At 34.7% G+C, this 72,089-nt stretch overlaps 3 protein-coding genes across 8 annotated transcripts; 1 reads left to right on the top strand and 2 right to left on the bottom strand.

The window, feature by feature from the left end:
* The first annotated feature begins 15,689 nt into the window (after positions 1-15,689).
* On the top strand, positions 15,690-21,185 carry LOC133866044 (uncharacterized). Its single transcript, XM_062302610.1, has 2 exons — positions 15,690-16,204; positions 21,059-21,185. Exons 1-2 carry the CDS (start codon positions 15,690-15,692, stop codon positions 21,183-21,185), a joined length of 642 nt encoding a protein of 213 aa, XP_062158594.1.
* A 10,020-nt stretch (positions 21,186-31,205) lies between these two features.
* On the bottom strand, positions 31,206-35,048 carry LOC133865807 (putative wall-associated receptor kinase-like 16). The gene is made up of 3 exons (XM_062302284.1): positions 34,168-35,048; positions 33,888-34,058; positions 31,206-32,669 (listed from the first exon to the last, which is right to left on the bottom strand). Exons 1-3 carry the CDS (start codon positions 35,030-35,032, stop codon positions 31,471-31,473), a joined length of 2,235 nt encoding a protein of 744 aa, XP_062158268.1. The 5' UTR covers positions 35,033-35,048; the 3' UTR covers positions 31,206-31,470.
* A 9,136-nt stretch (positions 35,049-44,184) lies between these two features.
* On the bottom strand, positions 44,185-50,520 carry LOC133865808 (uncharacterized). 6 transcript variants are annotated; one of them, XM_062302288.1, is made up of 7 exons: positions 50,166-50,520; positions 49,780-50,012; positions 48,291-48,386; positions 48,001-48,207; positions 47,803-47,904; positions 45,818-45,917; positions 44,185-44,539 (listed from the first exon to the last, which is right to left on the bottom strand). In XM_062302288.1, exons 4-7 carry the CDS (start codon positions 48,052-48,054, stop codon positions 44,397-44,399), a joined length of 399 nt encoding a protein of 132 aa, XP_062158272.1. In that variant the 5' UTR covers positions 48,055-48,207; positions 48,291-48,386; positions 49,780-50,012; positions 50,166-50,520; the 3' UTR covers positions 44,185-44,396. The 6 variants fall into 6 exon arrangements, 4 of the variants coding, with proteins under 4 accessions (XP_062158272.1, XP_062158270.1, XP_062158269.1 ...); XM_062302286.1 differs by having other exon boundaries at positions 49,780-49,980; positions 50,166-50,517; XM_062302285.1 differs by having other exon boundaries at positions 49,780-49,932; positions 50,166-50,499.
* Positions 50,521-72,089: the final 21,569 nt, after the last annotated feature.

The raw sequence follows: 72,089 nt of genomic DNA, 5'->3' as shown, positions 1-72,089 counted from the left end.
ATGTAACTCAACACAAAATATGACATCCGTTAAAATTAAATATTTCTTAACAAATATGAATTTTGCAAGTTGTTTGAAAAAAAAATAAAGACAAAAAGCAAAAAGAATAATTTAAAATTAAAATGATTTAAATATAAATAAGGACACACCTAAGTTTGTATTTTTAAGCCTCAAAATCTATTAATTTGGTCCTGGTTATAAGAGCATTCCTAGTAGCCTCACCAAAATAATTTTTTGATTATTTTGATGAGCCAATCTGGTGAAAAAAAAAATTGATGAGTGCTCTATTTACTCACCAAATTTATTAAAAATTATTAAAACTTCATCTCTCTCTCTCTCTTTTATTTTTCTTTTATTTTTTAATTTCTTAATTTTATTTTTATATTTTCTCTATCATGCATCCTCCATTTTGAACAAGATTATTTGAATGGAATAGTGCATAGTACATGGCTAAAATGATGAGGCCGGTGGGAGAGATTTAAAAAACTAAATAACTAAAATAGTAAAAAGCAATTTTTATTTATTTTGAGTAGTAAAATTTGATTAGGCTGGCATTTCTAACAACCTCACCAAATTTTACTCACGAAAATAGTTAAAAATTACTTTTTTCTATTCTGGTGAGCCACTTTTTTAAAGCATCCCTAGGAGTCTCACAATTTTAACTATTCACTATCACTATTCTATTTAAATAATATTTTTTCAGATTTATTTATTCTTTCTCTATTTAATATATTTGAATGTGTTTATGTTATTTGTCAATATTTTTGTTTTGATAAAAATAAAAAAAAATAAAAGAGATAAAACCCTTAGATTTTTTATAGCCGTTGTCCATAATCTCTCTGTATCTCTCTTTTTCTAATCGTAACCTCCAGAAAAATAAAAATCTACGTTATATGAAATTTTTAAATTTTATTTTTGTATTTTTAATAAATAGTTCAAATATTATTAACAGTGATGATATTTAGTTGATATAATGCTTTGATCTTAAGGGTTAAAAGTTTTATTAAATTGGTATCTAATATTTGTGAGAGTTGGGAGAAGAAAATGGGAGAAAGAAAGGAAAAAAAAAATGGGGTTATGCTGATTGGTGTGAGAAAAAAAAAGGAGAAAAAAAGAGAGAGAGAGAGAAATGACAATTTTTTATAGTTTTTTAATGATTTGGTGAGTGAATAGTATTCATCAAAATTTGTGAGTATTGTTTATTCACCAAATTTTTTTGGTTAAATTGGTGAAACTATTGAAAAAAGTTTTTGTACATTTTTACCAAATTGCCTTACCAAAATAGCTAAAAAGCTATTTTAGTGAGACTACTAGAAAATTAGGAATGCTATTAGTACATTCTTTATTAACATAATGTCACGTGTATACCATTTTTTTTATAAAAAATACAACATCCAGTACCTTTTAAGAACTGTATATATTAAAGTGTGCTAAGAATTCCAAATGATCTTACGCTTCGTTTATTTTCGACATAAAATGTTTTTCGGCGTTTGGCTCGTATAAAAAAATACCAACAACAAAAAAAATTGGCGACGAGATTCCATCACTAGCTGATAGAATTCTGACCACTTTCTCCGGATTCCAGCCGAACTGGCCAGATTTTGGCATACTGGCCGGGTTCCGACCGTACTGGCCAGATTCCAGCCAGTTTTGCCTAAACCTAGCTTGGCCAGAATCCTGCTATCGGATACCAAAATTAGGGGACCTTCGGTGGTAAATTCATGTCAAAAAACTCAAATATTTGACGGTGGCGGATTACCACAAATGCACCTGCAAGAATGAAGAGTTTAAATCCGAAAAACGATTTACGTTTTTCAAAAATTAAAGAGGCTTTTACGGTCAAATTAAAATAATTTTCGTTGATTATTATTTTCGCTCCCACCAAATACCGAAAACCATCAAAAACATTTTCTAAAAATTATTTTATAACGAAACAAACGATGCATTAATTACCGGTGTTAATTTTGTTAGGGGATAAAATTAGCACCTCACCTCTTCCACGTGTTCCTCAATTCATTCAGCAAATCAACAGTCTCCACATGCAGCGAATCAGGAGCCTCCACAAATTCAGCTGCATTCCCCATTAAGTCAGCTTGCACTCTCCACGTATTCAGCTTCTCATACAACAAATCCAAGTCAACAAAGCACTAATTGACAGCAGTCTTTTAGAGAAAACATGTGTCCATGTTTTCCGTAAAAGGCTGTAGCTATAGCAACCCCTCCTTCAGCTCTTGCCCCTGCATTCAGCTCTTGTAAAAACCTTTGTACAAATGCTTTAAGCCAACTTGGCTATATAAACAAGGAAAATGTTCTTGCAAAATAATTTGTCCATAACACAAAATATATGGGGTGAAATTTATTTGGGTGAGATCTATCATATAGATTCCATTCAATGTGTTTTGTGTTAGGCACAAATTATGTACAACTATTGTGTACCAATCACTTCTCTATAAACAATAAGCTCTCACTATTTTGATTAATACAAACAAAACATAGATTCTCCTAAATCTTTCGAATTTTCATTTAACAAAAACAGGTGATTGGACCTGTCCACAAATTGGTCTGATCTTGTAATTTGTCAATCCACTCCTTAGTATGAATGCATATGTTGATAAAATAAGATTCGTCCCATGGAATATAAATCAAGTTACCAATAAAAACTTTTGATTTACGTGGGAACATAAAAATCGACTAATTTATAGTCGCATTCGAAATTAGTATGTAGGCTTTGAGGCTCAACATGAAGTTGATCAAGTACGTACAAAAGATTTACAGTGTCAGCCTAATCCATGGCTACTCTTGTCCGTATCTCACCCAATCCATTATGATTATTGAATATAATTATTAACTGATATCCTCATATCACGTAATTACTAGTTAATATATATGCTTTTTGGGCTTATTTTAATCTTTTGAGTTTTCTTTGTGCATGTTTTAATTTCACCATAATGGGTTAATTCAAAAAATACAAACATACAAATTACAAAGGTGAGATATGAGAGGAGAGAAAGAAAAAACCTAAACTAAACCCTGTACCAATTACCAAAGGTTCAAAACATTAACGATGTCGTTTTGATGAATTTGATTTTGTAAATATATAATATAAAGCGAGTAATACTACATTTCACCTCATATTTTTTTTCTAAGTTCTAAAAAATATATGACTTTTCAAATTAATATTTCATTGATTATATATATCATTGTTGAATTTCTTTACTTTATTTATCTCTCCAAATAATATATCTTCCTGGGTTGACTAATCCAAGTCAGCGTGTGACAAGGATAACTGGTCTTTGTCATCACATGTTGCGTGGTCATTACGATAATTGGGCTTTGACTATTGACTAATCTAAGTCATCGTGTCACATCAATATCTGGTGAACTTTTGATATACGACACCTTCGCCATATATCCCTCAGGGATGAACTAAAGGGGCCAAAGCCCAAAGGCTATCTTCCTTTCATTGGTTTTCAAAAATATAATATAATTAATTAATTAAAATATAAATATTTTTTATAATTAAAATTTCTCCTAAAAAATTTATATATTTATTGTTAATTATAATTCCATAAATTCCAAAGGCAATGGAGGTTAAGATTAGTTTAACAATTTATTTAGGAAAACTCCACTTGTCACTTATGATCTTTCATTACTTTTACAATCATATCATTAAATTTTTCAAAAGTCTCAATTTAGTGAATCAATCTTTTATTTTTTTCAATTTTAACTACTCTCCATTAGAATTTTTCATTCAATTCTAAGAGATAGTTGTCAAAAATTTTAAAATACTTTTTTTTTAAAATAAAAAAAGAAAAAAAAATTGTAAGGATTTAGGCTTTGATCATTATTTAACAGGATTTGTAAAAAAATTTATGCATGAATATTTGAAAAAAATAATTATATTATTTTTATTAAAAAAAAAGTAGTGATATATATTTTAAAATTTTTAATATAATTTATTGAAAAATCCTAACAAGGGGTGAAAATGAAAACAATTTTAAAACGGATACACTAAATTAAAAATAATTTATAAGCCTTTTTTCAAACACATGGGAGATTGTTAGAAATGCGTTAAAAGTGGTGCGGGCTAAAATCCTAGCTAGGTTTAAAGAGTACGCAGTTTAAAGGCGCTTTGAAATCCATTTTATATGTGGCATTGAGGTCCCAATTCCAAAGTCTTGCACTCACTCATAACATCCCATTACTATGTGAAACACATTAATTATAGACAAGTGAAGGAATTTGGACATACGATACCAACAACTGCTGCATCATGCATGCTTGCTCTAATTCTAGTCTTCTATTGATAAGTTCGTGTAGTACTGATGCCTCGATTTTCCAGCAACAGTCTAAACGGTAGGGCCTTTTCAATTATGGCGAAATTAAGTCTCCTCCTATCGTCATGACCACGCTACACTTGATGACAATGCAAGCACCTCACGCAATAATGTCGATTACCCACTCCCACTGGTCTTGTTCAATTTGGTTATCTGAAAAATTTACAGGGTCTTTGATGTAATGTGGGTTGTGGGTTTTCAATTTGTTAGAATATGAGATCTAGGTAGAAGTGCTTAACCTGATATATATATATATATATAAGTGTGATGTGTGTTGGGGATTTGGCTGGAGTTTGCATTGTCGAAGGAAGAGAAGCAAACCTTCGTCCATCGCGTGATAGAAAAGGGAGAGAGAAATGTTAAAGTCGCAAGGAAAGGAGCGATAGTAACTAAACCAGTTACACGGGTTACACACCCTTTTTTTGCATGGGATGGGACTCATCACATATGGGTTCACCCATGTAAAAAGTGTGTAATCAATGTAATTGATTTTTTTTTAGCATTTTCTAAAATGATTAAAAAAGTGACGCATTAAGCTACGTGTCATGCATATGGCTTAAGATAGATTAATGTTATATATCATATTTGTATTTTATTTTTCTTTTTTAAAATTAATGTGATTTTTAAAATTATTATTGAATTTATGATAAGTTACTATTATATTTTAATTTAATAGTAATTTTAAAAATCACATCACATTTTTTAAAAAATAAATAAAAAAAGACAAAAATAACATGTAACATTAAAAATAAGCTGATAGGGGCTTGTTTTAGATTTTTCTTGGCCATTCTAGTTAAAAAAATAAATGATCAAGTCACTTAAGACAGGGCCTCCATTTTCCAGCAACAGCTTGCCAATTAAGACGATGGGGCCTGGCCTCTTCAATTTTCATACCCACTAAAACCAAACAAATTTATAATGAAGATGACGAAAGTCTACTACTATCGTCACTGCACGTGATGACAAACGCCTCGCAGTGCTCGCACAATGATTTTGGGGGAGATTCTCTATTGGGTTCCTTTGGTCAAATTTTTTAAGTATTGTGATGATTTATTTTTGGCTGTTTTTTTTTTTTTTTTTTTTGAAACTGGCTTGTATTAAAAGGAGGAAGATTACAGACATGACTCAGAGGAAATAATACCCGACAAACAAGAGGGAAAAGAATCAAGCCAAACTCGGTTTTGCAGATGGGAGACTGCGAGCCTGTTTTGGTAACCAATTGAAAAATTTTCAATTCCCATTTCACTTCTCCCAAAAATATTAAATTAAAAATATTTTAACTTTTTTACACTTTTTACATTATATCAATAATTTTTTATTACTATTCAAATAAAAAAATTCACTACAAAACAAAACTTTTTCACTTTTTTATAAAACATTCTCAAATTTTATATCACATTAATCACTTTTTACTATTATCCAAATAAATATTCCAATTCACAATCCATTACCAAACAACTCCTGCATATTTTGCTAGAGTGTGAGCTGACTTGTTCCCTTCCCGTTTTACATGCTTAACTGTCCAGCTTAAATGAATGTAGTATATTTAGACTAATTTTATTAGTACATTAAGTATTTATTAAGTATCTATAAAAAAATGATATGACTATTAAAATTATTATTAAGTGTGATTGATCAAATAATAATTTTATCAAATAGTAATTTTAAAAGTCACTTTATTTGTTGATAGAAACTTAATGAACATTCAATGTATTAATAGAATTTAAAAAAAAAAAGGAAAAAAAGAAAAAAACGTAATAATAGAATTACTAGTATATTTTTGAGTAAAAAGTCTTATCTTAAAAGGTTTTCCCATACACCCAAAAACATTTTTACCCTTCTCTTTACTTCTTCTAACAAATTGTTCAATGGTTATGGCCTATTGCTTTTGCGTAAGAGCATTCATATCGAGCTTTTCAACTTCTTTTTTAAAATTTAATTTAAAAAATTTACTTTAGTTAAATTAGACAGTAACTTTTAAAAACTACTAAATATTGCAAATTGTTTTATAGTTTAAAAGAAGATTTGATATTTTTTTTTTCTATATTCTATTACGGAGCAGCAAATTGAACCAATTCACATAATAAAACTTTAAAAGCATGCCTGCTTTCAAAAATGACTCCTTTTGCGGTGGTAATTCATATGGGTGTACACAGTTGTTGAGTGATCACTTGAGTGTTTGGGCTCGTTCGATAACATTTTTTAAGGATATATAGTGTCTTGCATTTTAACAAAAATAATAAAAAAAAAAAAATTATTAACAAACATCGTAAAATATTAATTATTCACAAATTATTTTTTATTTTATATTATGTTATAACTAAAAAGCAATAAGTAAAAGCTTAATTAAGCTCTTGCAGTTAAGCTCAAGCACACACTAAAGTAAAAACCGCGTTTTTAAGGGAAGTCTAACTGCCAACACTTGAAACGGAAATTGTAAATGAATTTCTATTTCTATATTTGGATAGTTGGATGCCAAGTTAATTAATCTTCTAAGCCTAGCCAAACATTCTCTAAATTAATTAGTTTTAGAACCCCCTATCAAAGTGGGAAGTCAATATTTTGAAAGTGTTGTAACTTCCGTCAGAACATAATTTAAGGAATAGTGTGTTATTCTCAAGTGTCAAATACGCGACATGACAGTTATTTAATTATTTTGAGAAATATTATATATATATATATATATATATATATATATAAATTTAACTTCTTATAAAAAATATATAAATTTATCATTAAATCTGTAAAATTTATATATATATAAATTCTACAAAATTTAATAATAAATTTTAAAAAATAATGTGCAAAAAATATGAAAGTAAAAGATATGTGTTTTCCAAAGCTACGCTTTGCCTAAAACTCCTTTCTTTTTTTTTTTTTCTTTTTTCTTTTTTTTTCTTTTTTTAACCCATCGTGAAACATGTGTTGACCAATTCAATAGGTTAAAGTCTACGGCTGTACTTACTTTCTGAACATGTACTGAAGACTCATAATTAATGAAAACATTATACACTTATACATACTTTCAGACATCTTCGTATAACTAAATTTTAAATTTATCATTAAATTTATGAGATATAATATGAGTCCTTAAAATTTTAAAAAATATTTTAAAATAAAATGTACAAAAAAATATATAAGAGATGTGAAAACATCATTTATCTAATTAATAATGTCAGGTAGGGGCATGTGGGGGTTATATAAGGATAAGAGATGTAAACAAGTCGAGTTCGGACGAGTAGTGCATATGCAAACTCAACTCATTTAAATTTATCACTAGCTCGAACTAAGCTTAAGCCACTCTCGTTTCAAACCCATTTATCACGAGCTCAAGTCGAGTTTGAGCTCATATAACGAGTTTTAAAAATTAAAAATTAAGTTAAACTCAATTGCAAAAAGAAATACCACTAGTTCTCAATTTTTATAGTTTACATTACTATGAATTATATACTTATGAGTTAGAATTTAAGAATTATGTGACATTATATGACTTAATTATATCACATATGAATTTCTATATCATAATCATATGAATTGTTAGATCATATTATATAATTTACATGATTAGATCATACTTAGTCACTAATCATATAAAATAAGTGTTGTTGTCTTGATGATATAAATGATGAATTATATATTCATTACATAATTTATATTATATAATGAAAATACACTATACCCTATCAGTATATCATATAAATTTTAAGATTTATATCATATAAATGAGCAAGTCGAGTTTTATATAGGTTTGTATCGTTTAATAATCGAGTATATTTTCGTGTCCATAAATTACTCATTTAATAACCGAGTCTCTCACAAGCCGAGAGCTCACAAGTAGCTTTGCTTCATTTACATCCCTAGGACTATACCTTAAAAGGCTTGCAAAAAAGGCCGGCTGAATTGGGTGTGCCACAATTTTTTTTTAATATTTTATTAATCTTTGTTATATTTAAAATGGTTAATTCTAAAAATATTTGTATTTTAAAATTATGTTTGGATGGTTTAAAGAATTTGAAACAAAATTTAAAAAGATGTTTGAGAATGTGAATTGAATTGAAAAAACTAAAATTAAAAACGAAAAATAAATAAATAAATCTAAAATTGTATAAAAAAAATAAATAAAAACTGAAAAAAAATTGGAACTAACCTGAGGGGGTGATCAACCACCCTTGAAACTGCTCGGAGGTGGCTGAGCCACCTCTGGGTTATTTTTATTTTTATTATTATATTTTTTTTATTTGAGTTGGGTTAAAAATGGATTAGATACTTAAATAGAATTTAAATTTAGACAACTTTAGATGCTTTCCAATAATAAAGATTTTATTTTATTTTATTTTTTATTTTTTTATTTTTTATTTTTTTTTTACTATACCTACCAATAAGTTATTGGCTCGCTATCAACTAACCCCAACTCTTAAGGAGATTTTAGTATAATGACTCTAAAACCTTAACATGATTTATTATGATAATTAAATCGCTGAACTACATTTGAAGAGTAACAGCACTTCGTAAAAAACAAAGTATAATAGCATATATTCTTAGCAAGTGAAACTGTAGCTACTTACGAAGTGTTAGAGCACTTGTAGTGAACTCGTCAAAGCGAGAAAATCTTCAAAATCAGTTGAGTTTCATCAAAATTGTGTCTGCAACGAACTCGTCTCTGCTACAGGAAATTTGGTGAGTGCGGAAATGGGTCGTCTGTTCTGCTGAGCCAATTTCCTCTCATCTCTTCTTATTTTCCATTTTTTATTACCCTTCCCGCGTTCTCGATCTCCTGAAGCGAAAATTGGAGCTCCTTCGCACCTTTTCTCACAAATCACCTCTGCAAGCTTTTGAATCCCAGATTTGTTTTGGTTTTATGGGTTTTGATTTTGAATCTCATATTTTGATTTTGGTGTGTGGGTTTTGAATCTCTCTTCCTCTTGTCTGTGGCCGAGTTCCGTGATAATTTTTAGTTAATTGTAAACCCACCAACAGAAACTTAGAGAGAGACTTTTTGTAAGTTTGTTCGTTAGATAAGTGAAAGTTGAAAAGGGTTCTGTATATAATTTTGTTAGAAATGGGCTTTCCTTTTTGCTTTTTCAACTATAATCAGTTAATTACGATTAATCTATGTGATTGACGCATGTTCTTGTTAAAAATGCCCTTTATTTAGTGTAGTTTTTTGTGCTTTCTAGAGCTAGACTGGTTGAGATAAATTTGTGTGCTTTGTGGTTGAAGGGGTTACAAATGATTTACTGGGTTTTGGTTATGGGTTTCTTGGATACATTTGTTTCATTGGAATGTTGTGGTTGGGAACAGAGGTATAGGACGAGAATGGGTGCAAATAGACGAAAAGCAATGGTGTCTTCGTTGGTGTTGCTACTCTCACTGTCTCTGCCAATTTGGTGAATGTGGTGTGCTTAAAAACATGTTTATTGTGTCAATCAATGTGAGTGCAAAACTGATGATGAAAAGAGCAATCAAACCCATTCATCCATTCTGCCAACACTCTGCTTTGATGAGCAGTAAGATGGGCGTAGGATTTCCATGTGAACAATCGTTGGTTGGTTACATTTGGCTTGTGGGTTTCGGGTGATGCGTATGCCTTATTTGTCTTCCAGGGATCTGTTGTTTTTCCTGGGGGATGTGGAATTGTGGGCTTCATATGATTCAATCTTGTTGCTTCCTGTTATTTCTCAAGTTGTGGCCTTACTCCTTTCGTATTGATTCAATCAAGTTGTAGCCCTTGTAACTAACTTGGTGTTCTCTTATGCTGAAGGCCAAAAAACATAGTCTTTTTGATAATGAAAATATTCTCTTCCAAGGATCTGCTGTTTTTTGTCTGCAACCTGTTGTGCTTGGATTTCACTCTTAGTAATCTTAACAGATTGACCACTTGCAGGTTTGGGTAGATATTTTGTTTAATATTTCTGGGTTTATTTGATATTTTCTCTGTAACTTTCTCTGGGCTTTAGGTATGTTCTTTGGCGGCTGAATTTGGTGTTTATCTTAGTGAATGAAACTCATTTCTTGAAGTTCATTGCCTTTTTGAAGTTGGGTTTGACTTGGTTTCGGTTTCCAAAGAATTTGCTCTAGAATTTATGTTGTCATGCTGTTGGTTCTTGAGTATCTGCCATTGAATAATCGATTGTTGTTTTCTTTATTGTCCAACGAAAACAAACTTATTATTTTGATTGTGACGAAATTGTGAAAGAGATTAGGGACAAGTGTGAAAATTGTTTCTTTCTTGATGATTTTTACATTGTACATTAGTCGTTATATACAGACTTGCTACCTAGTAAATAAGGCAAGCAATTAGGTAATTACAGAGAATATTGGATTGTCAATTATGTCTAATATACACATTGAATGTATATTTCCTTAGAGATCAAATCTAGGCACGGCTTCATGGCGCTGGACCTTTCCTTTTCTGCATCGTGATAGATATGGCTCGCTGCAGCTGGAAGTTTCCTTTTCTGCATAAGGGCAGCAGCTACACATTCGTTGATCTGCAATCATGGAGTCTAATTTGAATGTCGAGCCATGCGCTCTGCAGCTGGACTTTTCCTTTCCTGTTTTAAGTCAGCTAGACAGATTGCATAGTTGTTGGGATGCTGCTGGATTACTATATTGGCTTGCACACACGTGGCTGTCTCTCTTGGCTTGGACTCAAATCCACTGACACGTTGAGTTCTTGTGGCAGCATCTCCTGCCTTGGCTTGTGTCTTAGCAATGCTGAGGTGTCCAAGGGCAGGAACGTGTCCAAGGGCAGGAACTTCACTAACAAATTGTTCTGATGATGTAAATACGTAAAAGAAACCTCGGAAAAGGGAATAAAGAAAGCGAGAGTAAAATTTTCAGGCATAGTCAGTTTGGAGAGTAGGAAAATAAGATGGGAACGATACCTTAATTGCGGTGTGGCTTCCATTTTCTTGCTGGGCAGATACATGATGTTTTTTGGGTTAGAGTAGTTTTATTTTGGAAAATGCTAGAATTCCCACCCCCATCCCACTCCAATCCCACCAACTCTAAGTGTTTTAATTTTTTTATTTAATAAATCAATTTTCAACTTTTTATACTTAGGGTTGGTGGGATTGAGGTGGGATGGAGGTGGGAATTGTAGCACTACCCTTTTATTTTTTCTATCCTATTATTTTCTTTTCCTTTTCTCAGTCTTCTCAGAAGCCAAAGAATACACGTCGGAGGATCTATGGGCGTTGGACGTTGGAGCTGTATGGACATTGAATTTTTAATAAATTTTGGTTTCATGGTAGTTAAAAGTGGTTGAAAGTGGTTGTTTTAAAAACAATAAAAAAATAGTATTTATTTAAAGTAGAGAATATTTAGAGAGTTTGATATTTGATGTATTTGAAAAGTAGGTAGCTAAAATAACTAAAGTGCACTTTTTAATCAAAATTTGACTAAACTTTGGTGAGTTCACTACAAGTGCTCTTAAACGTACAAAATGGTGAACAATTAAGAAGGTGGGGCCTCGATTTTCCAGCAACAGCTAGCCAATTAAGACGGTGGGGCCTGGCCTCTTCAATTTTCATACCACTAAAACCAAATAAACTATCGTCTTAACCACGCTACACGTAATGCTGAACAATTAAGAAGGTGGGGCCTCGATTTTCCAGCAACAGCTAGCCAATTAAGACGGTGGGGCCTGGCCTCTTCAATTTTCATCCACTAAAACCTAATAAACTATCGTCTTGACCACGCTACACGTGATGACAAATTTATGGTCCGTTTGAAAATTGAATTTTTTGAACTTAGAATAGAATTCTAATTCATTGTGCGAATTTCGAAATTTGACTTTGTGAGATAAAATTTAAAAAAGTTTGAAAAAGTTAAATAAAATATAATTTATTTTTGAAAAAAGTAGAAATAAATAGAGAAGAATTCTGATTCAACTCTGTTAGGGAGTTTCTTTGGTCAAATTTTTTAAGATTGTGATTTTTTAATTCCCTCATCTTTTATAAAAATAATAATAATAATAATAATTTTACAATATTATAAATTTATATTATATTAATAATTTTTTATTATGATTTAAATAAAAAATTCACTATATTATAAAAAAATTCACTTTTTTATACAATTTTTTTTTTCCTTTATATTACATTTATCGATTCTTACTATTACTCTGAACTCTCACCCTCTTACCAAATATTTGTGATCAGTAAAAAACTATCTTAAAATGTATTGTCATACCAGCCCAAAAACATTTTTACCCTTCTCTCTTCTTCCAACACGTTATACAAATATTTTTTTAAAAAAAAATTAAAAAAATCTATTTTAATTGGTTTAGTTAGTAACTTTTAAAAACTATTAAATATTCTAAATTGTTTGATAATTTAAAGGAGATTTGTATTCTCTTTTCTATATTCTATTATGTGCACAATGCCGGCTTATCTACTAGGTAAATTAGGTGGTAAGGCCTTTAATTAAAAATAAGTTTGTTTGAGAAAAAAAAAAAAAAGTCTAATCATAATTAGAAACGATTTTTTTTTTAGTAAAATACAGCTTCAAAGATAAATTTATTTGAAAAAAAATAAATAATAATAATAATAAAAGCCTATTCATAAACTAGTTAAAAAGGTTTTTTCACATAAGATAGATTTGTTCTCGAGAAGAAAAAGCAAAAGAAGCTCGAAAAAGAAAGCTGGAACCCAAGTGTGAAGAAGATGGAAAAATGTTGGCGAGGAAAGGTAAAGAGTACTCTCAGTCAGTCGGTCAGTCATCATGGGCTGCGTCTGGCTTGAGACTGAAGGAGCCAGGCGTTTGATGAGTTCAAATCTTCAGGTATACGTGGCAGCAGGTAGTGAGAGAATTGCTGAATTTTTTCAACCCTCCTGACAAAAGTCTGTCCTGTCAATGCGCAGAAGGTCATGACTACGCTACACGTGAATCGTGATGTCAAACAGCTCGCACAACAGGGACGGAGAGAGAGAGTCAGTCGAGAGGGGACAAATGCCCACTTACCTCTCAAAAAAAATTTCTATTCTTTTTGAATTTGTGTTTTTTGGAAAGTCCTAATTGCCCATTCTCAAAAACTCTCAAAACTTCATGAGTCACACTATATTCTGTCATTTTTCACCGGTAAAGCCAGTCATCCAGCAGCTATAGGTTGAAGACGAGTGTTTTCTTTTGATAAAAACGCACCGTTTTGTCTTTTAGCAAAACGGTGCGTTATGTCGTTTAAACCAATAGCGGCTTCACTGAAAAAAAAAAAAAAAAAAAAACGAAGTGCGGGAGGACTCGTCTAAAAAGAAGAGAAGTTTTAATAGATTTGAAATTTTGAAAGAATGATGACTACTGATGTGCCAAGTCACTAGGGAGTTTTATTTATTCCTCCACTAAAGGTCAAAAAACAGTTTTTTTTTTTTTTTTTTTTTAAATTTCATTTATTAACACGACCCAATAACACTAAAAATGCGGCCTCTGAATTTCAATGCGTTGGGATTCTTACGGTGCTTTTAGTGTTGAATTTTTAAAATTAAAATTTAATTTTTATTTAGTGTGTAAATTTTAAAATTTGACTTTTTAAAAAAATTGAATGAAATATAATTTATTTTAAGAAAATGTAAAATCAAAATCATATTATTTTTTAAAATTCTACTGCCAAACACACAAGGGGTGTGTTTGTTTAGAATATTATTTCGAATAATATTCTATTTTTTTTAAAAAAATAAATTATATTTTATTTAATTATATTTTTTTAATTTTTTTAAAATTTTACCTTACAAAATTAAATCTCGTAATTTGTACTGTAAATTTAAATAATATTCGAATTAAACATTCAAACGGACGTAAGAAGCCAAAGGCCTTAAGACCGGTATAAAGACAAAAGTTAGCCTAAAGACAAAAGTTGACATGGCCAGAGACAGGTTACTTCTCCAGCTTAGCATTACACAGTACTGAAAAGTCAGAGATGATTAAAACTCAGTTCCACCAGCTCCTTATTCCAGAAAATTTTACAAGTTGATTGTGCACCACCTAGAAATTAGTTTGGAACCGTAACGGACTTCCTTCTGCTCCCGCTTTCAAGAAAGTTTTCATGCACCACTTAAAAATCATTCCAAGAACTTAACAGTAATTTTAACGAGGCTAATTTTAAATTGCGTAAGTCCATATGACTCATTTGCTGCTGTTAACAAAGGAGAAATTACTTTATTTTGCTTAATTTTATCCAAATAATTTTTCAGCACTTAAACTTACCATCGTGGACAACAAACTTGAAATATATATCATTGAAATGCGTTGTAGTATTGAATTCACAACACAAATAAATTTGGTAACTTGCTGTGAAGATGATAGAAATGAAAAAGAAAATCGTATATTCATTGGTGATATTGTAAAAAATCATTTACGTAATCAAATAGGAGATCAATGGATGAAAGATTGTCTGGTTACGTATATTGAGAATAAAACATTTAAGACTATCAACAATAAAAAAATCATGCAGCAATTTCAATATATGAAGACTTATCAAAGATAATTGAATAAATAAACACTAGATGTGACAAAATAAATTATAAGATGCATTGATATATTTTAAGCGATAATTAAATTTTGTTGAATTATTTAATTGATGTATTAGTTATATTTTTTAATAATTTTATTTGTGTTAAAAAAAAAATAAATTGATCCCCTCAACTAAAATCCTCAGTCCGTCACCATCACCGTCACCGTCACACAATGACTTGGATCACTCAACCCATAGGTTACGTTCTTGATTTTGGGGAGATTCTCGATCGGGTTTCTTTGGCCAAATTTTTTAAGAAAAAAAAAAAAAAAAAAAAAGGAGAAAAGTCTGTAGGAAACATGAAGAAAAGGGAGAAGAAGAAAGCTTGAAAAAGAAAGCTGGAACGTAACCATTAGTTAAAGCGTAAACATGTAGCCCTTTTGTATCTTTCTCTGAGGGGATCCGAATCCCTTGATGCATGCGCAGCGTCACTTCTCTGGGACTTGCCATCAATGCCCAGCTGTACGTTACAGCTCCGTGACTTCTCTTCAGATTCGCCACTGCTTTCCTAGAGGCGCGCAATTGAAGTGTGTTCCCACACTCAACGGCTCCCCTTGAATCACGTGTCCTTCATCGACTTGAGCAAAGAGGTTCTGCATAGCACATTTGCTCTGAGTGAAGCACCAATTACTGTTACTTAAAAAAAAAAAAAAAAAAAAAAACGCACCAATGAACTATTTTGTGTAACATATATATAACACAAAATACATAGGGTAGAATTTATATGGTGAGAAAGAAAATGTAATGTGGAGGACAATTTGGGCCCTGGAGTTAAATTGTTTACATGGCGAGCTTGTAATGATTTGCTCCCTACAAGGGCAAATCTTTGTAAAAAAAGAGTAATGGATGATGGTAAATGCCCTGTGTGTTTGGTAGAAGAAGAAACAACTTGCCATGTCTTATGGAATTGTCCAGCAGCAAGAGATGTATGGAGAGGAGATTCTTCACTCTTCCAAAAATGTGCTTGGGAAGGCTGCAAATTTATGCACTTGTTTGAATACTGTAGTCACCGATTCAATAGAGATGTTTTAGAACTTATGGCTGTGATTGCAATGAAGATTTGGCTCAGAAGGAATTCTTTGATTTTTGAAGGTTTTTTTGCTAATCCTAATTCCGTATATAAAGAAGGGGTCAAGGCATTAGAGGAATTCAAACAGTACAATAAGAAGGAGGAGCCTCCCATCCAAGCTGAGGTACTAGCACCAGCTATAGAAGCTCAAAAATGGCAACCTCCACCACCGGGAGTCATCAAAGTTAATTGGGACGCTGCTCTAAATTTGTCAGCCGGCTGGGTAGGGTTGGGAGTGGTGGCCCGGGACTATATGGGGAAGTGTTTGGGTGCTCGAAGTCTTACACGGTAAATGAGGGTGGAACCGAAGACAGCTGAGATTATGGCAGCTTTGTGTGCATTGGATTTTAGTAAAGAAGCCGGTTTTTTTGAAGTTATTTTTGAAGGAGATGCTGCCCAAGTAGTTGCAGATATCAACATGGGTTCTCCTAATCTATCCAAAACAAGCCATCTAACGGAGAGTATACAACAACAAATGAAGTGGTTTAGAGCAGCTAGATTTGTCCACGTTCGTAGAGCTCTTAATTATGCAGCTCACACTTTGGCTAGAGAGGCTACTCATATTGTGACAGATTGTATTTGGTTGGAGGAAACTCCACAAAGCATTTCTAGTATTCTTGTTAGGGAACAATATTATCCCTAGATCCGATGTTTATGGGTTACTTTTATGTTGATTTATCAATAAAGAGAAGGATTTCTGTTTAAATAATAAATAAAAAAAGTCTAATCTCATATGTCTTGTATTATATACATATTGTGCAATTTTATTGTGCACTAAACAGAACCCTTTAACTAATGGTGAACACAAAATCCACCATTTTAAAAAGCAGGAAAGTAAACATGTAGCCCTTTTGTATTTTTTATTTTATTTTTAAAAAATTATTTTGTTTATTTATATTTTTATTAGATTTTATTTAATTTTTTTATTATAATGAGCATGTGTCAACTTTTTATTAAATGTGACGTAGCTGCTTAAACAGAATTTATTAATTTTTGGACGAAAAATATATTTAAGTATTGATTTGTAATTATTATTTATCATAAAAAATTTTTATGAACTTTTTACACTACGTAAAGTGAAAAATAATCATGACCGACTCTAAAAATTAATTGTGCAGTTATCCTCTTGTTTTATATGTCATTGATATCGTTGGTATTTGTGACCACGTACGGATCTTATACTCACAATACGGGTCTCGTCCCCTGCGTATCACTTCTCAGCTGAAACCCAGGTGTGAAGAAGATGGAAAATTGTTGGCGAGGAAAGGTAAAGAGTACTCTCAGTCTCAGTCACTCAGTCATCAATCATCAGGGGCTTCGTCTGACGTGAGACTGAAGGAGCCAGGCGTTTGATGAGTTCAAATCTCCAGGTATACAGGCAGCAGGTGGTCAGAGATGTGAATTTGTTGAGGACAAGTCATGTTGCCTTGATGCGCGTTTTGGTCTAATGTGACTACGTAGCCTTCAACCGATTTTGGAGTTGGACGCGATGGTTTGTTTGGCAAAGACATGTACAAAATAGAACAGAGTAATGAATTGTTAATTTTGAAATTAGTAAAAAGTGATGATGTGATATAAAATAAAAAAATTTTGTATAAAAAAGTAAAAAAAATTTGTGTTGTAGTAAATTTTTTTATTTAAATAGTAATAAAAAATTATTGATGTGATATAAAAAGTAAAAAAAATGAAAATATTTTAATATTAATTGGTAGTGAAAAATATAAAAAAATGATAAAAAAAGAAAAAGAAAAGAAGCATGAACAGTAATAACATTATGTGTTCTGTTCTATATTTTATCAAACAAGCCCAATATATCTTACATTTTCAGTCTATTCATACATGCTCACGTTTTAACATGATATAGACTTTAATAATTAACACCATTTATATTTAATGAAATCAAATGTTCTTTGCAATATTTTATTAAAAATTGACTAAATATTATTTCAAAGGAGTTCGTCCAGATTAAAAAAATTATATAGATTTGTTATGAGCAATATAACATTGAATCTAAAAGTAAATAAAAATAATTTTAAAATTAAAATATAATTCAAAAATTAAACGAAAATAAATTATATTATTTAATATTTAAATATAAAAATATATCATTTAAAAATCTCATTTTAGTATAAGATATTATCTCCATATATGACTTATATGCCACATAAACAAGTATTTATTAATATTTAATGAATAAATACTATATACAGTATTACAGTTAGGTAATTTAATTAATTAAATTACCGTAATGGAATCGTATAATTTATTTAAAATCAATTTAATAATATTGTTTCATTTATGAGGGGAGCAATATTATATTTACTATATTTGAGGATCTTTGACCTAACCTATAAATTAATAGCCTGTGTATATCATCAATACAGTAAAGCATAGGTCAGAAGATTCTTCAACTAACATTTTTTTGTTTTTCAAATAGATCATAAAAACGCTTAAGCAAAAATAGCTAGAAGTAAGTTTAGATCTTCATCTTTTTATTTTCTGCTGCGCACGTTACTTAAGTAAAATATATTTTCATGTTCTAACATTTAGACTTGGCCCATATATGGTGCCGGGCGGGTACATACGGATATGCAAACTGCAAAGTGAACTACTTCACATAATAAAACTTTAAAAGCATGCCCGCTTTCAAAAATGACTCCTTTTGTGGTGGTAATTCACTTGGGTGTCCACAGTTGTTGAGTGACTACTTGGGTGTGAATGGGCTCAATCGTTTGATAACATCTTTTAGGATATACAGTATTTTGCTTTTTAACAAAAATAAAACATTAATAAACAAAGCAAAATATAAATCTTTCAAAAATTATTATAATTTTTCTTTTTATGTCACGTTACAACTAAAAAGAAAAAAACAAAAATTAAATGCTTAATTAAGCCCATGCAGTTAAGCTCAAACACACAGTTAACCGAGTTTTTAATGGAAGTACTCTAACTGCTAACACTTCAAACGAAAACTGTATATGAATTTCTATTTCTATATTTGGATAGTTGGATGCCAAGTTAATTAATCTTTTGAAGCCTAGCTAGCCAAAAAATTCTTTGTAAATTTCCCATGGAATATAAAATTAATTAGTTTAGAACCCCTTATCAAACGAGGAAGCCAATATTTTGGAAGTGTTAAAACTTCCGTCAGAACATAATTTAAGGAATAATGTTATTCTTAAGTGTCCAATACGCGATGCGGCAGTTATCCAATTATTTTGAGAAATATTTGTTTTTATTTTCTATATATATATATATTTCCATATAAAAGATATATAAATTTATCGTTAAGTATATAAATTTTACAAATTTAATGATAGATTTAAAAAAATAATGTGCAAAAAAGTTGAAAGTGAAAGATTTTTGTGTTTTCCAAACCCACACTTTGCTTAAAACTCCAATTTGTTCATCAATTGAAGGTATAATCATTCCCTTATAAACTATGTGAATGGTTATTTCAATACTATTTCATTTCATAGTCTTCTATTTTTAATAAAATCTAATAATGACAATACGAGTCCTTCGCCCTATATCAGTAATCTAATGGATAGAGTAGTATAAAACTTAACAAAGAAAGGCTACCAATAACTTTCTTTAAAGTAGTAAACTTTTACAAGAACTCATTGTAAAATTAATAGAGATTATTTTTGTCTTTTCACTCTTTTTTTTTTTTTTTTTTAATAAGGTAGTACATCTAATAAACTCTTTGTATTCAATGAATGTAAAATATACTTGTATGTTCTATAATAAAAGGTTTTATTTATTTTATTATTCAAATGAGAAAAATGTTACAAGGAAAGATCTTTCCCATTATTAATCAGAATGGAAAAGATTGAGAATGGTCTTTTCCAAATGAGCTAGAATGCTTCCAAACATAAGGTGGGAAGCGACTCATCTAACTAAAGAATATACAAGAAAATTGGTACAGCTAAAAACTTAATCGATTCTTTCCAATATATAATAAAAAGTTCTCGATCTTGACTATACCTACTAATAAGTTAACGTTGTTCGATCGCTATCAGCCAACCCCGACTCCTTAAGGAGATTTTAGTATATGAGAAATTATTTTTCTACTTTACATTATCATGTATCAATTCTACACCAATACACATAAGGTGTGTGACCCATGCATGTAGGTTCCATATACATGGGTCTCACACTCAATATATTTTAATGTAAAATTGATGTAGGATAATGTATTGTAAGAATAACACATTTATTAGTATATTGACTCTAAAAATTTAACATAGTTTATTCTAATAATTAAATTCCTAAACTAAATTTCAAGAGTTAACAGGACTTCATCAAAAACAAAATTTTGATGGACCAGATTTTAGAGATGACACTGATAGCGTTGGTATTTGTGACAACATACGGGTCCCGTACTCACAATAAGTAAAACAAAGGCTGCACTAATCATGTTTGAACTCTTAAACTTTTGCAATTAAAGTTTGAACTCGTAAAGTTTACGATGTCTAATTTCAAGATGCACCTGTTGAATAAATATAAAAAATAGAAAATATATGTGAAAGAGAGAGAGAGTGGAAGAGAAAGCGGAAATATATTAATGACTACATTGTATTGAGTATTATTACTCTAACATATTATAAGAGACCTTTATATATAGAGAGGCTATGAGTAGTGACCAAGAAACCCTATAGAATTTAAGGTAGGAAAGAAGACTAATTAAGGTAGTAAATAAATCATAATAAGAAAGACAATAATATATTCTAACATCCTCCCTCAAACTCAAGGTGGAAGATTCTGAAATCTTGAGTTTGAAATTAGAAGTAAGATTTAAATGCAGCCGATGGTTGGATTAAAACGGTGTCGGCGAGAAAGGCTGAAAGTGGCGGTCGGAGAACGGAGAATATCCGTTAATCCCATGAGGGGCCAAGCCGCAACTTACAATGATGGTCGGAGAACAGAAGTTAGTCGTTAATCCTGTGAAGGGCCAAACCACATTGTCACAAAATTTCGCCAATGAATTAAGTCGCAGATCACAACAAAATAGGCAAAAAAAAAAATCAAAAAAGAGGGGTGGTGGCGTGTGACGGTGAGTGAGGTAGGGAACAATGGAGTTTCTTTCACGGAAGGGAAGTCCTATACCTTGCGAATCTTTTTCTGGACTTATTGTTCCAGATTGGACTACCAAAAGGCTGAAAAGATCTCCAAACAGCGGCTACCATCACAAGAAAGAGCGTCGTCACAGGAAAGAGCACCGGAAAATCGCCTGAAGAACACTGGAAATTTGTCGGAAGGTCGTTAGAAGGACACTGGAAAAATCCTATAGGCCACAGGTCTGTAGCTCTGATACCATGTTGAATAAATATAAAAAATAGAAAACATATGTGAAAGAAAGAGAGAGTGGAAGAGAAAGCGGAAATATATTAATGACTACATTGTATTGAGTATTATTACTCTAACATATTATAAGAGACCTCTATATATATATAGAGAGGCTATGAGTAGTGACGAAGAAATCCTATAGAATTTAAGGTAGGAAAGAAGACTAATTAAGGTAGTAAATAAATCATAATAAGAAAGACAATAATATATTCTAACAGCACCTATGTGGCCGGCCCATTAATCAAGTTGGAGATTGCTAGAAAGTTTATGTATATGAGCCCACATAGATCATGCATGTTATTAGACATTATATATTGACACGTCACTAGAAAAACATTTTTTTGTTATGTCATGTGCGTTAAGGGGTGTGGGCTAAATTTTATGCGTAGAGGCCAGTTTAAGGCCAGGGCTCCTTCAATTCCATTTTATATATTCATGGTTGAAGTCTCCACACCAAACTCTTAACGCTTACTCATACACATTCCATTACTGTGTGAGAAGCATTATAGACAAGTGAAGGGCTTTGCAGATACAACGCGAACAATTGCTAGTTGTGCTCTTCGGCATAAGTGGCGGCAAGTACGCCACCTTCATATTATTTTCTTCAATTTTTTGGTATGAGATCTTGGATTAGGGATTTCTTTGAAATCCAACAAATAAAAAATTCAACAATTTAAAAAATATTCACTTCCTTTATACAGTAATTGTTACGGTAGCCACGTGGCCACATAACCACGAGCGCAAGTCATTCAACGACGTGGCCATGTTGCCTTGCTATGCGTTTTAGTCTAATGAAACTAGGGTTGAGTATGGGGTGGTGGGGGGGGGGGGGGGGATGGGGTTTTTTTGACCCCGCCCCGCGGGGGTGCGGGTTCCCCAAAGAGAACCCGCACCCGGTGAAAAATCCCCTGCACCCGTGCGGGGCGGGGGGAGAAGGGGTGGGGATCCCCGCGGTTTTTTTTTTTTTTTTTTTTTGGCCATCAGATGAAATTGCAGGGCTATCCATCATTATACCTGTTGAAAATATGCGTCCTTCAAATCTTCTTAGGGGTTGATGACTCATCCGATTCCGACCCACCATGGAACCCGTCCCTACTCTGCTTCATTTTCAGTGTAAACACCAGGTGACTCAAGTCTAGGTCACCCATCTTCACATCCCCTAGCTGACAATGACACAATGGGAAGGGCACTTTAGTCATGAAAAACACAAAAGTGGAAGAAGAAGAAGAGGAAGCAGTAAGAAAGAAACAGGGTAGGTGAGAGCAGGCACAAAACAGGGTAAGCAAACAAAATGTTATTCAAAGTAGTTTCCAAGAAAACTTCTAACACGAAAGGGGGTTAGAAAACAAAATCTTTGGTCATCTCTTCCCAAAGAAGAAATGGGAAGAACTAAAGAAGAATGAAATCGTGAAGAAGTTTCTGAAAGACGAAGAAAAGAAAAGAAAAATGAGGGGGGGAGGAGGGTGCGGCGCAGGAGAAGTGTTTAGGGATTTAGGGTTAGTCATTTTAATTTTTAATTAATTAATTATTATTTTTTTTTACATGGGGCGGGGCGGGGATCCGAGAAAAAAAAATTAAAACCTGTGCACCGCTCCGCCCCGCACGGGTTGGTTAAAATCCAACCCGCACCCGTTAAAAAAAATACTAAAACCCACATTTTTAGGGGCAGGTTGGAGCGGGGATGTGGGTTGGGGCGGGGAATGTGGGTTTTTACTCACCCCTAAATGAAACTACGTGATCTTCAGCCGATTTTGGAGTTGGACACAATATATATATTCCATTTCCGGTCTATTCATACATGCTCACGTTTTAACATGATATAGGCTTTAATAAATAACACCGTTTACATTTAATGAAATCAAGTATTCTTTGCAATATTTTATTAAAAATTGACTAAAAATTATTTCAACAGGAGTTCAGATTAAAAAAATTATATAGATTTGCTATGAGCAATATAATATTGAATCTTAAAGTAAATAACAATAATTTTCCATGGAATATAAAATTAATTAGTTTAGAATCCCCTATCAAAGGGGGAAGCCAATATTTTGGAAAGTGTTAAAACTTTCGTCATAACATAATTTAAGGAATAGTGTTACTTTCAAGTGTCCAATACGCGATGCAGCAGTTATCCAATTATTCTGAGAAATATTTGTTTTTATTTTTCATACATATATATTTGTTTATCTCTATACAAGACTCATTGTAAAATTAGTAGAGATTCCTTTTGTCTTTTCACTCTTTTTTAATAAAATAGTACATCTAATAAGAACATCTTTAGCGATTAGTGTTAAAATAGCAATTCAAAAAATACCAATATCTACTTTAACTATCAATTTTCTTAAAAACACTCAAACAATAATCTCTATTTCACTCTTTATTTTCTTTCTCTCCCTCTTCTCTCTCTCTGGTCACTCCTCCTTGCTCCCCTCTTCTTTGCATGTTCAAGAAGAATTTTCCATTTTCGGATCTCATTTTTCCTTTCTTTTCTTCTTCTCCTTCTTTTCTGATTATTCCCCTGCTTCTATCTTCCTTCTCGGCCGAACAAGGAGAAAATGAGATCATGAGACCGAGGGAGAGCTGGGTTCAGTGAGTCAAGCTGATTGCCGGTGGGTTGACTCCAATGGAGCCTGAGACGCGACTTCCGGTGACCTGAGACACAATTTTTGGTAGTTGGAACCTGATTTATGATGTCTAATGGGAGATTTTTTGGGTGAAAATTGAGGTGATTTCTTGTGTTTTTATTGTGGATTATTGTTAATATATTTTTATTTTGTGTTGTTGATTCTCTAAGCTATTCGGTCCCTATGTATTGGTGAAGGATCCGGTTCAGATTGTGGGTGTGTGGGCAGTGGACATGGTTGTGGTGATTGAGCAGATGGCCGTTGATGTGAACTAGAGGCTAACGTTGGTGTTGAAGTGGGGGAGAGGGTGAGAGAAATATAATAAAAAAAATTAAATACCTGGTGAATAGTGAAAAAAAGAAGAAGAGAAAAGTTAGAGTAACTACTTTGCTGGAGGATGAAAAAGAGAAAAAATAGTCAAATTTGACTATTTTGGTTAAAATAGCACTCCTGCTGGAGATGCTCTAATAAACTCTTTGTATTCGATGAATGTTAAAATATACTTGTAAGTTTTATAATAAGAGGTCTTTATTTTTTATTTTTATTATTCAAATGAAGAAAGGGTTACAAGGAAAGATCTTTCTCATTATTAATCAGAATGGAAAAGATCGAGAATGGTCTTTTTCAAATGAGAATGCTTTCAAATATAAGGTGGAAAGCGATTCATCAAACTAAAGAATATACACAAAAATTGGCACAACTAAAAATTTAAATAGATGCTTTTCAATATATAATAAAAGTTCTCGATCTTGACTATACCTACAAATAAGTTATTCGCTCACTATCGGCCAACCCCGACTCCTTAATTAAGGATATTTTAGTATATTGACTCTAAAAACTCAACATGATTTATTGTGATAATTAAATCGCTGAACTAAATTCCAAGAGCAACATAACTTCATCAAAAACAAAATTTTGATGGATAAGATTTTAGAGATGACATTCTTTTAAACTTTTTCAATAAAATTTTAAACTCATAGAGTTTACAATATCTAATTTTCAATAGGGAGTTATCCAATTATTCTGAGAAATATTTGTTTTTTTTTTTATGCTTTTTTTATTTGTTTTTTATTTTATTTTTTTATCTGTTGAAAACAATTTATATGCTTTTTTTTACACATGGGGGATTGTTAGAAAATTTTCTTTTTTAATGGGCTTACATAAATAGTGTAATTATACATTGTATATTGCCCAATAAGCTATGAGTGGTATTAGTATTGCCCATTAAGTATGATGGATGCAATAATATAGACAAGCCATTGCCATATATCTCTATAAGCACCTTTTTTTGGGTGGTCATGTGCATTAATTAAAGTGGTGCGGGCTAAAATCCTAGGTTTAAAGAGTAGTTTAAAGGCCCTTTTCAATTCCATTTTATATGTGGCATTGAAGTCCCAATTCCAAAGTCTTGCACTCTGTGGTGGGTTTTCTGTAAGGAAGGATGATTTGCAGACAAGAATGACAAGAAAACTGAAGGAAATGTAGCTGAAATTCACTAAAAGATAATAGAGCTCTTTGGAGAGGCCCTAAACTCTCAAGGTAAGCTTACAATCAAATATCTCAATTCTGCATTCTTCTTATTCGATCATTCTATATATAAGTGATTCTGTTGGAATAAATCCAACAGAGTGACGCTCATTCTCTCTCCTCTAACGGCTAGCAATAACAAGAAAATGGAATCTAGGATAAAAGGTAAATGACAAATAACTTCTACAACGTCCGAGAATCATCCTCCCGATGAGTCACCAGCTGACTTATATCTCACGCTCTGTAGTCCTTCCGGACTCCCTAGCCATATCCGGTTAAGACTAATGGACCCATAACAGGGCCCCCCCCATTAATTCACCTTGCCCACAAGGTGCGGAAACTGAGATTGTAAGGTCCACAGCAACTCCCACGAGTCATTCTCTAAAGTAGCCCCCTTCCATCTGATCAAGACCTCTGTCACAGCACGACCATGTTTTTTGATTAAGCGGCGGTCGACAATATGATCTGGTTCTGGGCATAGTTCTCCCGCAGCATCCACTGGTGGTAATGTGGAAATAGGAGATGATGATTGCCCTAATTTCTTCTTCAGACAAGAAACATGGAAGACAGGATGGATTCTGGCTTCGGCTGGAAGGGCAAGCTTATAGGCAACAGAGCCAATGCGGGAGATAATCTGAAAAGGATCGTAAAAACGCGGGGAGAGCTTCAAATTCTTGCGTAAAGCCAAAGATTTTTGGCGATATGGTTGCAACCTGAGGTAAACCCAATCCCCTTCTGCAAAAACACGCTCAGTGCGATGTCTATCCGCCTGTGTCTTCATACGATTTTGAGCCAATTGTAAATGCTCCTTGAGGAGGGAAATGGTGGTGGTGCGATCCCTCAGCTGGGAATCAACAGCCAGATTAGCCGCAGTGCCTGGGACATAAGATAAGAGGGTTGGTGGAGGATAGCCATAGAGGGCTTCAAACGGAGTAAAACCTGTAGCAGAGTGGTGGTTGGTATTGTACCACCATTCTGCCAAAGGCAACCAATCACTCCAGGTCTTAGGTTTAGCACTAGCGTAGCAACGCAAGTAAGTTTCAAGGCATTTGTTGAGGGCTTCAGTCTGCCCATCAGATTGCGGGTGATAGGCCGAGCTAAAGGCAAGGGAAATGCCTTGGAGATGGAAGAGTTCTTTCCAAAACGAGCTGGTGAAGACAGGATCCCGATCAGAGACAATTGTGGATGGCAACTCGTGTAATTTCAGGATGTTAGCCATGAACACCTGAGCAACCACCGAAGCAGTGTATGGGTGAGCTAAAGGCACGAAGTGACCGTACTTTGTAAGGCGATCCACGACAACGAAGATTACAGAGAATCCTTTGGAAACCGAAAGGCCCTCAATGAAATCCATTGAGATAGCAGACCAAACTCGGTTAGGGACTGGCAAGGGCTGCAAGAGGCCAAGAGAAGCTACTGATTCACTCTTGTTAGCTTGACAAACAGGGCACTCGCGAACAAATAGCTTAATATCTTTACGCATACCTAGCCAATAGAAATTGGCCTTGGCCCTGTGGATTGTATTGTGGTACCCTGAATGGCCGGCAGTGGGGTTGGAGTGAATAAACTCCAAAACTTGATGCTGGAATGGCGAATTTTTAACAAGCCATAAGCGACCCTTGCGAATAATCAACCCTTGCTGGAGGGTAAATCCCTTAGGAGAAGAATCATCATGCTGAAGGGAATGAAGTATTGTAGTTGTATAAGGGTTAGCCAGGTAGGAAGACTTTAAATCGGTGATCCAATCCAGAGTAGGAAAGGAGATGAGGGAAATGGAAGCCTCCTCATGCAGGACCGTCGGATCGTTCAGCCTAGACAAGGCATCAGCCACACGGTTTTCACAACCCGGCTTGTATTCGATTATGAAATCGTACCCAAGTAACTTTGACAACCAGCGTTGTTGAGAGGGAGTACCCATTTTCTGCTCAAGTAGAAATTTTAAGGCCTGATGGTCCGTTCTAACTTTGAAGGTTTGCCCCAACAAATAAGGACGCCAATGCTGTACTACCGTGACTAAAGAGAGAAGCTCCTTCTCATAAGTTGATAGGAGCAGGGCACGACCTTTTAAGGCTTTGCTAAGGAAAGCAATGGGCTGGCGGTTCTGCATCAAAACAGCACCAAGGCCTGAGCCGCTGGCGTCGCATTCAATGACAAACGGCTGATTGAAATCAGGGAGACGGAGCACTGGAGGATGAAGCATAGCCTGTTTGATGGACTGAAAGGCCGTTGTAGCCGATGGCGTCCAGTGAAAAGCGTTCTTCTTCAAAAGGGACGTTAATGGTGCTGCCAAACTGCCATAATTTCGGATGAATTTCCGGTAATACCCTGTAAGGCCGAGAAAACCCCGTAACGACTTGACATTGTGGGGAAGAGGCCACGTAGCCATGGCCTCTAATTTGGAAGGATCGGCACGGACCCCCTGCTGGGAAATCAAATGGCCCAAGTAATCGACCTCGTCCACGGCAAAACGACATTTTGAGAGCTTTGCAAACAGTCGATGGTGCTCCAACACTTCCAAAACAGTTTGTAAGTGCATCAAATGATCAGCAAATGTCTTGCTATAAATAATGATGTCGTCGAAAAATACCAATACGAAGCGGCGGAGAAATGGCCTGAAAACATCGTTCATGAGAGCCTGAAATGTAGAAGGGGCATTTGTAAGCCCAAAGGGCATTACGAGGAATTCGTAATGACCTTCATGAGTGCGGAAGGCGGTCTTAGGAATGTCCTCTGTTCGCATCTGAATCTGGTGGTAGCCAAAACGAAGATCCAGTTTGGAAAAAATGATTGCACCGTGAAGCTCATCTAGCAGCTCATCGATGACTGGTATGAGATATTTGTCTTTAATCGTCTCTTGGTTAAGAGCGCGATAATCAACGCATAATCTCCAGCTACCATCGGCCTTCCGGACCAAGAGAACAGGGGCTGAAAAAGGGCTTTGACTTGGACGAATTACGCCTGAATGTAAGAGGTCCTGGATGAGTTTTTCAATCTCAATTTTCTGGAAGTAGGGATATCTGTATGGACGGACACTGATGGGTTGGGAGTGTTTGAGGTTGATTTGATGATCAAGCCCACGAGAAGGAGGAAGGCCAGTAGGTTCGGCAAAAACAGGGGCAAAGGTGTGAAGAAGGGACTGAATGGCAGTAGGGAGAGGGGTTTTGGTGGAAGGGGTATCCAAGGTTACAATTTTGAGAAAAAACCCTTTGTTGGCTGAGAGAGAAGGTTTAAGGAAGGAGGGGCCGTCTTCGAGAAAAAACCCTTTAGGTGTGAGGCCATTTAGTTGGGTGTGGATCCCTAATAATGTAAACTGCATGGTCATTAAGGAGAAATCCCAAAGTATTGGGCCCAAGGTGCTCAGCCAGTCAACCCCGAAGACCATGTCACACCCCCCCAGAGCAATAAGGTAAAAGTTAGTGGAAAAAGAATAACCCTGAACTTTAAAGGTGACAGAAGTTACCTTTCCCATACTCTGGACAGTAGTACCATTAGCGATTTTGACACGTAACAAAGGAGTAGCTGTAAGCTGGAGCTGGACTTTGTGTAGGAAAACTGGATCGAGGAAGTTATGGGTGCTGCCAGAATCTACCAGAATACTGACGTGATGATTCTGCAGAGTGCCCAATAACCTCATAGACTTTGCACCAAGGGAGCCAGAAATGGCGTTAAGAGATATCTCCGGTTCTTTGCACTCCACCACATCAAATTCGGGAACGGGCTCAACCGCATCAGAGGAATCATAGTAAACATCATCCCCCGTATCATCAGATGGTATAGCTAAACCAGACAAGAGATAGAGGCGGGGAGATTTGCACTTGTGGCCCGGAACCCAACGATAATCACAATAGTAGCAAAGACCTTTCTCCCGTCGATCCTTCATTTGGGCCACCGTAATTTTTTGAACAGGCAAGCCAGCTGAGTTTCTGGCCGGAAGAGCTAGTTGAGAGGAGGAAGCAGTGAGTTGTGGAGCTGGGGAGGACCAATGCTACTAACGAGTAAAAGGAAAAGAAGTAGTACGCAGTGGGAGTTTGAAACTTTGAATGTACTCTTCCTGTGGTTTTGCAAGGCCGAAGGCTGCCACCAGACTAGTGGGATTCAACATCCGCACTGGGAGACATATCTCATCTTTCAGGCCACTAAGAAAACAACTAAGCCTGTTTTTGTCGGAAACCCCGCGCAACCGGTTAGACAGAGCTTCGAACTGAGTAGTATACTCGGCAACCGAAGCAGATTGGCGCAACCGCATCAGCACCTCCATAGGGTCATCATATGCTGGTCCAAAACGAACAAGGAGGGCTTGGACAAAGGCGTCCCAAGTTGGGAATTGATCGGACTCTTCAGCATCTTGGAACCAAACAAGAGCCTCCCCTTCCATGTGAAAAGAAGCCATACGAATTCGTTGGTATAGGGGTGTTTGGTAGTAATCAAAAAAATTGATTTACTTTGTATGTCCACCCAGCTGGATTTTCTCCATCAACCGCGGAAAATCAAGCCGTAAGGGCCGGGGTTGGAAAAGGCGATCGCCTTGGTGATGCTCCTGGTGAATATCGTCAAAATGAGCACGGTGGTCATCCGGCTGATTCCAACCAACGTTGTCAACACCCCTGCGTTCTTCGCGATCTAGTCGGTGGTCATGGTGAGCATCGAAGCCATGATGACGAAGATTTTCAGGTATAACAGGTATATGATATGGTTGTGGGTCGGGTAAAAAGGGACGGTCTGGGGGAGGGCGAGGGGGGGTAGCAACCAAGGTGCGGAGCATTTCAGAGATATCTGCGAGTTGTTGCTGGAAGGCGAGCTGTTGTTGCTGAAAGGCTGTATTGTGGGTGGCTTGTTGTTGTTGGAATGTGGTAGTGGTATTTTGGGTTTGGAGGATAGCCTCCTGACATTCTTTCACTGACTCAGATAGCTGGAAGAAACGGGTACCTTAAGCCATGGAAAAAAAAATTTGGGAAGCGATGGGTAAGGAACCTGGGCTCTGATACCAATTGTGGTGGGTTTTCTGTAAGGAAGGATGATTTGCAGACAAGAATGACAAGAAGACTGAAGGAAATGTAGCTGAAATTCACTAAAAGATAATAGAGCTCTTTGGAGAGGCCCTAAACTCTCAAGGTAAGCTTACAATCAAATATCTCAATTCTGCATTCTCCTTATTCGATCATTCTATATATAAGTGATTCTGTTGGAATAAATCCAACAGAGTGACGCTCATTCTCTCTCCTCTAACGGCTAGCAATAACAAGAAAATGGAATCTAGGATAAAAGGTAAATGACAAATAACTTCTAGAACGTCCGAGAATCATCCTCCCGATGAGTCACCAGCTGACTCATATCTCACGCTCTGTAGTCCTTCCGGTTACTCCCTGGCCATATTCGGTTAAGACTAAAGGACCCATAACACACTCACTCATAACATCCCATTACTATGTGAAAGACATTAATTATAGACAAGTGCAGGAATTTGGACATATGATACCAACAACTGCTGCACTCTTCGTCAACATTAAAAGGGTACGTTGTCGATATTAAACCAATGTTAAACTTGATACCAATATATAATACCTTCACAATCTTCCCACCAAATAGGGGACGTAAGTCACGTAACTTTTTTTTTTTTTTTTTGGGGGGGATGAAAAAGTCACGTAACTTTCGAGGTACTTTAATGAGCTTGCAAGTTTATTATTCCAAAAATCTTTAAATAGATAATAGATTAGGTGTTTTTATTTCACTTCCTATATCATTCTTTGGTGCAGCTCTATTTGTAGAGGAAAACAATGAAATACAAGTAGTTATACATTAATCACCATATATTCTTTAGTATATATGCATCGGAATACAATAAAATACTGCAGTAACCAAACAAACTAAACACATGCAGCAAGTGATTTACATTATACACAGGGAAGGGAGCATGCCGAAGACTACAAAAACACTAATTTGTATAGAGCTTTAAACTAGATCTTTATTTTTCTCCCTACCTTTATTTTAGGATAATAAAACCGGAAATTGCATTAGGAAAAAACACCATGAATGGCGGACGTTATTATGCCACATTCATCTACCATCCCCCAAGGCTAATGTTACCTGGTCATTCATGCTGTCATATCCAACGGTTCTACTGCTACTTCCACCTTGTTCGTAAGCGTGGGATGTCTCACCAAGCAAGTGTTCGGCCTCTTCCAGATTTGATTGAACACTAACCCACGAATGCGTCTCGGTCTTTCTTATTCCTTCTAATTCCATTGCCACTTCCTTCATAGTAGGCCTCTCATCCCCTTTCACTCTTAAGCACCTCTTTGCAAGTTCAACGACTTCCTTGATCTGCTCTTCATTTCCTTCTTCAACTATACAATTTTCAAGAACTTCAAACAATCGATCCTCTTTCAAGGAAGAAAGAAAATACATAGCTAGACTTCTTTCCTTCTCGGACCTATTGAATGAAAGTACATCCCCTCCTGTTAGTAGCTCCACGAGGACCACTCCAAAGCTGTAGACATCACTTTTCTCTGTTAACTGGTTCGTCTGTAAGTATTCAGGATCTAAGTATCCAAGAGTTCCTTGCACTACAGTAGCTAGTTCCTTTTGATCTCGGGGAACCAATCTTGAAGTTCCAAAGTCGGATACTTTTGCAGTGAAATCATCATCAAGCAGTATGTTTGAGGACTTAACATCTCTATGTATTATAGGTGTCGAAGCTGCAGAATGCAGATACGATAGTGCGTACGCAGTTTCTGCAGCTATTCTTAGACGAGTTTCCCACGTTATGGTGGATGCGCTGCTTTCATGATGTATATACTTGAAGAGCGTACCTTTAGGAACAAATTCATAGACTAGCAAAGGAACTTGTGTCTCTAAACAACAGCCCAAGAGTTTGACAACATTCCTATGATTAATTTGGGAGAGCAGAACAACTTCATTAACGAATTGGTCAATTTGGTTTTGATCCACTGTCTTGGACTTCTTGATGGCAACAATCCTTTTATCAAGTAAGAATCCTTTGTAAACTGTACCAAAACCTCCTTGGCCAATAATTCTACTCTCATCATAGTTATTTGTTGCCTTTTTCAGCTCTTCTACAGTAAAGATTTTGGCCATTTCTTTGGATCTTTGTTGTTTACTGAATTGCTGTTCTAAAATCAAACCCCCATTCTGTCGAAAGAAGCTTTCTTTAAGCCTGATAAGTTTTCTTTTCTTGTGAAAAATGAACAGCCAAGAGCTAACCCCAAGTATAACAACAAAGCTTACGCCAATAACTGCACTTGAAAATGTGAAACGTTATTTATTTTGATGTAACACCACTATCAAAAAGGATAATATATATTAAGGATTGAATGCTTGTATTATTCTGTCAAAGATATTAAAGAAAAGAAATAGAATCATTTAAAGCTGGGATGCTATGGCCTATGGGGACATCTAACCACGATTAGTTGGATAAGTCTTTACAACTTACAAGGTGGCCATGTGTATGATATTTATATATAATTAAAATATTTATAAATTTTTAGTTAAAATCTTTTTCAATATTGGGACCAAAAATTAAACTCCCATTAAAATAAGACTTCTCCCTTTATTTATCTATTTATTTTTATTTTTGAAAGAATCAATTATTGCTCATTCAACCGTCCATGTGGGCATATGTATGATTTTTTTTTTTTTGGATCATCGTAGAAAGGGGACAATGATACTCTATATCATTATTGCTCATCCAACAGTACGTATAGTATAATTTGGTATTTATATAGTATTCACCGCCTTTGACTACTCGAAAAAAAAAAAAAAAAAATTCTAACAGGTTCGACTTAATTTCTCCATTCATAATTTATGAGTTTTTTATATTAAAAATCGTTTGTTTATGTTATAATTCTTTTTTAGATAAAAAGAAAAAGAGAAAGGAGTTAAAACATAGCTTAATTCCATAGAAAAGACTTTATTGCTTATTCAACAGTCAATGACTCAATGTGGGTCATATGTATGGGACAAATTTTTATGGACCATTGTAGAAACGATACTCTATCATTTATTGCTCATTCAACAGTAAATGTGGGCCATATGTATGATATCTGATTTCAGGACGGCCATATGTATGATCTGCAATCTGTATGATAAATAGTATTGACCGACTTTCTGCATTAATGTTAATTGATATTTTTGTTTGCTGATCAGTCGATGGTGTATTATATGAATATGATATATGAGAGCATGCCATAAGTTATAAACACGACGCAGCAATGTATGAAAGTATTAATATATACACACAAACACTCCAATGGAGAAAATTAAAAACAAATGAATTATTCAGAAATCCTGTTAACATTAATTAATTATACCAACCGAATATATTATACGTTAATGAGTACGTAGCACATATTTCACAACCAATTAATCGGAAATTAATTTTCTATATAATCAAGTTTTTGGGCAGCCTCAATAGTTCAGCGTACAAAATGGTAAACATATATATATATACTTACCAATTGGAATCTTAATCGCTATTACTGCGGTGGGATCTGCGGAACAATCTTCACCATCTTTTCTTCCGTCCCCATGGTATCCCTTGGGACAATAACATGTATAATTGCCTTCTGTATTGTTACACATTTTGGAGCAATTATTGAGAGTTGGATCTTCACATTCGTTGATGTCTGCAGGTCAAGTGAAGAATATCAACCCACTTGTACAATCATAAGAATAACTATATTTATTCGATTGAGAATTAAGCTTTATAGATGTATATATATAGTAGGTACATACCTTCGCAACCCCCATAAAGGTATGGGTTCCCTTTGTAACCTTGCTTGCACATGCATTGGTATCCCTCTCTATTTTGGGGCTCAAAGCATTCACTATTTTTGTCTTCACATGCGAAATTTGGTTTCTTTTGAGCTTCTTTACATGTTTCATTGCCAATTGCCCAATCAAACACCATCGGAACCCTATTGTACGGTAGATTGCGGAGAATATCGGTGGAGAAGTTGAACTTGCCTTTCTCGACAACAAAAGCATAGCCACAAGGATTGAAGTCCGATACGTTGGTGTGATTAGAAAAGCTCTGTACTTGCACCCAAATATCCTTTAATCCATCTGGAAACCCTAGCTCGCAACACCCAACGCCAGAACAAGAATCACTGACCACATTATTAAGGCTAGGACATAGAGATGAGCACCCGAGCCAATACCGTTCTCCGTTTTGGAACCCACCGAGGTATGCCTGAGTATCACAGCCAAGAACAGTGAACTGATTTTTCGTATTGGAAATGGTGAACTGGGCTGCCGAGAGCTTCTTCGTGTTCTTACTTACGCGTTGACCCGACCAATCATAACAATCTCGGACCACAGTATTCAAGACATGTAACTCATGAGTCTCAATGGATATGTTTATTACAGGCAAATTACCTATCATTGGTTTTCCAGAGTCACAAAAGATATCAAAAACCTTATTTAGATAGCAGGCCTGATCAGTCTCCTTCAAGCCAAATGGAAATGGAATTTCTACATCTCCACACTTGCGGGGGCAGCCTGCAGGCTTGGCGTTAGTCGTTGCTACTGCGGCCACCATTGCAAATATGATCACTCCAGACGCTATGATCATTTGCAAAAGCCTCCCACTCAAGCCCATGGGAAACTTTTTTTATGAAAATAGTTTTGTGTTTAGAGATGTGGTTTGATTGCTGAGACAGACTCTTCCCTTTAAAGGCGTATGGAACGAAGACCAATTCAACGCCCCAAGCTATAGGTTTGAATTCAATTTATCATCTTCCTTCGCTGTACAAGTTTGTTTCTTGTTTAGTGATCTCCAAAATCTACACGTGCGAACGCGACTTTTGTCTTGCAGTTGACTAGTCTTTTTTTTTTTTTCTTTTTCTTTTTTGATTATGCAGTTGAATAGTCTTAATCATTGCATGTATCGCGCGTGATCATGCTCATTGTCCTTAGAAATTAAGATTTTGAAGGGTAAAACGAATAAATTAATTATAGAAAATAAGTTAAATTAATTACACACAAAAAGACAAATGGGCTTGAGTGGGAAGCTTTTGTTATATTTGTAAAACATAGTTTTGTCATACACTACGAAAAGAAAAATGTTTTTCCCATATACATACAACGTATTAGAAAAGTTGTATACAAAGGTGTGTTCGGAATAGTACTATAAAACCTAATTTATTTTGTATGACATTTTATTTATTAATAAAATTATTAATTATTTTTTGAAATCACCAACAATATTAGGTATTGCAGATTTATTATATAAATAAATATAATTCTTAGCTTACATTAATTGTACGTGATTTGAGAGCATTTTTCGTAAACTCATCAAAATAGCTTTTTGACTATTTATTGAGCCAATTCGTTGAAATTGTTTAAAATGAGTCACCAGCAGCCTCATCATTTTGGTAAAAAAAAAAATTGATGAGGGAAAAGTACTCACCAACGAGATAGTAAGCAGTATTCACTCACCAAAACAATAAAAAATTATTAATTTTTTGTTTTATTTTATTTCTCTCTATGTATCACACACAACGTCTATTTTGAAAAATATTATTTAAATGAAATAGTGATAATAGATCGATAAAATAGTGAGGCTGCTAGGAATACTTTTAAAAAAAGTATATAACTAAAATAGAGAAAAATAATTTTTTGATTATTTTGACTAGTAAAATATGGTGAGAAATTATTCACAATAGTTTATTTATATTTTTATGCAAAATAGCGTATCAAAACTTACTTTTTCTAATTTAGCTAACCACTTTTCAATACCTACCGTCATCGGCTTATCTAAATTTCTTCTATATTTTATTAAATTAATCATTTTTAAATTTTTTACTCATTTGAATTAAAAATCGATCTCCAACCTAGCATCACCAAAGCATCTGTACTTGAGGGCTCTGATTTTTCAAAACATAGCCCACTTCAACTCTCACATTTTCCCATCAACCAAACATACCCATACACAGTACTTCAGTGCTCGCACAATGTTGATTACCCACTCCCACTGGGTCTTGTTCAATTTGGTTATCTGAAAAACTTGCAGGGTTTTTGATGTAATATGTGGGTTATGGGTTTTCAATTTGTTCGAATGTAGTATGGCTTCAGATAAGCCAATGGAGGCTTGTTTTGGCATTTTTCTTAGCCATTCTAGTTGAAAAAAAAAATAAATAAATAAAAAATAAAAATAAAAATGATTGAGTCAATTAAGACGGCGGGGCCTCGATTTTTCAGCAACAGCTAGCTAGCCAATTAAGACGGTGGGGCCTGGCCTCTTCAATTTTCATACCACAAAAAGTTAAACCAAATAAACTTAGAGCACTAGCAGCAGATTCTCAACCATTTTTTCTATTTTAAAAAAAATTTAAGGAACTAAACCACTTTTTTTTTATTTTGACAAAATATTTCCATAATACCCCATAAAACAAGTTCAAAAACAAATTAAAAAATTTTTTAAAAAGGAAAAAAATTTGTGATCCTTAAGCCCTGAGTAGTTATTGGCCAACGTTTTGAATGCCAAAAAAATCACAAAGAGAAAAATGGATATGAAAATCGACAAACAAGCTCACGGACGTTGATTCATACATCAGAAACTAATCGAGGTCTTCCACAACGATGATAGACTTGATCATCGTTTATAATAAAACAAAATTCAGATTGGAACCATTCATAACCTTCGAAAGATCAATATCATAAACATCGAATGATAGGAAATTAGCCATGTCCGCGTTCGGAGAGGCAAGGAAGAGTTCACTGAGTTGCAGGCGTGCATTGTGCCCAATGACGATGTTGGAAAGAAGCAGTACGTCCTCCGATCGATCGCAATATTTTTATAAAAAAATATTAGTTTTTTTATATTTTAATTTTTTTGAACTTTTTTAAATTGTTAATTAAAAAATGACACATGACAAGGGTATTATGGGCATATTTCGTCAAAAAGTTGCTTTTTTCAAAGGTTTTTGTACTTTAAGATGTCAGAGTCCAAGCCTTGATAGTTCGAGGGGCTATCCAGAGAATGACTGGTAGTTTGGGAGGCTAAATTATATTTTTCCCATTAAGTTTTCTTTTATATAAAAATAAAATAAAATTACATTTATGAAAAAAAAAAAAAAAAAAAAAAAAGGTTAGACAATGCTCTTTAATTAAGGCTCCAATTATAATAAAAAAAATATTATGATAAAAAAGGTAGTCATTACTTTTTAATTAAAGCCTCCGTTATGGTAAAAAGTACGTACGAATGATTGGATTTCATAATATTAAGTAAGAAAAGAGAGAGAAATGGAAAGTTACATTAAACCCTTCAAACAGTTACTAACTCAAAATTTCACATGAACTTAAAACTAAAATATTGACTAAGTTTTTTCATTAAAATTATTTTTTAGAATAAAGTTAATTTCGTTTTGAGCAAATTCAATTATACATCAAAATAATTATATGTAACTCAACAAAAAAATATGACATCTGTTGAAATTAAATATCTTTTAACAAAAATGAATTTTGCAAGTTGTTTGGAAAAAAAAAAAAGTTAAAGGCAAAAAGTAAAAAGAATAATTTAAAATTAAAATGATTTAAATATAAATAAGGCCACACCTAAGTTTGTCTTCTTAGGCCTCAAATTCTATTAAGTCAGTCTTGGTTATAAGAGCATTCCTAGTAGCCTTACAAAAATAATTTTTTGGTTATTTTGATGAGCCAATGTGGTGAAACAAAATTTGATGAGTGCCCTATTCACTCACCAAATTTATTAAAAATTATTAAAACTTCATCTCTCTCTCTCTCTCTCTCTCTCTCTCTTTATTAATGTTTTCTTTATCATGCATTACACATAACCTCCATTTTGAACAAGATTATTTGAATGGAATAGTGCATAGTGCATAGCTAAAATGAAGACGCCGGTGTTAGAGATTTAAAAAACTAAATGACTAAAATAGTAAAAAGCAATTTTTATTTATTTTGAGTAGTAAAATTTGATTAGGCTAACATTCTTAACAGCTTCATCAAATTTTACTCACAAAAATAGCTAAAAATTATTTTTCTCTATTCTGGTGAGCCACTTTTTAAAAGCACCCCCATGAACCTTACCATTTTAACTATTCACTATCACCATTCCATTTAAATAATACTTTTTTATATTTATTTATTCTTTCTCTATTTAATCTTTTTGAATGTGTTTATGTTATTTGTCAATATTTTTGTTTTGATAAAAATAAAAGAGATAAAACCCTTAGATTTTTTATAGCCGTTTCCCATAATCTCTCTGTATCTTTCTTTTTCTAATCGTATCCTCCAGAAAAATAAAAATCTACGTTATATGAAATTTTTTAATTTTATTTTTGTATTTTTAATAAATAGCTCAAATATTATTAACAGTGATGGTATTTAGTTGATATAATTAATGCTTTGATCTTAAGGGTTAAAAGTTTAATTAAATTGGTATCTAATATTTGTGAGAGTTGGGAGAAGAAAACAGGAGAAAGAAAGGAAAAGAATGGGGATGTGCTGATTGATGTGAGAAAAAAGAAAAAAAAAGAGAGAGAGAAATGACAAGTTGGGCACAAGTTGTGCACAACTATTATGCACCAATCACTTCTCTATAAACAGTGAACTCTCATTGTTTTGGTTAATGCATCCAAAATAGAGCTTCTCCTAAATCTTTCAAATTTTCATTTAACAAAAACAGCTGATTGGACCTGTCCACAAATTGATCTGATCTTGTAATTTGTCAATCCACTCCTCAGTATGAATAAACTTCTATTTGTTTCAATCAAATGCTTCAAGAAACACCATATGCTACTACTTAATTCCAACATAAAATTGATAAGAATACGTATATGCATATGTTGGTAAAATAAGATTCGTCCAATGGAATATAAATCGAGTTACCAATAAAAACTTTTGATTTACATGGGAACATAAAAATCGACTAATTTATATTCGTATTCGAAATTAGTATGTATGCAGGCTCTGAGGCTCAACATGAAGTTGATCAAGTACGTACAAAAGATTTACAGTGTCAGCCTAATCCATGGCTACTCTTGTCCATATCACATAGACCGGTCTACTCTTGTCCATATATCTCACATGTTTATTTCCCAAGTCATCGACAGCTACTTCTCCATTCTCCACCCAAAGAATTTTCGACACTGTGGAAAATATCGTAGAAAGCTGAGTGCTTTGACACTGACTAATCCAACTCACTGTCTCAAGTAGATGACTATTCATCACGCTACAAGCCATCGACAGCTACTTCTCCATTCTCCACCCCAAGAATTTTCGACGTTGTGAAAAATACCGTAGAAAGCTGAGTGCTTTGACACTGACTAATCCAACTCACTGTCTCAAGTAGATGACTACTCATCACGCTACAAGCCATCGACAGCTACTTCTCCATTCTCCACCCCAAGAATTTTCGACGTTGTGGAAAATACCGTAGAAAGCTGAGTGCTTGGACACTGACTAATCCAACTCACTGTCTCAAGTAGATGACTTTTCATCACGTGTAGCGTGCTCATTACAATAACAGTAATGAAACTCTCTAAATATTTTTATCCGCATTATTTGGTAATCACTTTTAGATAATTAATTACATCTGCATTATGTAATTATTAATTGCTATTCGCACAGTAATTGTGATTACTGAATATAATTCTTAACTGTTATCCTCATATATTCATGTAGTTACTAGTTAATATGCTTTTTGAGCTTATTTTAATCTTTTGAGTTTTCTCTGTGGTTCTATTATGGTCTATTTTAAACAATTTTAAAAATATTTTAAGCCTTTTTTAATATATATATATATATATATATATATATATACATATTTTAAGCCATCGTGTTTTATATGAAATTTATATTTTGATTTCACATTATCTTAAAAATAACAAAGAAAATAGGAACACCATATAATGGGTTAATTCAAAAAATATAAACATACAAATTACAAAGGCGAGATATGAGAGTATAGAAAGAAAAAAATCTAAACTAAACCCTATACCAATTACCAAAGGTTCAAAATTGTGTCATTTTTGTATTAAACACCTGAATGATGTCTTTTTGATGAATTTGATTTTGTAAATATATAATATAAAGTGAGTAATGTTACATTTCGGCTTATATTTGTTTTTGCAACTTTTCAGAAATATATAACTTTTAAAATTACCATTTAATTGACTATATATCACTGTTGAATTTCATTACTTTATTTATCTTTCCAAATAATATATCTTCCTGGGTTGACTAATCCAAGTCGGCGTGTGAAGTGGGTACCTAGTCTTCGTCAACGCATGTAGTGTGGTCATTACGATAATAGGAGAACATGTGGGCCTTGTGTCCACTGTGAATGGGATTGATTATTGACTAATCTAAGTCATCGTGTGACTCGTGTCCCGTCGATATCTAGTCTTGGTCATGATGGCAATACGACACCTTCGCCATATATCCCTCAGGGATGAAGTTGAACTAAAGCGGCCAAAGGCCGTCTTCTTTTCATTGGTTTTCAATAATATAATATAATATAATTAAAATATAAATATAAATATTTTTTTATAATTAAAAGTTCTCCTAAAAAATTTATATATTTATTGTTAATTATAATTCCATTCCAAAGGCAATGGAGGTTAAGAGTAGTTTAACAATTTATTTAGGAAAATTCCACTTGCCACTTATTATATTTTATTACTTTTGCAATCATATTATTAAATTTTTCAAAAGTTTCAATTTAGTGTATCAATATTTTATTTTTTTCAATTTTAACTATCCGTTAGAATTTTTCGTTAAATTCTAATAGATAGTTGTCAAAATTCTTAGGTGTTAGATCATGATTTAACTGGATTTGCAAAAATCACTACAAAAAAAAATGCTATTTGGCCACTTGCAATTAGCCACGTGGATGGGGGTCATCCACGTGACTAACAGGTCGTTACGTGTCAGTGGCGACGTGGGCATGGCGTGGCAGATATGGATGTTGCGAAATATACATTTTGCAACGTGGCCACACTGTCCACGTTGTCACTGGGCCACGTCGCGACACGTGGACCACATGGATTAAGTCAGCGACGTGGCGTAAATTCATGTGGCCCAGTCGCAATGTGGATTCAAATCATGTAAATTATCTAATCAGTAACAACACTTATTTTGTATGAATAGTGACTAAGTATGATCTAATCATGTAAAGATTTTGGCCTTTTTTTGGATCTTTGTTGTTTGCTGAGTTGCTGTTCTAAAATCAAACCCCTTTTCTGTCGAAAAAAAACTTTCTTTAAGCCTGAAAAATTTTCTTTTCTTGTGAAAAAAGTACAATCAAGAGCTAACCCCAAGTATAGCAACTAAAGCTTGCGCCAATAGCTGTACTTGAAAATGTGAAACGTTATTTATTTTGACGTAAAATCACTATCAAAAAGGATAATATATAGAAAAATGATCCCTACACTAATTTCTCACAACAGCCCCACAACAAGCTGATATCAAAAAGGATAATATATAGAAAAATGATCCCTACACTCATTTCTCACAACAGCCCCACAACAAGCTGATGTGGCTGATAGTATTTTATTATTTTTTTTACAAAAAGAAAACAAAACAAAACAAAAAAAGTAATAAAATATTACCAGCCACATCAGATTGTTGTGAAACTGTTGTGAGAAATGAGTGTAGGGATCATTTCTCTTAATATATATATATATATATATATGAAGGATTTAATGCTTGTATTGCTCTGTCAAAGATATTAAAGAAAAGAAACAGAATCATTTAAAGCTGGGATGCTATAGCCTATGGGACATCTCCCATTAAAATAAGACTTCACCCTTCGTTAATATTTTGACCACCTAATAAGAAATATCCTAGCTAGTTGTATCAAAAAGATGCTCTGTCATTTATCTATTTATTTTTATTTTTGAAAGAATCAATTATTGCTCATTCAACCGTCAATGTCGGCATACGTATGATTTTTTTTTTAGATCATCCAACAGTCGATGTGGGCCATATGTATGGTATGCATGATAGATAGTATTCACTGACTTCGACTGCTCAAAAAAAAATATATATTTCTAACAGGTTCGACTTAATTTCTCCATTCATAATTTATGAGTTTTTTATATTAATTTTTTTTTTGTTTATGTTATAATTCTTTTTTAGATAAAAAGAAAAAGAGAAAGGAGTTAAAACTAGCTTAATTCCATAAAAAAGATTTTATTGCTTTTTCAACGGCCAATGACTCTCAATGTGGGTCATATGTATGGAACAAATTTTTATGGACTATTGTAGAAACGATACTCTTACCATTTATTGCTCATTCAACAGTAGATGTGGGCCATATGTATGATATCTGATCTGCAATCTACATGATAAATAGTGTTTACTGACTCCTCCCTTGTGAGCATAGTTTTCACCGGGAGGGGGTGATTTTCACGTCTCCCCCTCCCGGTGGTGATTTTCCTCTGACTCCTCGTGAGTCGGGATGTTTTTTATTCCCCCTGAATTGGTTCAGTAAGGCTAGTTTTCTCCCAACCTCTAGGGTTGTAGAGCTTTTGCTCCCTCCGGCTATATTTGATGGAGGTTGAGCTTCCCCTAGCCTTTTTGGGCTATGGTGGCTTGTTTATTTTGTTTTTCTTTGTTTTTTCCTTCGTTTGGCAGGATTGTTCATCTCAAGATGTCTTCTTTGGGGGAGTGATCGAGCCAACGTGTCGTCAGCGGGATGATTTTTGGCCCCTTTTTTTCATCTTTTTTCTTTGATTTTGGAAGCCAGATCTACACTTCCTCGCCGACTTTTGACTGACACGCGCCCCCCAGTCGGGTTCTCCGCCCCTGCCGCCGCAAGATCCGGTCGTGTCGGTCACCGAAGATCGGTGCGTGTTGCCCACGCGCTTGGGAGCTCTCTGCTATTTGGTGCGCGTGTGGGCCAGGCTCCGCCTTTTTCAAGCCGTTCTCAGTGGCAACTGATTATACAGCGTCGAACCTCCGTCTGGATGACACCGGTGTCGGCGTGTCCTTCACGCACCGCCGTCCGGCATCTTGGCCCTTTTCCTCCACTACCGGCAGATTGTTTTGGGTAGTTTTTGCTTAAGTGTTCTTGTGTTTTTTTCTCTTGTTTATCGGGTCACAGTTTACTTGTGTTTGGTTTAAATTTTATGAAAATATTTGTTGGCTAATTGCTAGATCAGGTCTCTTTTCTGTAGAGAGTGAGCATTAATGTAAGAGAGACTCAAATGTCATTCTTGTAAAATTTATATTTTTGTTTAGACAGCTATTTTACTAAGCCAGATATTTCTGGTTTAGAAAATGGAGGGTCTTATCCCTTATTTTCAAGTTGTAAACCTTGGGCTTTTGCTTTATCAATGATATAATACAGTTTTCGTTCAAAAAAAAATAAGGAAAGAAAGTATCGACTTTAATGGTGATTGAAATTTTTATTTGCTGAGTCGATGATGTATTATATGAATACTAGTTGGACGGCACATGTAATGCACGTGCTTAGTTCCCGTTATGCATCACTATAATTGTTAACATTATAATTTTAATATTATATATATATTGTAGAATATATTTAATATCTAAATTATTGAATAAATATATATTGAATTTTCTTAACAAATAAAGTAAAATTGTAAAATTATAAAATTGAGCAAATGTGATATACCAAAAGAAAACGGAAGAGTTAATTTAGATAGCACACATATGTTACTCCAAACCAAAAGGTACATACAATTGTAATTCTATCAAATGTTTCTTCATTATAATGCATCATGAACCTTAAAAAGCATCATGTTCGAATTATCAGCATAATAGCGTATCTATTTTTATATTTCCCTTTCATCAGTCCTAATAACCTATACATACATAAACACTACCAAATCAGTCTTATAGACTAAAATTCCACAGCTCCATAGCTGATGTATATCTTTTTAATTTAATATGTTGGGGTACATTTGTGACAACCACTAAATGAGTAAGTATCGCCTCTTAATGCTTTTATTACCAATTAAGGACTTCATTTTTTTTTAGGGGGGCATGAATGACGATTTCATAGACCATATTCTTCTCTCGAAACCACCACCAACCTGCATGTGCAACAGCTCTGATGGAGACCCACGAGTGTACTCCCTTCTAGCTTGTAGTAAACCAAACACCATGCTAGCATTATCTGTTAATCAAACCAAAAACAATAAATCAATTTGCTAAAATAGTTACGATTCTTGGGAAAAAAAAAAGAAAAAAAGATGATATTTCCGTAGGTATTTGTTTCCTTTTATTCTCCCTAGACTAAAGAGGCATGCCCTTATCTTAAATTCCACAAAGCTCTGCTATCAAATATTGAAACTATCATCATTCATCAATAATGAAACTATTATCAATTATACATATACATTAGTTTCCAATCAACTACTTGCAAAAAAAAAAAAAAAAAAACACCATTTCCTTGAAACAGTAAGAAAAATCCATCGAGGAAGTTGCAAAAGAAGCAACATGTCCATTTAAAGCAGATGTATTAGGTGCATTGTCAAAAAAAAATAAAAATAAAAATAATAATAATAATAATAATAATAATAATAATAATAATAATTAAAAAGAAAAACCACCATTTCCTTGAAACAGTAAAAAAATCCATTGAGGAAGTTGCAAAAGGGCAACATGTCCATTTAAAGCAGATGTATTTGGTGCATTGTTCATCTACAGTATACTTTAAACTATTGTTCTCTTTTTGTGTAAAGTTAGTAGTAAAAATCAAGGGGCAAAAGAAAAATGAGCAATAATGCGTAACTCAATAAACCAAAAGCAATAAATGCGAAAATATGTAGATATCCAACCATATTGTTAGGACTTACATCTTCAGAAGGAATCAAGACATTTTCATCAAATCAATGGAGTAGAATTGATGATAAAAATTCGGATAGAAACAGAGAAATAAAAATGAAGTTTACTATCTTATGGGTTGATTTGTTTTCAGCAAAAAAATAGTTAGCCTTCAATGATCTAGCTGATTAGAATCATATAATTGATGAAATTAAATTAAAGAAACAAACTGGGTCAGAAGCTAGGGGAGCACAATATTACTCAGCACCAAGCTGGAAATCATTTTGTAATTGCAATGAGGTAACCCTTCTCAGGAATAAGAATATCCAGTAGCTAAGAGATCATTACACTAAAAATTACTCCATAATGATTTGTGCACTGCCATACAAGTTTTCCAATTGGGCATTATACGAAAACAGAAATAATAAGGAAAAAAAAAAAAAACTCAAAAAGAAAGCTATTGGAGATAACGTAGTAGAGGTAATTTTCATCATGCCCAAAAACATCAAAAGAATTTTCATAACAAAGCCCATGAAAATAATAAGCATAGGGCAGCATATGCATAGTTTTCCTCACACAAACATCAAAACATGCACTATAATAGAAAAGCCAACAAAGAAAAATTTACCTATTGGAATGACGTAGTAGAGGTTGCCTTCTTTCAAATTAGCCTCTGATCTGTTCATATCCACTTCTCTTCCTCGGGCGGGTGCGGCAAGCAATTGGCCCTGTTTTCCATCATAAAACCCGAATCAGGAATCATCACGATCAATCACAAAACGTGCAAATTGAAAATTTGGATGGAGATCTCAAATCCAAAACCAAATCAACGATCAAATCCGCGCCCCATTGACCCAAAACCTTTCAATAAAAATCTCAAATTTGGGAATATACACAAAAGCACAAGTCTTGATCCAGATGGTGCTTGAAATTTGAGGAATCGGACGAACCTTAACGTAGAAGAATTGGTAGGATTGGTGGGTGAGAGAGATCGGTGACCCAGAAAAAAATAATAATAATAAATAAATAAATAAAAACAATAAAGATTGAATCTTTTGAAGGATTTTGGAAATAACTGAATTTTGGGAAGTTGATTATACAAGAATTTGCAAGAATGTAAATATACGAAGTTGATTATATATGAATTTGTAATAATGAATCTCTAACATACTCTGTATTATGGTATGATTACATCACATCAATCACTTTTTACTACTACTCAAAAAAATAAAATAAAATCAACAATTTTTAGCAATTACACCCAATATCTTTCACATTTTTTGGATTTATGTGCATGGTGTTTAGTTCAACTACTCTAAAACATAGCCTCAAGCAAGAAATAAATACCTTAGCCTCCTTACAAGAGGTTTCCCTCACTACACCAAATCAATCACACCATCTGATCAATATAATTCCACATAAATTCTTTCAATCACCAAAAAAAAAGAGAGCAATTTTTACAAATGAGAAAAATGGAAATTTCCATAACCAATCACTACACCCTTGCTAATCCAAGAGCTTAGAAATTGAAAATTCTTGATTTCTATTAGATTTTCCTACATTTTCTCAGCAACCAAACAGACCGTCTAACCAAAAATAAACAATTAAAATTTAAAAAGAAAAAATTCCTGCCAATCAAACAGCATAGTAATTCAGATCAATTTCTAAGCAAAAGCATAAGAGTACCATCAACTACAAGAATCACCAACAAAATCGCATTATACACGTATATGCCTTAGAAGCAGGTGTCTCCAAATAGAAAAACATAAGAACAAAAGCAAGGATTATTTTTCTGAAACCCAAAGGATAGAAGAAGAAATAACTGAAAATGAACCTTGTATGGAGAGTTTTTCAGAAGAACAGCTACATCTCTTGATCAATTGGAGAAATACAAACCAGCCAAATCATCCCTGTCTTTATACTTGTAAACCAATATATAATGTTGTAGTATCCTCTGTACAAGTATTGACAAATAAACCCTTTGGTTTGCAATTCGTTTTATGGTGTAGAGTTTAATAGGCACACGCCAACATCCTATTGTTTTCAAATCCTCTTCCGTAATGGCAGCCTCATCCTCGACTTAAATCACATGAACATCTAAGGTAGGTCCCAAGAATCCAAATTACAATAAAACTAACTTAAACAAAACAAGAAAAATAAACCCATAAAACTATGTTCAATTCCAGTAGAATACACAGATATACCCAATACTCCAAAATCAAACAAAAAACAACTAAAACCAAAGAAAACAAGCACAACAATCTCATAAAAAGCAACTTTAATTGAACAGCTTGATGCGAAGGGTTTTACTGCCAAAATTAGATGCCCAATACTCCAATTTACAACAAAACCAACTAAACTCAAACAAAACAAGCAAAATAAACCCAAAAATCCAAGTTGAATTCAAGACAGCAGCAAAATCCAACTACAATACCCAGATACCCAATACTCCAGAATCCAACAAAACCAACTAAAAACGAAAGAAAACAAGCAAGTAAGCTCAAATTCCAGAACTTGATGTGTAGGGTACCAAGCCCTCCTCCTTGCTTCCCCACCCCTGTGCTAGACACAATAGATAGCTATTTACTGAGCCACAACCAATTAATTCCCCACCTCCATGCAGCTTGGTGGGTTTAGTTTCACAAGTGCAGAAAGAGTTTCTAGTGTAGCTATAAGAATCTCTGGATCTGTTGATGCAAGCAGAAGCTTGAAATTCTGGAGAGGAGAGAGAGTAAAATATTTTCAGATAAACAGTTCCACACCCAACTCTAGTAAGTAAAATTAATGATTTGTGACATAAAATCAACATACCTCTAAGCCATCAATTAAACTCTTGTTATGGCAATTCTCAAAAATTGTTTGCATTACTCGTAAAATTTGTAGAATTGCATGCTTTGGAAATAGACTATCATCTTCTAAAATTTTATCTGACAAGAGGAGATCATTCCTAGAAGAAAGGTATGTCTTGAAATATGTATCAAAATGCAGAAACAGCGGCCTCCAATGGTGAAAGTTCCCCTGTATTCAAAGCAATGAATAAATAAAAGAAAGAACAACAAAATAAAAATAAACTATACACAGCAGAAGTAGCATGCTATTACCTTACTGTACTCCCAACGAAAACCAGAAAGAGGTATAGCGATATCTTGTAATGAACACTAGATCACCTTATCCGTAAACGCTTTGATTTTGGGAGGCTGCAAGTGATGAAAAAAAAAAGTCCAATTTTTTTAGCACATTAAAGATACAATAAGAACAAAATAAATGGAAAGGACTCATTCACATCAATTCATCTCCCCCCCTCCCCACACACACACAAGGAGTCAATTCATTTATCCAATATTTCCCAAGATAAGCTAGCAGCACTCCCTAGTGTTAATGAGACAAATCTACTCTGTACTCCTGACCCCATACAAGGGATACACAGGTCTAAGTTCCACAGCCAGAAAATGCATAATATATATACGAAATAGTATTAAAAAAGCGTAAAGGCACCCGTAAGCATACAAGGAGTATACAAAAAGGACACCGAAACAAAAGGAAAAACAGAGAACAAATGCATAATATACATACTGCATATTTTACTGCAATGATACGACATTGATAAATTCAATCCATGAAGTAATCATTTGTAATACAATTGTTTTGGTCATGTATATAGGTGCTACCAACATGAATTGTTTTTTTAGAGACAATACTCGATAGAACTCACCACCTCTTCCTCCATTTTTTAGTTTGTCAGGGGACAAGATGTCATTTGGTCCTACAACCATTGGCAAAGACAAAATGGGAGAATTTGCTATCAATATGTGTTGTTTCAATAAAGTATTGCTGTGGATAAGAGTTTCGTCAGATGAAAATGGGTTCATTATGTGAAAAATGATGCCAGCCAAATTTGAATCCCACCACATGCACACACCAATAGCTGCAGAATTAAGAATGACTCAAAAGAAGCTTCAATGCGATCTATAAAACACACAAACATGAAGAACAATAAGTAAAAACGCATAAGGGCACTATAAAATTATCGAATCAGAATTTATTTTCATAGGAGCCTTTTTTCTTTTTTTAATGAATGCTTAGCTTAAACAAAATGTAGGTCCCAATATCTGAAAGTTCCAATTAAACTCACAAAATTAAAACACTCCCTTTATCTCAAAGCAGGTGCTGCGATTTGAAATGGCATGATTTAAATGAAAAAGGAAAAAAAAATATAGTTTTCCTAAAATATCCTTTACATTAGTAGCACAAATTTTTATAAGAGCCTTGTTTGCTTTCTGAAAAAAAGTGAAGGTAAATACAGGAAGTTGAAGAAGTATGAACTTCTACTTTTGAAAAGTTTCAAATATTTTGAGCCATCCCTAAAAGGAAAGTTATCATCTATTTTCATACGAATGGAAAGGTATATAAAGACATTAAAACATTTACCAACTTCAGCAGCACTAAATTAAAGAAATTTAAAACTAAATTGTAGGTATGTATTTTAATTTAAATCACAATCTAGTGAATACCCAGATACCCAATACTCCAGAATCCAACAAAACCAACTAAAAACCAAAGAAAACAAGTAAGCAAGCTCAAATTCCAGACCTTGATGTGAAGGGTACCACCGCCAATATAGTGTCGCTCTTGTTGTGGAACTCCATCCAAGCCCTGTTCTTGTAAAAGCACGCGCATTTCCACTCCAAAGTGTCGTTTGGGGACGAGGCAGCGCCCACGAAGCTGGGCAGAAGGTCCACCGGGCTGTTAAGCGAGTAGAGCATTAGTATGTTGGCGTGTGCTTATTAAGCTCTGATATCATAAAACCCAAGAAAATAAAAAATCTGAGCAAAAGCAAAAACCAAGATGAGTGTAAAATATTCAAAAACCACCAAATCATACAAAACTCCATATCCACGAACAAAAAAATCAACCAAAAATAAAAGGACACAACCAAAGAAAATAAGAAGAAACCAGAAAAAAAAAAATAGTCTTACAGGAAGGATTAAGCTGGAGCCTCCTAGTCGAAAGCAGAGATTTGGCCATAGACGATTCGAAAGCGGACTCGTCCTTTCACCGGCTTCATGAATCTGATTCTAACCAGAAACCGTAGAGGCAGAAGAAGAAGACAGAGGAAGCAATGCCCACTTCTACCAAACGGACGATTTGTTGATGCGTTTGGTAGAAGGAATCGTCCTTCGGTATGGTTGGTGCCCTTCGCGGTATGGGTGTTCTTCTCTCTGTCCAGAAGAATCGAGAAGAAGAAAGAAACGGCTGGAAGAAGAAGAATGAAAAGGGATGAAATACCTAAAAAAACCCGTAAAATATCTTATCCATGTGAAAACCAACCAGGGCAAAACGGTAAACTCGTGAGGTACAAAAAAAAATTGCGGAAAAAGAAAAATTGAAAGACCACAAATTAAAAGACAAAAGCATCCCTTAAAAAAGTCGATTCTTCACAAACTTAAAGGGCAAAGGGGTAATTTAATTTAAAAGACAAAAACACCCAGTAAATTCCTTAACCAACCGAAGGGTAAACAAGGACAACATAGTAATTTTAAAATGTAAAGAGATGTTGAAAGACAAAAATAACCCTGACTGATTTAACTCTAACGAAGAAAGATGGAGGGCAGAACCGTATATATAAATTTCAAAAGACAAAAATAACCCTGCCTCATTTAACTCCAATAAAGAAAGATGAAGGGTAAAATAGTAAAACCGCATGTGTCAAACAAAATTATACATAAGACCATAATTTTTATATTATATTACTATAAAGTAAAGATTATACATAATTTTAGACAAAATGCACTGTACAAGAGGCTTTCACACTTTTTATATTACTCTAAAGTAAAGATTATACATAAGAGCATGCCATAAGTTAACACGACACAGCAATGTGTGAAAGTGTTAATATATACACACAAACACTCCAATTTATAAAATTAAAAACAAATGAATTATCTATTCAGAAATCCTGTTAACATTAATTAATTATACCAACCGAATATATTATACGTTGATGAGTACGTAGCACATATTTCACAACCAATTGATTGGAAATTAATTTTATATATAATCAAGTTTTTCGGCAGCCTCAATAGTTAAGTGTACAAAATGGTGAACATATATACTTACCAATTGAAATCTTAATCGCTAGTAATGCGGCGAGATATGCGGAACAACTTTCACTATCTTTTTTTCCTGTCCTCATGATACCCCTCAAGACAATAACACGTATAAGAGAAATGATCCCTACACTCATTTCTCATAACAGCCCCACAACAAGGTGATGTGGCTGGTAATATTTTATTATGGGATTTGATTCATACACAACACCATCACAACAACCACACAACAACCCCTCACATGAGGGTGGGCCCCAGTGTGTGGGGTCCACCCTCATGTGAGGGGTTGTTGTATTGGTGTTGTAAATTTAACATTTTCCTTTTATTATTTTTTTACAAAAAGAAAAGAAAAAAAAACAAAAAAAATAATAAAATATTACCAGCCACGTCAGCTTGTTGTGAGGCTGTTGTGAAAAATGAGTGTAAGGATCATTTCTCCATGTATAATTGCCTTTTGTATTGTTACACATTTTGGTGCAATTATTAAGAGTTGGATCCCCCACATTCGTCGATGTTTGCCGATCAAGTGAAGAATATCAACCCACTTGTATAATCATAAGAATAATTATATTTATTTGATTGGGAATTAAGCTTTGTAGATGTATATATATAGTAGGTACGTACCTTGGCAACCCTCATAGAGGTATGGGTTCCCTTTGTAACCCTGCTTGCACATGCAGTGGTATCCCTCCTTGTTTTGAGAGTCAAAGCATTCACTATTTTTGTCTTGACATGCGAAATTCAGTTTGTTTCAAGCTTCTTTACATGTCTCATTGCCAATTGTCCAATCAAACACCAGATGAACCCTCTTGTTCGGTAGGTCGCGGAGAATATTGGAGAAGAAATTGTACTTGCCTTTCTCGAGAACAAAAACATAACCGCAAGGATTGAAGTCGGATATGTTAGTGTGATTATAAAAGCTATGTACTTCCATATTAATATCTTTTAATCCATCCGGAGACCATACCTTGCAACACCCAACGCTGAAGCAAGAATCATTGACCACATTGCGAAGGCTAGGGCATTCAAATTCTTCGTTTTGGTACCCACAAAGGTATGCAATTGTGTCACAACCAAGAACAACATATTTTTGCTATTGGAAATGGTGAATTGGGCTGCCCGAAGCAAGGTTTCGTTGTTTCTTACGTATTGACCCGACCTTTCGTAACAGTCTTGGGCTACCAAAGTCAAGACAAGCAACTCATGAGTCTCAGTGGATATGTTTGTTACAGGAACATTACCTGTCATTACTATTCCAGAATCACGAGTGATATTAAAACTCTCATCTAGATAGCAGGCCTCAGTCAAGCCAAATGAAAATGGAATTTACATCTCCACACTTGCTGGGGCAGCCAGGCTTGGCATTAGTCAATGCTGCTGCGGCCACCATTGCAAATATGATCACTCCAGACACTATGATCATTTGCAAAAGCCTGCCACTCAAGCCCCTGGCCGGCCATAACTTTTTTATGGAGGTAGTTTTGTGTTTAGATATGTGCTTTGATTGCGACACAGACTCTTCCCCTTTAAAGGCGTATGGAACGAAGACCAAACTCCGCATTAAGGACGTGATCTCCAAAATATATACGTGCTATACTAACGCGACTTTTGTCTTCTTAATCATTGCATGTGGCACGTGTGATCATGCTCACTGTCCTTACAAATTAAGCTTTTGGAGGGTAAAATGAATAAATTAATTATAGAAAATAAGTTAAATTAGTTACACACATAAAGACAAATGGGCTTAAGTGGGAAGCTTTTGTTATATTTGTAAGGGATAACTGCACAATTGGTTCATGTAGTATGTCATAATTATTTTTCACTCTATATGATTTAAAAAGTTCATGGAAGGTCCTTGTAATAAGTAATAATTACAAATCGATCCCTGACAAATTCCGTTAAATTTTTTGACAGATTCTGTTAAATGTAACGCCAGTGTCACGTCAAACCAATAAGAATGAGTCACGTGTCCATCTTAATAATAATAAAAAAAAAAAAATATTAATAAATAAATAAATAAACTTATTTTTTTAAAAAAAATTAAAATTAAAATTATAAAAAAATAAAATAAAAATAAACTGCAAGGGGTGGCTGGGCCACCCCCGGCCACTGGGGAGGCCGCGGCCACCCCTTGCTGTTTTCTTTTCTTCTTTTTTTTGAATTCGGATTTTAATTTTTTTAAAAAAATAAGTATTTTTTTTTTTAATAATTTTTTATTATTATTATTAAGATTGACACGTGGCGCATTCTTATTGGTTTGATGTTACATTTAATAGAATCTGTCAAAAAATTTAACGGAATTTGACACCAGGGATCGATTTGTAATTATTGCTTACCACAAGGACCTCCCATGAACTTTTTAATCCATAGGGAATGAAAAATAATTATGACATACCACAGAGACCAATAATACAATTATTCCTATTTGTAAAACATAGTTTTGTCATACACTACAAAAAGAAAAATGTGTTTTTCCCATACATATATATATATATACAACGTATTAGAAAAGTTGTATACAAAGGTGTGTTAGGAATAGTAATCTAATTTATTTTGTATGACATTTTAATTATTAATTATTTTTTGAAATCACCAAGAATATTAGGTATTGCAGATTTATTATATAAATAAATATAATCCTTAAGTTACATTAAGCGTACATGATTTTAGAGCATTCTTCGTAGACTTACAAAAATAGTTTTTTTTGACTATTTTGATGAGCCAATTTGTTGAAATTGTTCAAAATGAGTCACCAACAGCCTCATCAATCAGGTAAAAAAAAAATAAAAACTTTTGATGAGTGAAAAGTACTCACCAATAATAATAAGCAATATTCACTTACCAAAACAATAAAAAATTATTATTATTTATTTATTTATTTATTTCTCTCTATGCATCACACACAACATCTCTTTTGAAAAATATTATTTAAATGAAATAGTGATAGTAGATAGATAAAATGGTTACGCTACTGAGAGTACTTTAAAAAAGTATATGACTAAAATAGAGAGTGATTTTTTTGGTTATTTTAGCTAGTAAAATTTGGTGAGAAATTATTTACAATGGTTTATCTATATTTTTATACAAAATAGCTTATCAAAACTTACTTTTTCTAGTTTAGTTAATTACTTTTAGGGATAATTACACTTAACCCCCCTGATTTATCCACGGTGTGGCGATTTACCCCCCAATGTACCAAAATTGGTACATGACCCTCCCGAACTTGCCAACGTGTGACAAAATCAACCTTCCGTCCAATCAACCGTTCGTTTGGACGGAAAATCGGTCACGTGCAAGTCACGTGACCGTTTATGACAGAGACCCTCCCCAAGTCACATGACTTGCACGTGATCGACTTTCCGTCCAAACGAACGGTCGATTGGACGGAAGGTTGATTTTGCCACACGTTGGCAAGTTCGGGGGGGTCACGTACCAATTTTGGTACATTAGGGGGTAAATCGCCACATCGTGGATAAATCAGGGGGGTTAAGTGTAATTATCCCTTACTTTTAAATACTTATTGCCATCAGCTTATCTAATTTCTTCTTTATTTTATTAAAATAATCATTTTTAAATTTTTTTTACTCAATTGAATTAAAAATCCATCACCAACCTAGCATCACCAAAGCATCAATACGTGAAGGATCTGATTTTCCAAAACATTAACCAATTCAACTCTCACATTTTCCTATCAACCAAACATACTCATACACAGCTTAGTGCCTGCAACAATGTCGATTACCCACTCTCATGAGGTCTTGTTCAATTTGATTATCTGAAAAACTTGAGGAATACTATAGTATCTCTTGGTGTTATTCTGAAATGGTATAAATGTAATTTTTTTGATTAAAAAATTGTATTTATACTATTTAAAAGAACATAAATATAATTTTTTAATTACATTTATGTCATTTCAAGATAATACTAGAAGAACACCCAAACATGTTTTAGCATTTTTCGAAAAACCTATAGGGTCTTCGATGTAATATGTGGGTTGTGGTTTTCAATTTGTTCGAATATGGTATGGCTTCAGATAAGCCATTGGAGCCTTGTTTTAACATTTTTCTTAGCCATTCTAGTTAAAAAAAGATATGATTAAGTCAATTAAGACGGCGGGGCCTCGATTTTCCAGCAGCAGCCAGCTAGCCAATTAAGATGGTGGGGCGCGGCCTCTTCAATTTTCATGCCACAAAAAGTTAAACCAAATAAACTTATAGGGCTTATATGGCGAGAGCAGTAAAATTCTCACTCTCCTTTTTTACATATTTCAAAAATAAATAATTTTAAAATATTTTAATTTTATATCACATTAATAATTTTTTATTATTATTTAAATAAAAAAAATTATTACAATACAAATTATTTTTATTTTTTTATACAAATTTATTTTACTTTATATCACATCTATCATTTCCAACTCCCATTCTCAACTATCCTTCTCTTACCAAATAAGGCTATAATGAAGATGGCTACTATCGTGATGACAAACACCTCACACAATGACTTTGATCACTAAACCCATAGGTTACTTTCTTGATTTTGGGGAGATTCTCGATGGGGTTCCTTTGGCCAAATTTTTAAAGGAAAAAAAAAAAAGGGTTAAATATATTTTAGCCCCTCAAACTACCACCATTTTTCCGGATGGCCCCCTAAACTACCAATGCTTAGATTTTGGCCCCCCAAACTACCACTTTCTAATTTTTTGGCCCCATCCGTCCATTTATGCCGTCAATTTTAAACAGAAACCCGAAAATACCCCTCTTACACTTTGAAATTCCCACGGTTAAGGGAGGGGTATTTTCGGGTTTTTGACCAATTTCTGTTAGAATTAACGGCATAAATAGACGGATGGGGCCAAAAAATCAGAAAGTAGTAGTTTGGGGGGCCAGAATCTAAGCATTGGTAGTTTGGGGGGCCATCCGGAGAAAGGGTGGTAGTTTGGGGGGTTAAAATATATTTAACCCAAAAAAAAAAAAGAAGAAAAAAAGTCTGAAACATGAAGAAAAAGGAGAAAAAGAAAGCTGGAACCCATGTGTGAAGAAGATGAAAAAATGTTGGCGAGGAAAGGTGAAGAGTACTCTCGGTCAGTCAGTCATCATGGGCTGCGTCTGGCGTGAGACTCAAGAGCCAGGCGTTTCATGAGTTCAAATCTCCAGGACTCAATTAGATTGTCCTTTTGCATTCATTTTTCTTGTGTAATGATGGCCTTGCATGCTTTTTCCCCATCCTATTTCACACTCGCAAGTGTATTTTGATGCTGATTTTCTTTTGAGTTTTCCTCGTAAATATATGAAGAAAAAACAGATTTATAAAACTTTAAAAGCATGCCCGCTTTCAAAAACGACTCCTTTAATTTTGTCAGTTTTCTGGTGGTAATTCACTTGAATCACTTGGGTGTCTACAGTTGTTGAGCGACCACTTGGGTGTAGGAACAAGATCCTTTTCAGTTCAACCGAACTGAAGAGTATCTAGTCAGTTATAGAACAAGAGTATTTTTGTCATTTTATATTTTTTTGGACAAATGTACCATTGCCTTCTAATTAACTGGATACTCTCCGACTCAACTGAACGGGAGAGGATCCAAATTCTTGGGTGTATGGGCTCCATCGTTTGATAACATCTTTTAGGATATGCAGTATTTTGCTTTTTTTAAAAAATAAAAAAAAAATATTGACAAACAACATAAAACATAAATCATTCAAATTTTTTTTTTTTTTTTTATGTCACGTTACAACTGAAAAGAAAAAAAAAAAAGAAAGAAGAAAAAGTACAACCGTAATTAAGCTCATGCAGTTAAGCTCAAATACGGTAAAGTAAAAACCGTGTTGATATTTGGATAGTTGGATGCCAAGTTAATTAATCTTTTAAGCCTAGCAAAAGATTTTCTAAATTAATTAGTTTAGAACCTCCTATCAAAGGGGGAAGCCAATATTTTGAAAGTATTGAAACTTCCGTCGGAACATAATTTAAGGAATAGTGTGTTACTCTCAAGTGTCCAATACGCGACATGACAGTTATTTAATTATTCTGAAAAATAAATATTTGTTTTTATTTTCTATATATTAAGACACTAGCAGATATTCAGCATGATATCAACAATAACCTGTACATTTATTACCCCACAATCCGTGGGATCATTTTCTGTAACATAAACTCATTGCCCATGTATATATAGGGGTTCTACACTCTACTGTAACAATCAAGAAAGACATTACAATTCAAACACAATTTCTTGTCGCTTTATGGTATCAGAGCCCTTCTAAGACTCAAGTCTATTTTTTTCCCTTGTCTAGTTTTCAGAATTGAAATGGCCACCTCTGCCTCACCCACTGTTTCCACCGAAGCCTCTCCTAATGCAACCGCAAACCAATCCCCAAACCTCCCCATTTCTCCAGCCTCACTTTTCAACAACCTTCCTCATCGAGTAACAGCCTAACTTACTCGAGACAATTACCTCACTTGGCAATGGCAGATGGTTACCTATCTAAAAAGCCAAAATGCCTATGGTTTTGTTGAAGGCACTGTCTCCCCACCCCCACAAACTATTCCTAATCCCAACCCCACCGCAGACTCCCCTGCCACCATTGCTAATCCAGCCTTCCTTACCTGGCTACAACACGATCAAATGGTCCTCAGCACCCTTGTGTCCACAATCTCAGAGAATTTAATCTCTCAAGTCATAGGCTATTCCACCTCATTTGAAGTCTGGAATGCTCTAGAACGCATGTATTCCTCCCAATCTCGAGCCCGGATCATGCAAGTTCATTATCAACTAGCCACCTTCAAAAAGGGAGGCTCCACTGTGACAGAATACTTTCAAAAATTCAAATCCATGGCCGATACACTTGCTGCTGCAGGCCAACCGCTCAATGACTTTGAGCTTGTCTCATTTCTTCTTGCAGGTTTAGGATCCGAGTTTGATCCTTTTGTCACCTCTGTCACCACCCGAGTGGACCCAATGACTATTGAAGAATTGTATGCACATCTTCTGACACACGAAATGCGCATGGAACACAACTCCACAACTGCAGAAGCTGTTTTTCCATCAGCCAATGTTGCCACTGCTCGACCATCTTCTCCAAAACAAAAGGGCTCTTCCCGTGCAAACTCAAATCCAAGAGGTTCCAACTATCACAATCGATCTCGTGGCCGTTTTTCTCGAGGCAGAGGGTCTCAATCCTCTCATTCATCCAACAGGTTCCCCCCCCGTAGTGTCTGCCAAGTCTGCAACAAACCTGGACACACAGCAATCCAATGCTATCACAGGTTTGATCATTCTTTCCAGTACGAGAACTCACCTAACATGCAGGCCTTCAACACCTCTACTTGCCCACCCACCAGTGACTACAACTGGTATCCAGACACTGGAGCTACGAATCATGTCACTGCCGACCTAGCCAACCTGAATGTTCAGTCAGATGGCTACACAGGAACGGACCAATTACATGTTGGTAATGGACAGGGACTGCCCATATGTCACACTGGTACTTCCAAAATAACCTTTCCTCATGCTACTTTCCTCTTGAAACATTTGCTTCATGTTCCTCGGATTAAGAAAAACCTCTTATCCGTATCCCAATTCACCCGTGACAATAATGTATATTTTGAATTTCACCCCTTCTATTTTTGTGTTAAGGACCGTCTCACGGGCACTACCCTCCTTCGCGGCAAGACTAAGGATGGTCTCTACATGTTCCCTACTTGTCCTCCTCATCCTCGGTTAGCTTTTGTAGGTGAACGTGCTCCTCTGGACCGATGGCACTGCCGGCTCGGTCATCCCTCTCTCCGTGTTGTTAGCCAAGTTACTCGGGCTCACAATCTTGCTGTTTTGAAGAATAAAAGTTCAGCTATTTGCCCTGCATGTCGCATGGGCAAAAGCCATGAACTGCCTTTTCATTTGTCTCCATCTATGTCTAGTTTCCCTTTAGAACTGATATTCACCGATGTATGGGGACCTTCCCCTTTTCCTTCCAATAATGGCAATCGGTACTATGTGTGTTTTATTGATGATTTCAGCAAATTTGTATGGCTTTTTCCCATTCCCACCAAATCTGCAGTAACTTCCATCTTCTTACAATTCCAAAAGCATGTGGAAAAACTTTTTGACCGTAAAATAAAGGCCATCCAGTCTGATTGGGGAGGGGAATTCCGAACTCTTAATCCCATCTTGGCCTGCCAAGGCATTTCCCACCGGTTATCCTGCCCTCATACTCACCAACAGCAAGGGTCTGTGGAAAGAAAGCACCGTCATTTGGTTGAAACAGGTCTCTCCCTTTTAGCAGCAGCTTCCATGCCTCTCAAGTACTGGGAAGAAGCTTTTCTCACAGCATCCTTCCTCATCAATAGACTCCCCTCCCCTGTTACCCGACAAAAATCACCTTTTGAAATACTCTTCCGCAATGCACCTGACTACAATTTCTTGAAGGTATTCGGATGTGCTTGCTGGCCCCATCTCAGACCATATAATCAACATAAACTTGCTTTTCGCTCCCAGTTATGTGTCTTCATCGGCTATAGTTTCCAACATAAAGGATACCGTTGCCTTCATATCCCCACCGGCCGAATTTACATTTCTCGAAATGTCATTTTTGATGAAGCACATTTTCCGTTTCATACCTCTGCCAAGTCTATAGATTTCCACAGACACAATTCTATTCCACTACCATCTCTTCTGCCGCTTTCCTCATCTTCAATCCCACTCAATTCCACTCCTCTACAAAATCCACATGCCTTCCCCTCTCCACGTAACACCTCTCTTCCACATGTCACATACTCTCCTCCACCTGTATCCCACTCACCTCCAACTTTCCCCACACCTCCTGACCCACAAGATGTCCTCTGCTCCACTAACCAACATGTGGCGTCCCCTGCAGCAGCCAGCTCCAATGTCTCAGCAGCCCCACTTCCCACCAGCAACCACTCCATGCAGACACGTTCTAAAGCAAACATACACAAGCCTAGAAAATTCACAGATGGCACCATCCCCTATCCTCCGCGACAGACATTTCTCACAGTCAAGGATCCACCACCTGCTGAGCCCACTTCCTTCACGGCAGCAAACAAATCGACTGAATGGCGTGCAGCCATGACAACAGAATTCAATGCCCTTCTCCAGAATGGGACATGGACACTTGTCCCTTGCCAACCTCACATGAACCTTGTTGGGTGCAAATGGATATTCAAGCTCAAAAGAAAATCTGATGGCTCCATAGAACGATACAAAGCCCGATTGGTCGCTAAAGGATTTCACCAACAGCCAGGAATAGACTATGGAGACACCTTCAGTCCAGTGGTGAAGCCCACCACAATTCGCACCGTCCTCTCGATTGCTGTTTCTTCAAATTGGTGTATTAAACAACTAGACGTCACAAATGCTTTCTTACATGGTTTTTTGCAGGAATCAGTCTATATGGTGCAGCCACCTGGATTTGAACATCCATCTTTTCCCCATCATGTGTGTCACCTCCGAAAGTCCCTCTATGGCCTAAAGCAGGCCCCTCGAGCCTGGTTCTCACGCCTCAGCACCCGCCTCACTGAGCTCGGCTTTCACGGGTCAAAGGCTGATACCTCCCTCTTCATGCATGGCCACGGTTCATCCACCATCTTCATCCTCATTTATGTTGATGACATACTGGTCACCAGTCCCTCTCCATCCCTCATTGACAACCTCATCTCCACACTACAAGGTGATTTTCCAATCAAGGACCTTGGCCCTATCAATTACTTTCTCGGTGTAGAAGTCCTACAAGACCCTCGAGGCCTCTTTCTCTCACAAAAGCAATATATCTTGGAGTTACTCAAGAAAGCCAACATGCTCTCCGCCAAACCCGTGACCTCACCAATGTCCTCCTCCAAAACATTGTCTCGATTTGATGGAGAAGCATTTTCAGACCCGACCCTCTACAGAAGTATTGTCGGCTCCTTGCAATATCTCTCACTCACCAGGCCCGACGTGTCCTTTGCTGTCAACAAAGTGTGTCAATTCCTCCAACGACCAACCATTCATCATTGGACGGCTGTGAAACGAATATTGAGATACTTGAAGCATACTCTCTTCCATGGCCTTCTAATACGACGCACTCCCCTGCACAATTACATGCCTTCTCCGATGCTGATTGGGCCGGCTGCCCCGATGATCGAAGATCCACCGGTGGCTACTGTATTTTCCTTGGTTCCAACCTTATCTCCTGGAGCTCACGGAAACAAGCTACTGTCTCACGCTCAAGTACAGAAGCTGAATACAGGTCACTAGCTAACACCACGGCTGAACTTCAATGGTTGCAATCCCTTCTCAAGGAACTTGGAGTCTTCCTCACAAATCCACCTACCCTTTGGTGTGATAACCTTGGAGCTACCTACCTCACGGCCAATCCCATGTTCCATGCCCGCACTAAACATATCGAGATCGACTTCCATTTTGTGCGTGACAAGGTAGCCTCTAAAGCTCTGGAAGTGCGGTTTATTTCCACTAAAGATCAGAAAGCGGATATCTTCACCAAACCTCTTGTCTCCACTCGCTTCACCACTCTTCGTGACAATCTCAGCATCATTGAAATTCCGCTTCAATTGAGGGGGCATATTAAGACACTAGCAGATATTCAGCATGATATCAAGCCAATCACGAAATCACAGGAAGGTGATCCAGCTCAGCATGATACACCAACTCATCCGATCAACCTCACAAGGCAAGATTCTGCAAATCAAAGCATACACAGCATGGAACCGTGCGTACATGGAAATGGACACAAACATTAAGCCTGAACATCAGCAATCATCTCTACAAGGCAATTGAATCACATCACACAAGGAAGGACAATAACCTGTACATTTATTACCCCACAATCCGTGGGATCATTTTCTGTAACATAAACTCATTGCCCATGTATATATAGGGGTTCTACACTCTACTGTAACAATCAAGAAAGACATTACAATTCAAACACAATTTCTTGTCGCTTTACTATATATATATATATATATATATATTTGTTTATCTCCATTTAAGTATATAAATTTTACAAATTTAATGATAGATTTTTTTTTAAAAAAAAAAAATTAATGTGCAATAAAGGTGAAAGTGAAAGATATGTGTTTTCCAAATCCATACTTTATTTAAAACTCTAATTTGTTTCTCAGTTTAAGGAATAATCATTCTTTCACGAACCATTTAAATGGTTATTCTAATGCTATTTCATTTCACATTCTTCTATTTTTAATAAAATTTAATAATGACAATACGAGACCTTAGCCCCATATTAGTAATCTAATGGAGTAATATAAAACTTAACAAAAGAAAGGGTACCAATAACTTTTTTTATAGTCGTAAACATTTGCAAGAACTCAATGTGAAATTAGTAGAGATTCTAATTGTCTTTTCACTATTTTTTTTTTTTTTTTTTTAATAAAATAGTACATCTAATAAACTCTTTGTATTCAATGAATGTAAAATATATTTGTACGTTTTATAATACAAGGCCTTTATTTTTTATTTTTTTATTATTCAAATAAAGAAAGGTCTACAAGGAAAGATCTTTCTCATTATTAATCAGAATGGAAAAGATCGAAAATGGTCTTTTTCAAATGAGAATACTTCCAAACAAGAGGTGAAAAGCGATTCATCTAACTAAAGAATATACACAAAAATTGGCAAAACTAAAAACTCAATAGATGCTTTCCAATATATAATAAAAATTCTCGATCTTTACTATACCTACCAATAAGTTGTTTGCTCGCTATCAACTAACCTCGACTCCTTAAGGAAATTTTAGTATATTGACTCTAAGAACTTAACATGATTTATTGTGATAATTAAATCGTTGAACTAAATTCTAAGAGTAATAGGACTTCATCAAAAACAAAATTTTGATGGATTAGATTTTAGAGATGACACTCTTTTAAACTTTTGCAATAAAATTTTGAACTCATAAAATTTACAATATCTAATTTTCAATATATATATATATATATATATATATATATATATATATATATTGTTTATCTTCATATAAAAAAACTATAAATTTATCATTAAATCTGAAAATTTTATATATATAAATTCTACAAATTTAATTTAATAAAAATAACGGGCAAAAAAGTTGAAAGTGAAAGATGTGTTTTCCAAAGCCACACACTTTGCCTAAAAGTCCAATTTTTTTTTTTTAAACACATCGTGTGACATATGTTCACCAATAATTCAATAAGTTAAAGTCCATGTACTGCTGTACTTTCTGACCATGAACTGAAGACTCATAATTAATAGGAAAAATGATAAAGTCACAATCCATTTGCACAACTTCCTCACAATTTCACTTACAATGGTGTGACGCCGATACACATAAACCCTCAAAAAGCGTTCTCAAATAATGCGTGTTAGTATGGGTGTGTGTGGTGACTTTTGCATTATTTTTGACTATTTTTATTAAAACCGTGTATATGAGTAGGAAATAGTTAGGGCAACAATATATAACATGTCACTTTCTTATTTGTACATGTAAAATTTAAAATAAATAAATAAATTAGAAATATAAAGAGTTGTTTGGCAAACCACTCAAACTCTTCCTTTATTTCTTTTCACTTTTTTAATTTTTTTTTTAACATTTTTACACTTTTTATATTATATTAATCATTTTTTTTATTATTATTCAAATAAAAAAATTCACTATAAAACAAAATATTTTTCACTTTTCTATAAAATATTCTTAAATTGTATATCACATCAATCACTTCTTATTACACAATACACAAATATTTTACAACACAACTACTTATCAAACTGGACCAAAGCATCTCGGTCATACTAACTAAAACACTTGTAAACTTTTTGCTACTATTTTTTTTTTATACACTTAAATGAATTATATACTCTACTATCCATTTTATGTAAAAATTATTTTTCATATTATTTTTTATTGTTTTCTTAAAAAAGAAGACAAAGAAAGAAATAATCAATATTTTCTTCTTGTAGTTTGCAACAATGAATAGTAAAAAATGGTTATTTACTGTAGTATAAAAAATATTTTAACTAGTTAAAGGTGAAAAATTGCTTATATTAATTAAATATAACTAATATTATCCATTTAGCTAGTATGGAGATGCTAGCAAATTAACAACTTTACATTTTGCTTGTTACTAAATAAGTAAAAAACACCCCAAAAATTACTTATCAAATTCAGACGCACCTTCTAATTTGATGATTACAACACATGCATTTTGAATAAGAGAAATAATAAACATACATCTCTTACACATTTTTACACATCTTCATACAATAAAGTATTAAATCTACCATTGAATTTATAGGACTAAATGTGGGTTCTATAAATTTAATAGTAAATTTTAAAATAAAATGGATGGGAGATATTTTAAAGATGTATTTATATCATTTTTATTTTGAAAAAAAAATCAAACCATGCACTTTATGACCAAGTATATATATATATATACAATAATAGAACTACTATTGAATGGATTAACGTAAAATTTTGTGAAAAACAAAGAATATGTAGATAGCCTTAGGAACAATAAAAGAAATTTAGTTTAGTAAAAAGGCTAAAAGAAGTCTCGCATGCACTACAAAAAAATCACATTTTCTTGACGGTTTTTTCCTAGACGGTTTTATCAAAACCGTCTGAAAATTAATTTCTATACGGTTTCTTTAAAAACCGTCTACAAATTTACAAATGGTTTTAATATAACCGTCTGAAAATTAAAATATACAGACGGTTTTATTAAAATCGTCTAGAAATTAATATTCAAACTAATTTCCAGACATTTTTTTTAAAAACCGTCTGCAAATTAATAAAATCGTATGTATATTTTAATTTTCAGACGGTTTTAATAAAACCGTCCGTAAGTCAACAGTTTACAGACGGTTTCAAAAGAAACCGTCTGTAACATTTTTCTTTTTCTGTTTTTTTTTTTCTTTTCTTTTCTTTTCCTGTTTTTTTCTTTTTAAAACCCATCGTTCTTTCTTTTCCTGTTGTTTCTTTCTTCCTCTTCATGTCCGAAACCCATCCCTCTCTCAGAGCCTCTTCATTCTTCTTCCTCTCTCCGGCCTTCGATTGAAGACGAACGTCGACGGCATCTGGACGGTCGGCCGGAACGGGACGCGCGACGGGATCTGGACGGTCGGCTGGAACGGGACGCGAGATGGGTTCTCTCGACGGTTTTCGGCTGGATCCGGCCGGATCTGTTGAACGTACGTCGGTGTACGTGCGTGGGTTTGACAGATCCAGCCGAAACCCACGCTCGGCCGGATCTGTGGCCGGAATACAAAGAGAGATCCAGCCCTTCCTCTCTCTTTCTCTCCCCCCCCTCGACCCTCCTCGTCACCACTATCTCCCAAACCACCGGACGGATCTAACCGTGCTCATAACAATCTTTGGTTTTTTTTTTTTTGGGTTTGGATTGTGTTTGTTTATTTGTTTTTGGTTTGGAGTTAATGTTTGATGGGTAGTGCGAGAGGTGCGGTGGAGAAGAAGCTGATGGAGATGGAGAACGTGCGCATACGTGCGACTGTGACGACCTTCCGGTGGTTCCTTTAGCCGGCAACATGGTGGAGATATTGAAATGGACAACCTTCCGGTGGTCCTTCAGCCGGATGGACAAAAATAATTATAATTAGAAAATAATAATGATCATAATTTTTAAAAAAAAAAAAAAAAAAAAAAAAAATTGAGGTCGGTTTTGTCTAAAACCGTCCATAATTTTCTGGACGGTTTGGACGAAATCGTCTGGAATTGCGGACGGTTTGACCCAAACCGTTCATAATCCGGATTAGCGACACAAATTCATGGACGATTTGAAACCGTCTAAACCTTTTTCCAAACGGTTTTTTGCAATTTCTGGACGGTTAGAAAAACCATCCAGAATCAGTTATGGACGGTTTGGACGAAACCGTCTGGAATTGTGGACGGTTTGACCCAAACCGTTCATAACCCGGATTAGCGACACAAATTCATGGACGGTTTGAAACCGTTTGGACCTTTTTCCAGACGGTTTTTTGCAATTTCTAGACGGTTTGAAACCGTCTAGAATTGTCAAATTTTTTGTAGTGATGGAGCAACAAAGTGAACCACGCGGAGTAGCGGATTATTTTTTTTTTTTTTATCGTTGATCAGTTGAACATAAATAGGAGGGCACAAAGAAAAAGAGAAAGGAGGGAAAGATACTAAGATCAGCTAAAGTAATCTCTGCAGTTATCTTCTTTGATGGTCTCTTAAGAGCCAAGCAAAAAATATACAAGAGAAAGAAACTTCGTCGAAAAGCTATCCAATGAGGCAAAGCCAATTTTTTTTTTTTTTTTAACGGTTTCTATTACGGTGAACTCTAAAAAAAAAAAAGAAAAAAGGAAAATAAGTAAAACAAGAAATTGGTGACTTTTCTGCGAGTAAAGACCACAAGTGTAGCATCATGTTTCCAGATTTTAAACTTTGAATAATCATTGCTGACGTCCTTTCTAGTTCATGACTTTCTTGGTTTTGATATTTCTCGATTGGTTTGTTTGGATCCAGCTTCAGTGTCATTAAACAAAAGTACAGCATATCTGCTGTTAGATTATAACATTTTGGTTCCATATTAAAAAGATGAATAGTCCATATAAAGTAGATGGTTTATAAAGAAGTACAATCATTGCATGTTATAAATATTTATAGATTACTATATTAATAAAGTGACTAAGTAGACCAAGTGGCATAACTTTCTTTAAGTGAGTTTTTGGTGAGAGGTTTGAAACTTTGGGTAGTTTATTTCAGCTGTAAATGTTTATTGATTGCTATATTAATAATGTGACTAAGTAGACCAAGTGGCATAACTTCAAGTGAGTTTTTGGTGAGAGGCTCAAAACTTTGGGCAATTTATTTCAATTGTAGCAACTGTATTGGGTAGATCTATGAGGATTCAAACCATTACCCTTTTTCATTAAGGGGTGTCTTTGAACCACTAGGCCAATGACAAATATATTGTGAGTTGTAACCAATTTTGTTATTTATATATGAAACTGTTTGCAACTAAAAATTGAAAAGCTATAACCTTTTAATAAGTGTCATTCAAAATCTATAAATAGATATATATTTTTCTAAGAATATTATTATCATTTTTCTCTCCCTCTCAAGTCATTTACACAACTTTGTAGAGAAATTCTAAAGAACGAACTTCAGATTTATTGTTTGCAATTGGTGACTTTGTTGTATCCTATAGGTGAATTGCTTGTAATCCGGCAACAAACTCTTTTGAGTGGGGGCAATTATTACCTTAAAGAAAGTGTTCATACATGCCTCAAAGTCGCATTGATTTTTCTGATTATTGTTTCCGCTCATTTTTCTCAACTGTCATGAGTGTTAAGTCCTACATTGCCTAGTTATTAGGTAAAACTGAGCTTTATAAGGAATTCTAGGGAAACTCCAAATTAATTAGTCATTTTGGAGTGATAGCGCAGATCTAACTAACGCTTTTCTTTAGATCGTTAGAAATAGTATCAGAACTACCTAGTAACGCCAAACCATGAGGTACTGGAGCGTTGCCTAACGTGGCCCTGACGACGACGTTAGGAGTTTAAGAGGGAGAGTTTGCAACACTTTGGTCTCATATGGAAAGATGAGTAGCCCATATAGAGTAAATGGTTTATAAAGATAGTCATGAGTGCTAAATCCCACATTATCTAGTTATTAGGTAAAACTAGACTTTATAAGGAATTTTAAAGAAACCCCAAATTGACTAATCCTTTTGAGATGACAGCGCAAATTTGGTTAGTGCTTTTCCTTAGATCGTTACACAAATTAGATGGAAGAAAATTTAAAACGGACGACGTCATTTTTGAAGGAGCTAACAGATTCTTTAAACGTCACTAACGTCTGCGTAGAAATTTTTTTTGGCACTAACGTCTGCATATGGACACCCTACCACTTGAGGATGGGAAATGCATTTCTTTGGAAGTTTAGCATTCCTCCTTTAAAAAAGGGTTCAACACCACGCAAAAAATAGGACTCGGTGAAGCAAACTATTGTCACAAGTATTTCTCCATCATTATCCTCTTCACCGAAGGCTTCATTTTGAACAGCCCAATAATCAACTCCTATATCCAACGTGTCTCCCAAGCCAACCCTCCCCATCTCCTTCGCCCACCGCTTAGTAAAGTTATCCAACGTGTCTCCCAATCTAACCCTTCCATCTCCTTTCCCACAGCTTAGTAAAGTTTGAGGTTTTGGTTTTTTTTTTTTCGCAGCTTTCTCGGTAACCAAACAGAGAGATTTGAAAAATTATATAATAACGTATCGGAGAACATTTTCTCAGCCCTTGTATCGGTCTTTTAATTTATTTATTTTTTCCTGGGCGAGACTCGGTCGTGGATGGATTATTATTTTCAGAACAACTTGGTATAGAATTAAAGAAGGGCATTAAAGAATAGGGTGAACTAGACATGAAATTATCAAGTCCTTTTCTTTCTTTCTTTTTTAGCGAAAAGTCTTCAAAAGTCATACTCATGCAATAGAATGCTTTTTTTTTTTTTTTTTTTTTTTTGAACATCCCCTTCATTAGAAGACAACAGCCCCAAAAGGGGAATACAACAACAGCCCCAAAAGGGGGATACAATCCTCCAGAGGATTTTACAAACCCAGCATAAAACAGAATGTGAAAACTGACGCCCGAAGGCGAAAGCACAACTCAAAGGCTATCTTAGTGACCAGAGATAAAGAATCTCCACCCACTAAGTCAGGATAAAACCTGACTTAAAGCAGCTATCAAATACAATAGACTAAGAAGACATGAACCTACAAATTTTAAAGCACAATCCACCTAAAGATAAAAGTCCATACAAAATCAGCCTATTGCAAAATATATACTGTGAAAAGAAGAAATATACAAAGACCAAACAGAAAACAGCCACTGCCATCGCCGGAAAAAGAATCAACCATCGCCTGAGTCGGCGCGTACAACGCAACACCATCTCCCAAGACACCCAGCAGCATCCAACCACCACAAACTACCATCAATATCCACAAACCAGGTCTGAGAAGCGAGGCACAACCCTCACGCCCCAATCCGGGAAGCAAGTTTCCCTGTGCGTACGGGCCACGCGCCGGTCAGGGAATAGAGACACGACCGTAGCTTGAGACAGTCAGACCGAAAAGCGGTGGCAAAGACAGCTATGCAGCCCGTGATGGGAGATCTCCGATGAAAACGCATAGATCTGGCTCAAAAATAAAACTTTACCAAGCACTGCCAAACAAATCGAAAACACTGGGGACTCAAAGAATAGACGGTTCCAAAACCAACAAAGCCACTGGAGATTTCCTGTTGGAGAAAAGAAAAACAAACAAACAACACAAAGCAGTAAACTAAAGAAAACACTCCACAACCCCGAAGGATCAGGAGAACACCAGCCACTATTGGAACTGGTCCGAGTGGAACAAAACACCCTATCCTAATGGTAAGGACACAAAAATCCTCCACTGGTTAAACCATGGAGGCACAAAAAACTCCAAGCTTAAGAGCTTGGAAGATGAAAGCCCGGGAGGAGGGAGGCGTGGCAAGCAGATCCCTAAAGAAAACTCTCTCTCTAGAAAGTTGGGAGCTTCTCTCTCTAGAAAGTTGGGAGCTATTTTTATGTTCTCATCGCAATAGAATGCTTCTAGAGAGTGAATCTTTGGCGACCACTCTCGTGCTTGTTGACACTTGTGATCAGGGACGGAGGGAGGGGGGGGGAGTCTGGCAAGGGCCATGGCCCCCCCAATTTCTTAAAAAAAAAAAATTATTAGGTGAAAATGTTTTTTTTTTCTTTCTAAAAAATTAAAAAATATAAGGTAAAAATAAAAATTTAGCTTACTTGGCCCCTATCGAAAAAGAAATTTGGCCATTGGCCCCTGTCCAAAAGAATTTCTGGCTCCGTCCCTGCGTGTAATTTTCTGTTTTCTATCGGTGCTGTGTTTGTTTGTATCTGTACATCGTCAGTCAATGGCTTTGATCGAAAGACCCATGGCATTTGCACTTGACAATGGCTTTTGCTTTTAATTGTATAGGGAAAGTGTGGGTTTGGTCTTGTAAGAAACGGAACAGGGGAGGCCAAAGGAGAGAACTTGTGGAGAAGAAAAGATCGAGAAGGCAGTAGTGCGTGGTAGGGAAGACAAAAAAAAAAAGAAAAAGAAAGAAGGTATGTAGACCCTTCAAACTACTATTTTATTATTAATGTTTCTATCAAACTACTAATTGTGTCAATATTCCTTAAATCTAACAAAAAGACAAAAATAATCTTAACAAAGTTTCAAAAAAATAAATATATCCTTATCAATTTGAAAAAAAAAAAAGAAGCTAAAACTAAAAGAAAAAAAAAAGTTCTAAAAATTAATTAAATGAAAAAAAAAAGAAAAAAAAAAGAAAAGAAAAAGAAAAGAAAAAGAAAGAAGGTATATATACCCTTCAAACTACTATTTTATTATTAATATTCCTATCAAACTACTAATTGTGTCAATGTCCCTTAAAGCCAACAAAAAGACAAAAATAATCCTAACAAAGTTTCAAAAAGATAAATATATCCTTATCAATTTGGAAAAAGAAAAGAAGCTAAAACTAAAAGACAAAAAAAAAAAAAGTTCTAAAAATTAATTAAAAATTGATTTCTTTTTTAAAGACTGAAAAAAACATTTTTTTTTTAAAAAAAATAAACAAGAAAAATGAAAAGGCAAGTGGGTGACCCAAACCGAAAATTATATAGAACAAAATCTGAAAAAAAAAATGAAAAACTTTAATTTAAACTTCTTTCTTCATATTACCAAACAACATTTTTCACTTTACTCTCACAAAAAATTCGAAAAAAAAAAAAAAAAAAACACCTTTATATCATATCAACCAATTCTTATTACTATTAAAAAACACAAAAAAAAAAAAAAAAAAAAAATTGCCAAACACGGTCATAATTTTAGTGACAAAGACAAGATCATGTCATTCTTGAACAATAACAGGGATTATGCAATTAGTCATGATATTATTTGGATTTGAGCAACATAAACATGGAGTACTGTTGTTTTCAAGATACATGTGGCCGTGCATCTTGTCATTTTTCACTCATGTAAGCTTCTTTCAAATTTAGGGTCGACCTTCAATATTATAGTTATTAAATTCACTCTTTTTTTAATACCTTAAACTTTTGAGATAATTAGATAAGTGATGATTTTAACATGATAGGTCTTAAATTCGAACCCTAACTCTACAATTTACCTTATATTTCAATTAAATATTCAGCGTGTTAGACCTCACTTATTAAGAGAGAGTTTAAGCCCACATGTGAGGAAAAATGTTAAAGTATTGATTAAATAATTAAATTTACTTGTTTCTATTACCTTTGTTGGATCGGGCTTTTGGCCATGTTGTTTGAAAATTAATTGGTGTCCAGTGAAAAAAGCCAAAGCCTTTTATGGTATTCGAAATCGCGTCCCGTGAGGCAAATATTCTAAGTGCTATCCACGTTAGAGGAGCGACACGGATGCACCCTAACATGACACTCGTGCGACTCGAACCCATGACCTTGGTTCAGATACAATTTGTTGGATTGGGTTTTTGAAAATTAATTGGTGTCCAGTGAGGGAAGCCAAAGCCTTTTTTGGCATACGAAATCTCACCCTGCAATGCATATTTTAAGAGCCATTACTATTGCACTCCAACAAAGTTTTTGAAATAAGTACAATCTCCATTTGAGAGATAAATTTTAGAAAAGTGAGGGAGAATTCTGTGGCTGGGGATCCCTGAAAGTATTGTTGGTGTATAGTCTAGTCTGTTGTTAATTGCTGAGATAACTGTAAA

This window comes from Alnus glutinosa, chromosome 4, assembly GCF_958979055.1.
Source record: "Alnus glutinosa chromosome 4, dhAlnGlut1.1, whole genome shotgun sequence".
NCBI classification, from domain to species: Eukaryota; Viridiplantae; Streptophyta; class Magnoliopsida; order Fagales; family Betulaceae; genus Alnus; species Alnus glutinosa.
Note: the sequence above shows the minus strand (reverse complement) of the source record. Positions and strands in the feature narration are given on the sequence as shown.

Bases quoted from the DNA above. Each gene is read 5' to 3' on its own strand.
- LOC133865808 (XM_062302288.1), bottom strand. From the start codon at position 48,054: ATGCAAACAATTTTTGAGAATTGCCATAACAAGAGTTTAATTGATGGC. The intron at 47,905-48,000 runs GTATGTTGATTT...TCTCCTCTCCAG, and splicing joins GTTTAATTGATGGCTTAGAG to AATTTCAAGCTTCTGCTTGC. The intron at 44,540-45,817 runs GTAAATTTTTCT...TTTGATTAACAG, and splicing joins CTACTACGTCATTCCAATAG to ATAATGCTAGCATGGTGTTT.
- LOC133865807 (XM_062302284.1), bottom strand. From the start codon at position 35,032: ATGGGCTTGAGTGGGAGGCTTTTGCAAATGATCATAGCGTCTGGAGTG. The intron at 34,059-34,167 runs GTATGTACCTAC...CTTGACCTGCAG, and splicing joins CCTTTATGGGGGTTGCGAAG to ACATCAACGAATGTGAAGAT. The intron at 32,670-33,887 runs GTAAGTATATAT...TTTCAAGTGCAG, and splicing joins AGCGATTAAGATTCCAATTG to TTATTGGCGTAAGCTTTGTT.
- LOC133866044 (XM_062302610.1), top strand. From the start codon at position 15,690: ATGGATGATGGTAAATGCCCTGTGTGTTTGGTAGAAGAAGAAACAACT. The intron at 16,205-21,058 runs GTAAATGAGGGT...TTATTGTTCCAG, and splicing joins GGTGCTCGAAGTCTTACACG to ATTGGACTACCAAAAGGCTG.